At 33.0% G+C, this 70634-nt stretch overlaps 1 protein-coding gene across 1 annotated transcript; it reads left to right on the top strand.

The window, feature by feature from the left end:
* The first annotated feature begins 5532 nt into the window (after positions 1-5532).
* Positions 5533-52718, top strand: LOC132725481 (uncharacterized). The gene is made up of 8 exons (XM_060710619.1): positions 5533-5870; positions 6240-6523; positions 6831-7022; positions 7922-8132; positions 42390-42416; positions 42873-42899; positions 51549-51572; positions 52672-52718. Exons 1-8 carry the CDS (start codon positions 5561-5563, stop codon positions 52716-52718), a joined length of 1122 nt encoding a protein of 373 aa, XP_060566602.1. The 5' UTR covers positions 5533-5560.
* Positions 52719-70634: the final 17916 nt, after the last annotated feature.

A 70634-nucleotide genomic window follows, 5' to 3' on the forward strand; every position in this document is an offset into this window, starting at 1 on the left:
CAATAAACATTACAAATGCAGTATTTAGGTTAAATCTAAACGTTAAGACACTAAACATGTTAATAAATAGTAGTTAAATGCTAGAAGCGGAAGACCTTATTAGCTCACCTGAGGACCATGTCATTAAATTGCTTTTGTGATGGCCCATTGTCCGCCCTCAGTGCGCCCGTGCGTGCCCAAACGTGTTTTTAACAACTGCTCCTCTTAAACTACTTGGCTAAACTTTTTTACTTGCATGAAGCTCTACCAAAGTTTTTCAAATAATTAAATTACATACAAAACTCTGGCTGGCATGCCAACCAAAAGGTTTCCTTACAAGATATCTTAAAAAATCTTCTTGTAAGAAAAAGAGCTTGAGCTAAGTTATTTCTAATGATAATTCTTTTAGTGGATGTCTACCAAGTGTGTTCAAATAACAACCCTAGCGTACCAACTTTGTAATAATAAAGCCCATGATCAAACCTAGTCCCGCTCCAGCGGTCATTGATTATGTTTAAAGTAAAAACTTTAAAAATCTTATCACAAAATTATAAAAGAGGAAAAGCTTAGATATTTGGCATGAAACATTTTCTAGTAGATATATTCCACGGTACTCAAATAAAACCCCCAAGGATCAAAATTGACCCATCCCTGGGGTCATTGATTGTTCTAATATGTATAAAATAAACACTTTAAAATCATCTTGTGACAATCTAAAGCACTATTGATTTTTTGGCACGAAATATCTTCTAGTTTGTGTCTTTTAACCTTTATTCAAATTAGTGCACGATGGTCAAATCCCCCCCCCCCCCCGTCTAAAAGAGCTAGAGCTTAGATATCCGGCATCACCCTATAAAAATATACAAAAATGTCAAAATTATAGCCCTAGGTCCGTATGCAATACAGAGTGTAAGATTGTCTAATTAACAAACGTTGCTCTTAAAAATAAAAAAAGTTGTTTGCATCAGCGAAACACCATTATCGGACAGGTTTTGTTCGTTTATGATTATAGCGATTGCCACTGTGGGAAACGTGTCGGTTTCTTTTGTTCTTTAAGTACTTTTTAAGTTTTAAGACAATATTGACCGTCTTTGAATATAGAGAATTTCTTTGACAGCCTTACAACCACTGATTTTTGCATAGACCATTGAATTTTATACACTATTTCAGATGCAAATGTGAACATTCTTATATCAGCTTAAGATTAAGACTTTATATCTACTTGTTTTTTATAGCTTACAATATTACTTAATCCGTTTCATTAAGAGCATTAGTAAAGAGGGATATAAATGTCATCATGCCCCTCTTGTTAAAAAAGTTCTCTGTGTTTCTGAGTGTGACAAATCAATATATCATCTGATAATACGTTATACGACGCCGCCATTACACCATGTGTGACATTTGACTTCTTTTAGTTGTATGATTTTATAACAATTTGCAGAGGTTTTTGAGACTGGATCGAAAACGGAGCGGGTAACAAAGGACATTTGGATGTTTATTGACCAAGATGACGATAAACAGTTGGCAATTATTTACCTGGATGTTGAAGGATTTGGAGACCCTTCAAAGGTACAACTTTAAAACATGATAGAAATATTTACGTTCATTTTTAATATTTATTAATAAGTTTTTTTATTGTATTTATTTTTATAAATTAATGAAATAAAATAATAAAATGATCAGTCACTAACTTTGAACAATACGAATTATTATTGGAAACTTACTATTGAATAACAATGAAACAGTTCAATTCCAAATTAATAAAAAAGGTAACAGTGAGCTTATATAAATCAAAACATGTACCGTTAAAGTTACCTTATTCCTTAGAAGTCATTTTACAAATCGTGAAATATACCGAAATAACGATATTTAATAATTACATTTATGATTAGAGATCTTATTCAAATCATTCATTTTCAGTCAAATGTTAACGAGAATGATACTCGTTTGCTGAATATTGTGACGCAAATTTGTGACGTTGTCTTGTACAACATAAAAGGCGTGTATGACAGTGACATGCGTGACAAGATACAGTATCCTTTTCGTCCATTGGGGTGATACAAATGATGTCAGAATAATTAAGGCTTTATATGACTGTGTATTATACTGAATAAAAATGTTTTATGCTCGTTATAATATAAACTTAAGTAAATACGACTTAATTCTTGAAGCTACTATTTATACCATTTAGTGCATACGTAAGCAAATACAACACGCATAATATGCTTACAGGTATAGTTTTTCCAAACGATGATTATCATCGACACTTACATGCTACGTTAAGTGTGCAACCTTATTAAATAAAACATGACCTAAGAGTAAATACATGTGCATGCCTGAATTAAATATTAAATGGAATGGAATCAGAGGCAATGGAACATGCACATTATAAACAGGTGAAACTACATTTTCAAAAAGTTTAATAAATGAAGCTATACATATAATGTGAAAGAAAATGAAGATAAAATACAATACTTACTGTGCTACCAAGAATTTTATTTACAGAAAAAAATCATTTTTCAATTGAAAGTCAATTAAATGTTTGACGTCACTTAGACAAGCGTCCCCTGGTATGTAAGAAATAACGACGACATCACTGATATCGTTTCCATAGTAATAATTGTATATGCTCCTTATGATATTGTGAAGCCGGTAGGGACAAAGATCATTTTTTATATTTGCACGGTTTATGTTTTTTCCTCAGTGAGTGACATTTGTCCGCACATCTTTTTGATAAGTAATATATTTCCCGATGATGCTTATTGTACAAATGTCCGTAGTTGTTATTCATTAATCCTGTGGATTTCGAAATATATCTCCTCTTACAGTATACGATCAGATTATACACGGTACATTCATTTTGACGAACCAATAAAGTGGTTTAGTGAGAACATATTAGATTACATGCAGACCTCATTAAGTACTAATCCACTACGTCATTGGTTCTGTGGCATATCTCTGCCAATAGGTAACCATGCAATTATCGCGTTAACTCTTTGACTTACTAGTTAGTTTTCGAGGTAACACGACAAGTGACATATCTATCAGACTAACTAGAGATTTTTTTTCTCTGTTTTTACAGCTTTCCTGACCACGAAGAGGTCAAAATGAGGTATAATGATGGGGATATGTCAGTCACAGTTTTGATTGGATCATAATCTAACTTTGTCAGAATGTTTGTCTCGATAAAATTCAGGGGAAATTCAAAAAAGGGAATGTCGGGTCGAAACCAAGGTCAAAGGAGCTTAAAATAGAAAAAAAACCTATAGTGGCTGCAATTTTGATCCAAATTTCTTGGAAATAAGTCAGGAAGGTTGTTTTGAAGATTTCTAGTTTAAGTTTGGAAAAACGTCATCTCCCGTTAAAAACAAGGCCACATGAGCTAAAAATAGGAAAATTTTGTTAACCTGCTAGTGGCAGTTGCGATCAAATGTCCTTGAAATCGTTAATGAAGGTTGTTTTGATGATGTCTAGGTCAAATTTAATTATGGGTTGTCTCTGGTCAAAATCTGTTACAGGAGCTTAAATAAGAAAAATCTTGTTAACACTCTTGTGGCTGCAGTTTTGATTAAAATAGTCTGCTAATTTGCCAGAAAGGGTGATTTGATGACTTCTAGGCCTAGTTCGAAGATAAGTTATCTCAGGTCAAAAACTAGGTCACAGGAGCTAAACAAAGAAAAAACTTGCTAACACTCTAGTCGCTGCAGTTTTGATCTAAATTTCTTGGAAATCAATTAGAAAGGTTGTTTTGATGATTTCTAGGTCATGTTCGAATATGGGTCATCTCCGGTCAGAAACTAAGTCACATGAGCTAAAAATAGAAAAATGTTGTTAACACTCTAGTGGCTACAGATTTGATTCAAATATTCTGCAAATGTGTCAGGAACTTTATTTTTTTTAATTTCTGGCTCAAGGTTGAATATGGGTCATCGCCGGTCAAAAACAAGGTAACAGGAAATAAAAATAGAAAAATATCGTTAACACTCTGGTGGCTGCTGTTTTGATCCAAATATCCTGGATATTGGCCAGGAAGGTTGATTTGATGATTTCTAGGCCTAGTAGAAAATCTTGTGAACACTCAAGTGGCTACTGTTTTTTTTTTCAAAACATACTTGATATTGGTCTGCAAGTTTGTTTTGATGTTTCTAAGTCAAGTCTGAATATTAGTTAGCTGGGTTCAAAAGCTTAATATAGAAAGACCTTGTTATCACATAAGAAGTCACATTTGTACTTAATTGTCATGAAACTTGGTCAGGGTGCTTGTTTTAGACATTGCTTGGGTATTGTCGAATGGTCAGGGGAGCGATCTAGGGCCATCTTTGACCGAAGTAACGAATAAATATCTAACTTCCTAAAATACTTGGTGATGAGATCTGCTAACACTTAACAATTGAATAACAGATCATTATCTGTTTATCTATAAAACTTTTGTGTGTGAAAACTAAAGCATCAGATAATTATTTGTATATATGTTCATAAACTGAAAATTTATCTATTGGCAGTTCTTGGAAATTTGTAGTGTTTTTGAAAGTTATATAGTTACTTATTTGTTATTTATCTATCTAACAGAAAACATATACTGGCATGCGAGCAGTTCCCGTACAGAAGCAGTTCCCGTATTTTTCATTTAAACGCTTGATTTTTACTTGCATTCTTCAAAAATTCATTTCAAATCAAGCAGATACATAAACAAGACAAAATCTAAGTGTCAGTTCGGCAGTACGTATAAAAAGTCTCATTTTAAATCATTTTCACCTGTGCGTCGTCAAAACGTGACCTTGTTTTCTCCGGGGGATTCCGTCCATGCGCGCATGCGCAAAAATACTTACACGTGAGGCTTGTTAAAGGGTTTTCCACTAATACCACCTGTTTACAGATAAGTAGGCAATGTGATGGAAACTTGTTTAATTATCAGAATTTTGACCATAATTACTATATAAAATAATTTTATGGCTTTGATGCGTAAAATATCATGCATACAAGCATGCTATTGCTTGTGAATGCGTTGGGGTAACGGTACCGGGTAATAGATACCTGCGTTTAGTCTACGCTCTACTTTCTGAATTACATCTATTTATCTCTTAGATAATGGTCTGTTCAACAATTGTAAATGAAAAAAAGGTCCGATATAATAAAATTATATAATTATAATGGGTTAGATTTTATGTACGGGAACTACTTCTCTTCATACAAAATGATGGATAATTTCGGTACCCCATTTGAGGCCCCATAAGTAAGGGTTATTCTATGTTTAGAACATGATGGAATTTCCATGATGTGTGTGACGAGCCGAATATTGATGTGTAAAATTCAAATTTTGGTGAGTGAGCGTAATAAAAAATAATGTTTAAGTAACTATGATTTTTGTACGGGAACTGCTCGCATGCCAGTATAGTAAGTCTAATAAATATCTGTTATTTATCGTGTTGACACGACACATTCTAACTTCTTAGATAGTTAAAAAGTTGGACATTTCCGATCGATGGTTAATGTAATTTTGCATGGAACGTACAAAGTGTCATGTTATATCCTTAACATCACATACAGAATTGTATGTAATTTGTTTCAGAGGTATAGAAAAATGAATGCCGTTTTGGAAAAGCCAATACTTGTTTCTCTTTTGAGAGACTTCGATCTCGATCCTCCTAACTGTCCTGACACAGAGTTTCGTGATCTTTTTAAAAGAAGTCCAAATCTTCTCAAAACTTTTCGTGAAACAAAGGCATTTACACTATTGAAACCAAGTGAGGGAAAGGTTGGTGACTTGACATGCATGCCTGATGAGAAACTTTGTGAGGACTTTGTCAGAGTAAGGAATGAGTTAAAGGCTTATCTTACAGCAAAAACCAAGCCGCTACGTGCTACTCCACACCAAAAAATGACTGGAATCGGTATGATTAATGTCTTTTTCTATCACATATTTAGAGATAATGAGGTAATTTTCTGAAAGGGATCCAGTTATTAATATTTCAAATATTCATTTGCCTATCTTCTATTAATGTATGTATATATTATGGTCTATGTATATACTGCCATCCTTGCGATATATTTCCACATTGTATTTCAATAATAGTACAAGGTAGTAATAGAAAAAGAGAATAACAATAAAACCCTTACATGGTTGCAATTACGACAGTTTAACCATGATTGCAGATCAATGTCATTTAAGTTAAAGTCTGAATATTGCAATTGTCATTTAGTTTCATAAAGTTCTTTTAATAACATCAAACTTGAAAATGCGCCGATATCTTTATTTTCAGTGCTCGCAGAAAATATTCAAAGGACGGTCCAATATATAAATGATGACGATCTTAGAATGCTTTCAAAATCCCTTCCCACAATATTTAAAGAAAAGAATGATGCTATGACAGGATCTGCCTTAGACACATATAGAACCGAGATGTGCAAAAACTGGCCACTTCCAAGTCAACCAGAAACATTAATGCAATTGCATGAGAGAACCAAAAATGTTGCTTTTGAATACATTGACAGATATTGTTTTATCATTGAAGGAAGCGTTGAAATAGATAAAGAGGCATTTACGGTATGCAACCCTTCGTATTTAGCATCATTGTCATTTGACTAAATACAACCTTTCCCTGACGTTTGAAAAAATACACTTTATATACTATTTTGTATTTGCTGAAAGATATAGTAAACTAAGAATATAAATAAATATTTTTCGACAGACTAATAGATTTTGGATTTTTTTAATGAGTTTTAAATGTTTATGATAATTACACGACAAAAAAGCTAATGCTTATTTACATATCTCATATTCATTTAAAAAAAATTATAAAGTTAACATTTTTTCTACATCATAAAAACTTGTTTCGTTTTGTTTTGTGCAGATTGACATTGAAAACATTTTCAAAGACATCCAAAAAGATAAATGCAAGGACGCACTTCTGTCAGCTATTTGTGATATCGAAAACAAATTGAAAAGAGAAGCATACTTTGAGATTGATGGATTAGAAAGACTTTTTAAAGATTATGATGAAGCGGAAAAGGCGTATAAAGAAATGAAAAACTTAGGGCCAGAGGTAATTCTTGTATGATAATAACTAGTATATCCCATTCAAAACACCCCCAATAGATGTAGTATGTGATTAAAATTGTATAATTGGCAATTATTGGGAAAACATTCTTGCTCAAAAATACAAGTGTATTGATTGTCAGGTTTGATAACAGGAGGAAAACAGCGATATTCGAAGGCGAATGTAAATTTAATTGTACCTTTCCATACAATAGCATCGGTCTGGTAAATACTAACGGGCTCAAAAGACGGGAAGCGCTAATCGTAACTATTATTGGTCTCATAAAAATGAGTAAGTGTGACTCTTTGCTTAAATTAGTATGGCCTATTTATCAAAATCAAATGTCCTTCAGCAATTAATTACTTTTACTTATACCGGGAAAAGATAAAAGTCTGAAGGAGCTAGATCGAGCATATAAATCAAAATTGGTAGCCTTGACAATGGTCTTTTCGTCAGATTGAAACAAGCAAACATTCAAAGTAATCTATGACAGGGATTCATAACTTGAAATGGCGAGATTATCTTAACTCCAGATAGTTTGTGACCATCTTAATTAAGAACAAGAAATAACATTTTGTAATATTTGAGTTTGGAAGCATGCTGTATTTGAATGTTTGGATATATTGATGATATTTGCTTGTAAATGAGCATAAGCATAAAGGATCTTACTTAATTGTCTTTTTGAGGTTCATTTAAAAAAATTAACTCTACACTACTAGTTTGGTTTGAAGTAAAATCAAATTTCAAATAAAATAAAGAGAGAAATGTCTATATTATTAAACCAATCTTTTTGGTAATGGCTTTTGCTCCAAGTGCGTATTTCGAAAATACCATGATGAAGATTTATCTAAAATAACGAACAGTATCTTAAAATTTCAAAATTTATATTTGATACTTTTGTAAAGAAACTTAGTGTCTGGGAGGCATACAATAAGGAAATGGACACAATTAAAGATCTTATAAAGCAAAAGGTAAGGCTCATAGAAACAGAACACTCTGTAGCTGACCTTCAAATGGAAAAAAGACAGCTAAACGAAAGGATAGAAATGGACAGGAAAGCTTTCGAAGAGAAGTTGAAAGAATTTCAGAACAAGGAAAGGAACGACAGTGTACGACGTGAGTACTACACGTTTTGATTCAATTTATTACGAAGGTATAACCATCCTAATGCATTACTTCCGATAATTAGGCTAGAACTTATGAAAAACACATTGAACCATAAGGCCAACGGTCAACTTTTTTCTTTCTTTTACCATTATGTATGTATCGCTTATATCCCTTTTTGGAAGAACAAAATGTTTAATTTTAAAAATTTAAAGATCAATAAATGTTCAAAATCATTTCCGTATTTCTAAAAATGGAATTTACCATTACAAAGAACGGATTTTAATCGTAATGCCCAAAATGTGATCTAGTTAAAACGTTACCACCCGATACATAAAGCCATATTTCATTTTCTTGTGGCCACACAAAGATTCATTCTTTAATCCCGCGATTCAGTCGGAAATATACGAGCGTATACGTGTTCGGGTTGGGTTATTTCGGAAGTGTGACGAAGTTCACATGAATAATAAATGAGAAAATGGCGGAGCTTGAACGATGTCGAGCTGAACTCAGCAGAATAAAAACCAAAAAGGGCGTGCAAAGATGAAATTCAAATTTGGCCAGCACATCGCAGATTGGAATTGTTTGCAGGAAAGTAATTGATTTTCAAACGACTAAGAATTTGCTCTCCACCTGTTAAGTTAGAAAAGTCAAACTAGGTCGCAAAATTTGTTGTTGTTGTAATTGTATTCTTTTTGTGAATCTGAGTTGTTGCCTTTTTACATGAATCAGTGTATTCTTTTTGGTCGTTTATTGGTCTTCAATCTTTTAACATAATTATTATTAAAGTTGTTTGTTGAAGAACGAATTTAGAAATAATGGCTGGTTTCTTCAGATTCATGACAACATGAATTTATCTGGTATTACATTATATTTACTGACAGTCTATAAATATATGGACCATGACCCGTGGACCATATCCAAATAAATTTGTTATCTGTAAATTCACAGACATTCAGTACAAAAATTGTAAAGTTGTATTCAAATTTAAAAAAGCGAAGGTTAAAAATAATACGACTACTGATTATATGCTTAAATGTAACCGTATCGTAAGATTTAGAACAATTTGAGGACTTACAATTGTCACAGGAAGTAATCATACAAAGGTGAGTCCTATCGGTAATATAAACAATCTGACTATAATTATATTCCCACATACATTGATTTATGTACAGACCATAGCCTGTATTGAATTTGTATTTGCTTGAAATAGTAGAAGCAAAAATACAAGTGTATTTCAGTTGACACATACACAGAAGTTATTTCATTAATGAATTTATTGTAGCTTGCATGTGCAGATCTAGCATTGATAAAAAAAATTGCACTGAAAACCCAAATCCATGCCTCAATATTTTGACAAAAACACAATTATGGGAAGATTGAATATAAATTTTTTGTTTATCAGAAAGTTAAAATACACGATTAAGATATAATTATTTTTCCTATTCCCCCTTATCATGCTATATTAATTTTGTCATTCAAAATATTTTCAAATTTAATCTCGGAAATTACCTTATTATTTCTCTGAAGTTGTCGTTTTGCTTCCTGATAGACTGAAGCCAACACTCTTTAAATTATTCTTATAGGCTGACCAGGACAAGGAATAAAAACAATGGCTTAATAACAGTGTATGAAGAGCAGATGAAAACATTCTCATATATACCAGAACTCATAACATCAGTTCCCCAGCTCTGACTTACAGCCAAAATATGGATGAGCAGGAAGAAAAAACATGAGGAGGAGGATTCAAGGTGCATCTGAAGGCATTTAACAGTTGCTCTGCTGCCTACTGCGGAGTTAGTTCTAGTTGTATAGAAACAGTTTTGGTTCAAATGATTCTTAATCGGAATACTGTTATGTATGCAACATATTACATGTATATAATTTATATCTGACCAGTTGGTATTTCCAATTTTATCATTGTTCTATTTTTAGAACATAAACTACATGTATGTACTAGAACGTTCTTAACTGTTGTAGAAAACTCATGCATTATATTTAGATAGAAACTTCTGGAATGTTCTTTATTGTTGAAGTTGCTAGATTATGATTACTTGAGAACATAATAGACCTTTCTGGAATTTTCTTAGTTAATATATATAGATTGACATTTTTCATTACTTTTACCTTTTAAGTCATCAGTGATCTTTTAAGTCTTCAGTTACGTTTTAAGTCATCAATATATTTGGAGTATTATTCAACTTGGATATTAAGTGATTTATTGGAGCTTGGATTATTTCAAAATAGATTAAATTATTCTTGTGGATTTTATTGTGGGAATTTATTCTAAATTGTTCTTGGATTTAACTTGGATTTAACTGTGCTATTCAAAAAAGGATCATTCCAGGATCAGACTAGACATTTAAGATTTCATTTTTATTTGGACTTCAGGTATTTGTAAACGTAATTTGTTATTTTATTTTTCTTTAATAATTTTTCAACAATAAATTTGTTATTGTTACAAGTTTGTTGCTGGCTTTTCTTTCTCGTTACGCCTGGCTCGTAACAGAAATAGGGGGCTCGTCCGGGATTTGAATATTTCTTTTTGGCTACATTATTGGAAATTATTACCGTTTATTTTACATTTTATTATTACCGTATTTACTCATCTGAGTTGATATCATAGTTGTTCTATTAAGTGTACCTTTCATTTTGATATTTTTGAAACACATCACTTTCTGAGTTTAAAACCAGCAGCAAGCAGTCATGTCTTTTAATTTAGAAAAGTTTGTAGCTGAACCTTCCCAGGAGGTATTAGATTTGGCTAAGAAAACTGATTTGCTCGATCTTGCAAAAAATGTATAATTTATCAGATATTAAATCTTCAATGCGAAAACAAGAAATTAAAAATCTTCTGATTCATTATTTTGTGGATGAAGATATTTTTGGAGAAGATGCACTTTCTCACATTGTTGAAAAACACTCTGAAATTTCCGAAATAAAAATAAAAGAGCTTGAATTACAATTTAAATTTGAACTAGAAAAAATGCAGTTTGAAAAAGAAAGGGAAGAAAGACAGTTATAAAAAGAAAGGGAAGAAAAAGAAAGGGAAGAAAGGCAGTTGGAAAAAGAAAGGGAAAGGGAATTTCAATTAAGAATGAGAGAATTAGAAATAAAAGAGAAAGCAAATCAGTTTGAACATAGAATAAATTCAAAATTTGATGTTACTAAAAATATTAGACTTGTTCCACCTTTCCAAGAAAAAGAAGTTGATAAATATTTTCTGCATTTTGAAAAGGTTGCTGAGAATTTAAAATGGCCAAGAGAGCACTGGAAATTACTTTTACAGAGCGTCTTAATTGGTAAAGCTCGTGAAATCTATACACAACTTTCTGTTGAACAAAGCTCTAATTATGATAATGTAAAAGATTTAATTTTGAAAGGTTATGAGTTAGTACCAGAGGCCTACAGGCAAAAATTCAGAAATTCTAAGAAAGAAACTGGTCAAACCCATGTCGAATTTGCAAGAGAAAAAGAACAACTTTTTGATCGGTGGTGTCTATCTAAGAAAATTAATAAAAATTATGAAAAGCTTAGACAGCTCATGTTAGTTGAAGAGTTTAAACGTTGTATTCACTCTGATGTTAAATCTTTCTTAGATGAAAAACAGGTTGAAACTTTAGAAGAAGCTGCCCGTTTAGCTGATGATTATTCTTTAACCCACAAAGTTTCATTTATAAATAAAGGGAAGTTCACACCCTCACATTTTAATTCCAAGTTCAGTTCTGGTTATTTATCTGGCTCATCTAGTCAGTCAAATACTCCAAAACCAAAGTCATCTGATGAACATAAAGGTCATAATCCCTTATCTCGTCCTACATGCAATTATTGCAAGAAAACTGGACATCTTATTTCTGATTGCTTTACCTTAAAAAGGAGGCAACAACAACGTGATGAGGCCAAACCCACAGGTCTTACCACTTCAAGGTCCGAACCTCAGTCTTGTATTGATTACAATGCAATTTTGAAGGTCACAGAACCCAAGTCTGATTCTATAATGGAGATTTATTAACCATTCTTTTCGGAAGGTTCCGTGTCACTTATCGGTGATACTTGCCCACCTACTCCTATTAAGATTTTAAGAGACACAGGAGCTTCTCAATCTCTTATTTTAGCAGATACACTGCCTTTTTCTGAGAAGACTTCTTCTGGATCTAGTGTCCTTATTCAGGGTGTAGAGTGTGGTTTTTCTAATGTCCCTCTCCATAATATTTATTTGTCCTCAGATTTGGTAACTGGGCCGGTGGCTGTAGGTATAAGATCTTTCTTACCCTTTAAAGGTGTTCATTTATTGTTAGGTAATGACTTAGCTGGAGATAAGGTAGTGGTTAATCCACTTGTAACTGACACTCCTTGTGTGGATCAGATACCTGACCCCATTGAGCAGGAAATTCCTGACCTTTACCCTTCATGTGCAGTTACTCGAGCTATGGCTAAGAAGGCCATTCAAGAAGACAATTATTGTTCAGATATTGACTTAGCTGACACTTTAATAGGTCAGTCTTTTGATAATGAAATAAATTTTTCTCTTACTCCTACTCTGCCTGAAACTCAGACAGATTTTTCAATATCTGACTTTTCTACACCAAGATCTAAAGATCAAGGTCATGACACGCTGTCAAGGTCACAGCTTATCCAGGAACAACAAAATGATCCTGAGATTTCTGTCCTTTTTCAAAAGGCTTTTAGTGAAGATGAAGCTTTACAAGTCCCTGTTTGTTATTATGAAAAGAATGGGATTTTAATGAGAAAATGGCGACCGCCCGATGTGCCTGCTGAAGAGGAGTGGACTGTTAATCACCAAATTGTGGTGCCTAAATCATATCGCCAGGAAATTTTAAACTTGGCTCATGAAACACCCATGGCAGGTCATTTAGGTGTTAATAAAACCTACCATAAAATTCTCAATCATTTTTATTGGCCTGGCCTTAAAGCAGATGTATCTAGGTACTGTTAATCTTGTCATACTTGTCAGATGGTGGGAAAACCTAACCAGACAATACCTAAAGCTCATTTACAGCCTATTCCTGCATTTGATGAACCTTTTAGTAGAGTTATTATTGACTGCGTAGGTCCATTACCAAAAACTAAATCAGGTTCTCAGTACTTATTAACTATTATGTGTGCTTCTACGCGCTTCCCTGAAGCTATTCCTTTAAGAAATATTAAAGCCAAAACTATTGTCAAGGCTTTTGTGAAATTTTTCACATTTGTTGGTTTACCTAAATCAGTACAGTCTGATCAAGGGTCAAATTTTATGTCTGGTATTTTCCAGCAGGTCATGCATGAGTTAGGAATTACTCAATATAGGTCTTCATCCTATCACCCTGAAAGTCAAGGTGCTTTAGAAAGATTTCACCAGACTCTGAAAAATATGATTAGGTCATATTGTTTTGACACTGAAAAAGACTGGGACGAAGGCATCCATTTATTGTTATTTGCTGTAAGAGAATCTGTTCAGGAATCTCTTGGCTTCAGCCCTTTTGAATTAGTATTTGGTCACACTGTCCGAGGACCCTTAAAACTTCTAAAAGAGAAATTCCTGTCTGAAGATGACATATCTTTAAATTTGCTTCAGTATGTATCAGATTTTCGAAATAGGTTGACTAATGCATGTGAGTTAGCTAGACTTAATTTAAAATCAACACAAAGTAAAATGAAATCAAGGTATGATGAGAATGCTCATGAAAGAAGTTTTAACCCTGGTGATAGTGTACTTGCTCTTTTACGTATACATGGAAAACCTTTACAGGCAAGATACTTTGGTCCGTATACTATTGAGAAGAAAGGGAGTGACCTTAATTATATTATTAATACTCCTGGGAGGCGAAAGCAAAAACAAATGTGTCACATAAATATGTTAAAAGAATATTTTGACAGAGATAGCAAAATTAGTAAACCTATATCTTTTGTAAACTCTGTTCCACAAAATCAATGTTCAATTGAATCTAATAGGTGTGAAAATTTTGAAAAGTCTGATCCTGGTTCAGCGAAGCTTGAAAACTCTGATATTCTGAAAAATCTGGATGAAAACCTTGCTCACTTAGAACCGTCGAAACGAGATGAACTGTAACAGCTTATTTATGAATATGAACACTTATTTCCTGATATTCCCACACGAACTGACAGAATACATCATGACGTCATTCTTGAAAACTCTGAACCAATAAAACAGCATCCATATAGAACAAATCCTGTGAAACAAAAGTACCTAAGACAAGAAGTTCAGTATTTATTGGATAATGACTTTATTGAACCAAGTCAAAGCAGTTACAGCTCTCCATGTAATTTTGTACCAAAATCAAATGGAACATATAGAATGTGTACAGATTATCGTAAAGTGAACTCTGTAACAAAAACTGATTCATTTCCGATACCAAGAATTGATGATTGTATTGACAAAATTGGAAAAGCAAAGTATGTAACAAAGTTTGATCTTCTAAAAGGATTCTGGCAAGTTCCACTTACTGATAGAGCTAAAGAAATATCAGCCTTTGTAACACCAGACGGCTTATATCAATATAAAGTCATGCCCTTTGGTATGAAAAACTCACCAGCAACTTTTCAGAGACTTATAAACATGGTAATATCTGGTCTACACGGATGTGACGCATACATTGATGACGCAATCATCTATTCTGATGAATGGGAGGAACATCTCAAAACAATAAGAGCATTCTTCGACCGACTTAGTGATGCTAAATTGACAGTTAATCTTGCAAAAAGTGAATTTTGTCATGCAATTTGAACTTTTTTAGGACATGTAGTGGGACAGGGTAAAGTTAAACCAATAGAAGCTAAGGTCAAAGCTATCTCTGAATTTCCTGTGCCTACTTGTAAAAGACAACTGATGCGATTTCTTGGTATGGCAGGGTATTATCGTAAATTTTGTAATAATTTTTCGGTTATTGCAGAACCATTGACAAATTTGTTAAAGAAAAGAAACAAATTCATTTGGAATGACAAGTGTCAAATGGCATTTGACAGCCTTAAAGCCATACTTAAGAGTGCACCAGTTCTCTTGGCACCAGATTTTAATAAAAACTTTAAGTTAGCTGTAGATGCTAGTGACATAGGTGCTGGAAGTGTATTGATCCAAGAAGACAACAATGGTGTTGACCATCCTGTTTGTTACTTTTCTAAAAAGTTTAATGAACATCAGAAAAATTACTCTACTATAGAGAAAGAGTGCCTTGCTCTTATTCTTGCTATTCAGCATTTTGAAGTTTATCTAACTTCTTCAAAGTTGCCTGTTGTTGTTTTTAGTGATCACAATCCCCTCACTTTCTTGCATAAAATTAAAAACAAAAATCAAAGGTTGTTGAGGTGGAGCTTATTTTTGCAAGAATATAGTCTTGACATTAGACACATTAAAGGGAAAGATAATTTGATCCCTGATGCACTTTCACGTGTCTAAAACTGTTATTTGCAGTATTTAAAATTTAACATTTATATGATATGATTTGTTATTTTTTTTGTTGTTGTTTGCTATTGTTTGTAATACACATATATATGAATGTATAAAATTGTTTAACATTTCTCCTATGTTATTTGTTAGTTACTTTGTTTGAATTTATGTAAAAGAAATATTCATTTCATTCATATTTCTTTTTCTTGAAGAGGGGAAGTGTTATGTATGCAACATATTACATGTATATAATTTATATCTGACCAGTTGGTATTTCCAATTTTATCATTGTTCTATTTTTAGAACATAAACTACATGCATGTACTAGAACGTTCTTAACTGTTGTAGAAAACTCATGCATTATATTTAGATAGAAACTTCTGGAATGTTCTTTATTGTTGAAGTTGCTAGATTATGATTACTTGAGAACATAATAGACCTTTCTGGAATTTTCTTAGTTAATATATATAGATTGACATTTTTCATTACTTTTACCTTTTAAGTCATCAGTGATCTTTTAAGTCTTCAGTTACGTTTTAAGTCATCAATATATTTGGAGTATTATTCAACTTGGATATTAAGTGATTTATTGGAGCTTGGATTATTTCAAAATAGATTAAATTATTCTTGTGGATTTTATTGTGGGAATTTATTCTAAAGTGTTCTTGGATTTAACTTGGATTTAACTGTGCTATTCAAAAAAGGATCATTCCAGGATCAGACTAGACATTTAAGATTTCATTTTTATTTGGACTTCAGGTATTTGTAAACGTAATTTGTTATTTTATTTTTCTTTAATAATTTTTCAACAATAAATTTGTTATTGTTACAAGTTTGTTGCTGGCTTTTCTTTCTCGTTACGCCTGGCTCGTAACAATACAAATGTTCACAGCATAATAGATTGAAGTTCTCAAGTACTCTGTATTGCAAATTTATCCGATAACATATAAATATCATTTTAGCATGCCTTATTTCCGAAGAAAAAAAAAGACATACTTTTATAGTCATGCCTGGTTGCCATCCGCAAACTTTAACATTGATCGTAAATTTCAAGTTTTTAGTATCATGCTAAATTGTCTTCATACTTCATACGATTATATGACCATAACAAATCTTTGGACAATATTATAACGAAGAACAAAGTAAGCTTGCCATTCATTCATATAAGACCTCTTCAAGCTAATATGCCTGTCTAACTTAAGCTTGTAGTGCTTTCACAGGTCAAACTGCTCAGTACTATCCTTTGTTGAGCATACTGCTTGCATGTTAAGCTTTGCTGCACAAAAAACTTCAGGAAAAAATGAATCATAAACAATTATAGTATAATTTCCTGATTCATAAGCATAACACTTTTTAACTAGCCGGATTTTTTATATCTTAACAACCTTTAACAGGTACTTTATTAATTTATTTTCGCTGCTACTATGAACAGATGATGCCTTCCACTATCGCTTCGCACATCTATATTTCACAAACACACACACACACACACACTTTATATATATATATATATATCTTGTGCAAGCATAATCGTGCACAGTTTTATTTGATTCTTGGTGATATGTTCCCAATATGCCCGCACCGAATTAACGTAAGGTTTTCTTTTATCAAAACAATGGAAATTAACATGACGTGTTAATTGACCGTAATTATATTTATACATTGTTTAGAATTAAATTTTAGATTATTTTAAAGATTGTTTTTTGTCATATATCTCATTGAGTTTTCTTGCATGAAATCTAAACTGACCTATGAAAAGCCATTTACAATTTCTGGTTAACAATTTACTATTGTACGTCAATAGTTCACTTTGGCTAATTTTCCACAATTATTTGATAACTAATAGTCAAGTTTTTTAGTATTATATTTTAATTTTTTCCAGGACAAAATGCTTCTAACAACTTTAAAAGTTTTTGGAGACCTGCTACAGTGTCTGTTTTCAATGCAAGGTCATATGCAACTAGAAGTGAAACTATTTGTTTCTGATCTGGGAAAAGTTGAATACCGGTTTATACTGATGTGTTGATCCCGCCAATAAGCTCGGTGATATAAAGGATGAATGAAGTTGTGCTTACCAAGCACTCTTGCTTAAACCCATTCGGGCAATTGAAGTCTCTTGTTTGACCAGTATTTGTTATAAAGCCATATAGCGTTTTGTATAGGAGCATTTCAAATCAAAGCGTTGTTAATGGGGCTAAATCCTTCCGTAACCCAGCTTGGTCTTCTGCAATTTATCGTTTACATTTTTATAAAAATTTAGTCTTCTAGTGAGTTAACCTGTATATATTTGTCTTAGTATATCTATGAATAAGATTCCACGTAAATTATTTGTGGAGCACTACAATATTTGCTACATTTCAATTTGCTAGACATTCGCCGTTTTCTAAGAGTCTATTATATTCACTTGTTAACAACGGTAAGATATTTATCAATTCTACTAATGAAAACTTCTGGAATGAGTTTGTCTTCACTGCCGCTTTTTCTAGCTTTTAGCTTTTATAACAGATCGTTATACCACTTTATCTGATATTTCAGAATTGAAAATGAATGGATCTATATCATCAAAAACTTCATAAAGCTGTTTGTCTTGTAGGATAATATTTTTATCTGTGATCAAGCTTTCAAATAAACTTTCAAAGTGTGCTTACCGCTCTTCATCATTTATATTGTTAACTTTTTTCTGTAAAGTTGTTTCATATTTGTTAGGTTATTCCAAAATGCTTAAGGGTCATTTGTATTTAATGAGGTTATCTAGATCTTTATTATAGAATTCCGATTTCATCTTTTCACAGTTGTTTTTAAAAACCGTTTAAGCCTCGATATATGTTTCAAGATCATTTTCACATCGACTTTGTCTATATACTCGTAGTAGTCAATACTTAGATGTTATCAGCTCTTTAAACGAATAACCAGATTTTTGGGTCTTGGATATGAAGTTATGTTTCTTTTTAAAAACCATTCGACACAGTCGTGCAACAGGTTGATATACTTGTCTACAATTGAATTTATGTGTGTGTTGTTGCTTTGAATTTCCATAATAAATTCATTTAACCATTTTGATGATAATGGTTCTTCTAATTTTGTCATATAAAGTGTTGTGTTCTCTTTATTTATTTCACACTTCTCTGTCATTTTCGACTACTCCATCTTCATTTAAAATCGTTTGCACTGTATTAAGTTTTAAATGTGATAGGAAATTGTTGAGTTCTATCGCCAAAAGTAAAAACGGACATGTTCTAATATAAGGTGTTACTTATAATCAAATAGTCTATGACACGCATACTATGAATCCAACAAAAGTGAAATTGTCACCTTTATCATTGTATTTTCTACCATTTATTACATATTGATTATATTTAACCATAATTCTATAAACTTTCTTCCAATTCTATTGATTACTGCATCCCGTTGATTCCTGTCTTTGATTTCATTTTAATTAAATATTTCTTCATATTGTTTTTATTCTGGAATGGATGTATCTGTGTTGAGAAGGTCAGATTTCGGGCCTATTCGGGCATTAAAATCTCCGAGTAACAATAAGTCATATTGTTCTTTAACATGTTTAATATCGATTTTTAAAATAGCTTCAAACGTTTCAATACCTTTAGTGACTGTCTATGTAAAATAGGGATTGCTTTTGTGATATTCTAGTATATGCACAACCTAATATAATATAAATATTTGAAATGAATAAAGATTTGTTAATTTTCAAAAATATTCCAAAATCACATTAACGTCTATTCTCGTCATAAATTCCAATATCTTTTGTCTGATAATAGAATAAAATTTCCGCCAATCGCTCTTTCGTAACGTAGACTTTGAACTACAGATACAATTGCAAACGTACTCAGGTAAAATGTTGTATTTCATTTTCAGTTCCTACCCATGATTCAAATTATAAGATAAGTTCAAAAGTTTATAAATAACTTTCATATTCTATGTCTTCTATTTCGTCTTTTAGACCTTCAATACTCCAACTACCAATATTGATCTAAAATGAATTAGGGCATTGGCTTACATCATATTTAATTTCTATTACCTGTTTGGTTTATGCATGTTCATCGATAGCTAGAGACATATGTTGCGGTGCAATTTAACTAAATACTGGACATATTCTGTTCTTTGAGATATTTGTCTTTTTGCGGACCAAAAAAAAACTATTCTATATCCAAGGTATGTGATTGATTTGGGTTGTTTTTACAACTAATTTGCCTGTGTAGACATATCCATGATTCCCCTTTTTTAATAGTTTGTAGTTGGTATCGCTGGCGTCTGTAACTCGCATACCTTTCATTCTTAATTTATTCCTACCTTTGAAGATTTTTGAATATCATCGTCAACGTTAAATTTTATAATCACAAGTCTTTCATCACTTCCGTTTGGTTTCCACATTCTATCTATATGCATTCGAAATGTCATCTTTTCCCAAATCTACGGCAATGCAAGCAACTTTGAGAACATTATAAACAATCATTTGTTTCAAATTTTGCTCAGTTACATTTTGGTTGATGTTTAAGAACAAACATTTGCATATTACATTTTATGACCCACGTTCAAACATCTCTACGTTTTCTGACAGCTTCCAAATGATATCTGCTTTCGTCTCGATTTGAGACATTAGGTGTTCATTGTCTATTTGTAAGGATTAACAAATATCTTTCACTTCCTTGTTTGTCAATTTTAGGGTTGTCGAAGCATCCGATTGTTGTATTTGTTTTTGTTTCATATTTTAAATTTCGTTTTGAGATATTTGATAATGTTGTTTTTCGTAGCTTAATTCGTTTAATTGAGTTTGTTCCAATGACAAAACTATATATAGGTCTGAGCAGCTCGTTCAGAGTCTTTGATTGCTTTTTATATTGCTTTAAATTATTTATTGTCTCTTTTCTTGTTAATTACTCCAGAATTAAATTCCACGTCGCCTGTTAAAGGTAAACTTTCATAAAACGATACCCATGAGAGCAGATAGTGCCCTTCAATGTATTATTCCAGGCCTGAGTAAAACCTTCGACGTTCTCAAATCTAGTTTGATATCTTCTTCGCCTAAAAAATCAAAAAGCCCTGTCGGGATATGAACACACAAAAGGAAGGAGCAAATGGTTAGAAGTCGACGGCCTAAACCACTCAGCAACGAAAACCCCTAAGGAGTATGAAATTTAAGAATTCTGTAATTATAATGTGTATGCAGTTAAAAATGTGAAGCAACTTTAAGGAAGGAAAAAAACTAATGTACTCTTGTTTGAAATATTTTAATACACACAAAAACAAAAATGGAAATAAAGAATAGAGAGAGAAAAGAAATATAGCTGCTATATGTTCATATCCATTTGATAAACTCTAGTCTCATGTTGACTTAATCAGGGACTTCAGTTTATGGTTAAAAGGCGGAACTTTACTAATTGTCGAGTGAACAACTTCGGAAGTTAAGAAGATTGGTGTAACAAGTCATGCAGAATTTTAACTAAGCATCAATGCAATGCTACCAATTATAGTCAAGCAAAATAAATTGATGTACATTTCCATTTATGTAATAGCATACTTTTTTTTAAAAATAGACAAAAATGTTATAGAATATTGCAACAGTATATTAAACTGATAACTTCTTTTTCTGTAAAGGTCTACTGATGTCACATGTGACATCATATGACAAGTGAGCATTTTTTTGTGTTCCACCCTATCCCTAAACACGGTGTGACTCGTCGAAACATGTGTTCCCTGTGGTATGGTCCAGCCCGTCCAGAATTCTTTTTGAGTAATAAAACATCTATCTCCAAAAATAGATTAAAACACGATCCTTAAAGAAATTCCATCACAACAAAATTGAAAATGTTGCAGGCTAGGTAGCAGAATTCAACATTTAACACGAAAATGGTGAAATTTTGAATTTAGAGACATCCGCAGATGTGTTCAAACGGCGGTTATCAAAGACCGTCAATGTGACACAGAAGTGCAATTCCATAAAAAGCGGCGTATGGTCCCCAAGTTATAGAATGTTTTTATTCTAAACGAGAAAACAATGGGCGGAACTAAATGAAATGGAATTTTGAGAGGGGATCTGAGGTTATGGAGCCTGCATATCACAGATAAGACGTCAAAAGACAAATTTAAAAAGCAGGCAACATATCTTTAGATTGATAAAACAGTATTCAAGTAGGAATACTGGAACCACCCAAGTTGAAAATGGCCAAAAAGAAGAAACTTAAAGTACCACATAATATGTTTACACACAAATAATGTTGTGCTGAACGATCTTCAAGAATCGAAAATATAACATCAGTTTTTAAATGTACGGGTAGACTTTTTACAGACGCCACACGGCACAAATAACACGGATGTGACAATAAAATAGAGTAAAAAAGAATCCTTTAAGAAATTCCATCACAACAAAATTGAAAATGTTGCAGGCTCGGTTTGAACTTGAATTAGTTAGTTTAATAGGATTCACTCAGATTTCTTATCCCTCTATCTCTTGGGGGCAAAATATAGAGACAATAAGAATCCCCTAAGAATGCCCAACACGGCAAAATTGAAAATGTTGCAGGCTCGGTTTGATTGAGCCTGTTTATGGACGATACTGCCAAGTACAAACTACCGTCAACGCCCCCTGGCAACCGCTAATAAGCAGAATTCAACATTTTAATTAAACTGGTACACATTTTAATTTGGAAACATCCGAAGATGTGTTAATATGTCGGTTATTGTAACAGGGACACAATCTGTCAGTCTTTATTATATGTCATTAAGAGAGTTGTTTCCCTTGGACCAGTGTTATTCTATGGGTCAGTGGTTATGATTTCCCGCCAGTTTGATCATGTGACTATTGTGTTCAGTTGAGCTCACGTTTTCGAGGAAGAGACATGTACATTGTCCTCATGGTTTTAAATTTTTGTGATTTATGGAATATCAGTATTATTTATAAGGATAGTAACAGCACACTGGAGAGAGAGAGAGAAGAGTGTATATTGTATATGTGTTGATGTAAACACTTAGTTCCATAAACTGAGTGTGGTTACTTAGATGTTTGATTGTATTGAACTAGTCTTGTCTGAAATACATGTTGTGCCAACAGAAAATAAAAGAGATACAGAACCTACAAATCCTTGACTTTTATTCACCCTTTCAAACTGATAAATTTCAAAGGAGTTACTTTATCATGGAATCTTCAATGTGACACGTAAATGTCATTCCATGAAAAGCGGTAAATGGACCCAGGGTAAAAGAATGCGTGTGCCCTTAACGAGACAACAAAGGGCGGAACTATATAAAAAGAAATTTTGAAAGGGGATCAGAGGTTATGAGGCCTGCATATCACAGATAAGACGTCCAAGACAAATAAAGAAAGCAGGCCACATAACTGAGGGGTGATTCCACAGTATCCTAGCGAGGAATACTAGAACCACCCAACAAGAAAATTGCCGAATAGAAAGAACTCATTTACCTCAAGTATAACAATTATGTCGTGTTGAACGATCTTGAAGGAAAATATAACATCTCTGATTGAATATACGCGGCGAATTTTTACAGCATCCACACGGCATAAATAACACTGATGTGACAATAAAATAGAGAAAATAAGAATCGCTAAAGAAAGCCCATCACAGCAAAATTGAAAATGATTCAAGTTCGGTGTGATTAAGCCTGTTCATGAACGGTACTGTCAAGTGTAAACTTCCGCCCCCCCCCCCAGTTAGACATACCTGAGGGAACACCTATATCAGTGTTGCTCTACCTCCCTCCATATATCTAATGGAAGTACCGTATCACGGAAAATCTGCACCTTTTCATGTACCCGACAGTGTTTACTTACCAAAGAAGACGAACGTTCGTTTGTTTTTGTTGATGAGTCGCGGTGCATTTTAGGATTATTTGCATAAATTATGCAATTGAGACCGAGCCGACAGAATCAGATCACTACTCTGAATTATTCGTAATAATGTTCGGCGATGATTTAATGCAAAATGTCAAGCCCTTTTTTGTTACAATTTTACATTTTTTCTATGTTTGTTTATGTTCTAATTATGGCGTATAGACTTTGACTGATTTTTGACGTTTCTGGCGTTTTTACGTATATAATGGTATCGGCAAACGCTTATGGATCTTATGTTTAAATGTATGTTTTATTGTGTAAAGAATGCTTGAATCAAATTACAAATATGATACCTAATATTTTTCAAATTACAATAAAAGCACAACTAGACGGTTAAAGTATTTAAAATTTTATAAGATCATCCAACATATTTTTTAGGAAACTTAGGGAAACTTTGAAAATAGGTACTCATTTTAGTAAATTTTTGGGATTTTTTCAATAGGCTTTCTGAGTAGGAATTTGTTAAAAAAAAAAGAAGTTAAAAATTTGTCTTACAAGTTAACCTTTTAATGCTCCCCGAAAATTTTCGGGGGAGCATATAGTCGCCGGGTTGTCGGTCCGTCCGTCCGTCCGTACGAACAAACGTACGTACGTACGTCCCGAATTCGTGTCCGGCCCATAACTTTGATATTTGAAGTCGGATTTTAAAATTATATCACAGAAATGATTACCATGTTGAGACCTTGAAGGTCAAGGTCTCACAGCATGACCTTGCAGCAAAATGTTGTCTGGTCCATTACTTTGTTATTTGAAGTCGGATTTAAAAAATATTTCACAGAAATGATCAACATATTAAGACGCAGGGTCCGAAACATTTGGGTATCCACCTTGAAGGTCAAGGTCACAGCATTACCTTGCAGCAAAAAGCGTGTCCGGCCCATAACTTTGTTACTGGAAGTCGGATTTAACAACTATTTCACAGAAATGATCACCATATTGAATCGACGTGCCGCATGCAACATTTGGGTCCCTACCTTGAAGGTCAAGGTCATGTCATGACCTTGCAGCAAAATTATGAACGGCACATTACTTCATTATTTGAAGTCGGATTTTACAACTATTTCACAAAAATGATCACAGTATTTAGACAATGTGTTGTGCATAATATTTGGGTCGTTTTTACACTTTGAACTTTGTCTCTGGCATAACTCTGACACAACAAGAGGTATACCTTCCTGTGTCCAAAACCTAATCGGGGAGCATCACCCGGTTCAACCGGCTCTTGTTTTCATTTATTTCATTGAATTGTAGTATAAACAATCATTTGCCTTTGTGGATTGAAAGCTGCTGTTACATTTTATTTCTTACCACAAATTAATGGAAAAAACATTTTTATAAGGATAATATTGTAGATTATTTAAAGGTTCCTAATTCTGAAAAAGGGCCTTTCTAACATCCCAGATTAAATTCAGAAAGGTGGCAATAACTTAATACCCGCACATTTCAGTTTGTATAATATTTGCATACAAGTGTCCGTTAAGGTATATATCTGACCTATTTTGTGAATTATTTAGTTCCATATAATGCCCGTCAGGATGGTCAGACCTTAAATGTAAAGCTATTTTTTTTTAATTTCAATCATAAACTAGAAATGTGTCGTCACGCCATGGATACATGTAGCCAAAATTTCAAAGGTCCAAATTAGTATGCACAAACTGCAAAAATGTGTAATACCGTGGGGGAGAAAATGAACGGAAAATGAAAATTTCATATTATTTTCAAAGTGAAAGGACATAACTCTGCAAAAAAAATCATCGAACCATGACCGGATTCGAACTTTACCTATGCATCCTTTGACATATCCATATGTCAAATTTGAGTTGAATGTGTAATACCTTTGGGGAGTAATGAACCGAAACTGAAAAATTCATATTATTTTCAAAGTGAAAGGGACATAACTACGCAAAAATCATCGAACCATAAGCAAATTCAAAATTGATCTGCCCATTTGTTTCATGTATCCATATATCAAATTTGAGTTGAATGTGTAAAACATTTGGGGAGATAATTAACGGAAACTGAAAATGTCATAATTTGTCAAAGGAAAAGGGGAATGAAAATAATTATCGAACCATGATCAAAAAATTTCGCGAAACGTATTTTTAGTTAAATTTGAGTTAAAAGCTCCAGTTGCGGTTTCGTATTTGGAAAACGGCGCCTTTTTTAAAAAAAAGTTTCCGAGAACATTTCTAAAAATGAAAAATCGTAGCAATTTTACTATTTTTAATAAACCTTTAGAAAATTGCCTTTTCTTTAAATTTTTAACAATTCACCAGTGAACAAATTATTACGTTTCTGAACATCATCTATTTTAAAAGAAAAGCAACATTTAAATTTGGTTGAAAAAAACCCTTTTTACATTTGGGCCCTTAAATGAAACATCTTTCAACAAGGAATTTTCTAAAGTAAAAGTTTTGGACATTTTTTCTATTCTTAACATACGGAAGCTAAAATCTCGATCTCATGGAATACGTAAAAATGGTAACATCAAACGTAAATCAAAAATTACTATTTCTTGCATCTCAGACAGGATTATGTACCATTTACACCGGTGCTAGAAAACTCTGTCTTACACCACCCCCCCCCCATGTAAGACAAGTCGCGTGCTTTAAATGACGTCATTGACGCGCGCCTTTTATGAATGAATCGCGTTCTTAGGATGACGTCATTTTTCCGTAATGAATGAAGTTTTAAGTTCATACGCTACTATAAGAAAAAAGTGCGTAATGAGAATATCAGTTTTCATAATTTCTCTTCCTAAAATAATTGACATGTAATATGCAAGAAAAAGAATCAAACACCGGCTGCTGGTACAGACGGGAATATCTAGCTCTCGGGTAACTGTTTAGCGGAAACTCGGCAGAGCCTCGTTACCGCCGTAAACAGTTACCCTCGAGCTAGATATTCCGGTCTGTACCGGTAGCCGGTGTAAGATTCTTATAGTCTGTTTCCGATTTAAATAACATCTTGACTAATTCGGGTAGACATGTTATGTTATCACGTCTAACATCTCTTTCTCTTCGGTCTCTTAAAACTTTAGACGAAGAAGCTGATAACATAGTTATATAAGCAGATCCTCTATATACTGCAGCCTAACTTATACAAAGTTTTACACAGCATATTTTAAGACTTCATATCGACACCAACGTTGAACATGACAGGCACTTTCTTAAAGTTACTTTTCTAAACAAAGGTATTTATTTCATCGATTTACCTAGTATTTTTCGTGATAAACGCGTTACTGACGCGATTCCTAAATATTTCAAAAACTCTGAGATTCCAATTATTTGCTATAAAGATAAAACTCCTGTCAGAAATATCATTTTTAATTATTACAAAATTGTCACCGACCTAGACGTTGAATCTAATACACCAACTAGTTGAGACTGAAAAAAATCTAAATTCTGTAACTTTGATTTTGGCCATATAATCACTGGTGATTTTGATATAATAAACGACAAGAGAATCCGTAATTTATTTCTTAAAGGACCTAAATATAGAATTCCTTAATTCCAAAAATTGATTTTTATGCTTGTCGAAGTCAGATAGCTGAACCGATCGAGGACTTTTCAGTAAAATGGTGTCGTCGCGAAACTGCTGATAGTAATGCACTTAATTCATGGAAACATAATATATTTTATATTATTGAATCACGCATCGAATTTTACCGTGGTAATGAACATCTTTTTCCACCTAAACCTAGACTTACTTTACGGCATCTCAGAAAGAATATATTAGCGTTCCACTCTAAATTTGTTTTAGTTCCGGCAGACAAGGCGGCCAATAACATAATCATTGAATGACGTATTCATCATATAAATGTTTTACAAAATGAACTTAACAGCACCAATACTTATTCTAAAACCGTTCTTTCTGAAAAAGATATTGTGAAAAGTCATGTTTCTAGTATTTCTAACTTTAAAGTACGTGTTGATGAGAAAGAGCTTAAACTTCCTATCATGTACTGGATTCCAAAATTACATAAACATCCATATAAAGCCCGCTTTATTGCTAATTCTTTATCTTGTACTACCAGTAATCTTTCTATTTTATTGACTTCTTGTCTTACTGCCATCAAGACACATGTAATTAGATACTGTGAAACTGTTTATGAAAATACGAGCAAAAATCTGTTTTGGTCTATTAAAAATTCAACTGTAATTTTAGATAAGTTTAAAGTTAAGAATTATCAAGCTTCATCTGTAAGTACTTACGATTTCTCTACCTTATATACAACATTGCCGCATAATCTTTAAAATGATAAATTAGTATCTTTAATTCAAAAAACATTTGCAAGAGAACATGTCACGTTTCTTGCTTGCAATTCAAAGAAGGCTTTCTTTACCAATGTTATCATTAAACAATATACAATGTGGACCTGAGACGAAGTTTGTAACTTTCTTTTTTATTAGATAACATTTTTGTCAGGTTTGGCAATACAGTTTTTAAACAGGTAATAGGCATTCATATGGGAACTAATTGTGCCCCCCCCCCCTTGATAGCTGATTTATTTCTTTACTGTTATGAGAGGGATTTTATGTTAAGTCATTCCCCTATTTCGTATCAGGAAATTATACACGCATTTAACAACACTTCCCGCTACCTTGATGATATTTTTAACATGAATAATCCTTATTTCGATCAATTGGTTTCTAAAATATATCCGAGTGAACTTAAATTGAATAAAACTAACTCTTCAGACGTTATTACATCTTTTTTAGATTTAAACATTTCTATCATTAACAATACTAAAGTAACTAAAATCTACGATATAAGAGATAATTTTGATTTTAATATTGTTAACTACTGACATTTAGATGGAGATGTACCTCATGCTTCATCATATGGGGTGTATATTTCTCAATTAATTAGAATTGCTAGGGCGGGAAGTCGTGTTGATGATTTTAATGAACGCAGTTTATTTATTACTAACAAACTTCTTAAACAAGGTTATCGCTATCATAAATTGTGTAAATATTTTACTAAGTTTTACCATCGTTATTCAGACTTAGTTTTTAAAATTTAAATGTAATTTAAAAACTCTTTTACGACAAGGTATTACCAGGCCAGACTTTTTAAATCTGTCTTTTGACGTCTTATCTGTGATACGCAGGCTTCATAACCTCTGATCCCCTTTCAAAATTCCATTTTATTTAGTTCCGCCCATTGTTTTCTCGTTTAGGGCACACGCTTTTTATTACTTGGGGACCATACGCCGCTTTTCATGGAATGGCACGGAAGTGTCACATTGAAGGTTCCATGATAACCGCCGTATGAACACATCTGCGGATGTTTCTAAATTCAAAATTTTACTATTTCATGTTTAAATGTTGAATTCTGCTTAAGCCGGTGCTAGGGGGCGTGGACGGTAACTTGCACTTCCCAGTACCGTCCATGAACTGGCTCAATCTAACCGAGCCTGCAACATTTTCAATTTTGCCGTGTTGGGCTTTCTTTAGGGATTCTGTATTCATCTATTCTATGGAGATGTGGTTTACAAACTTCGTAGGATCATGGGTCATAGTAATTTTTCTGCCGTCTTCACTAAAATTATCAAACGGTTTATTAAAAGAGGTTATGACCCAATTATTTTAAGGCATTCCGCATGCTTGGTGTTCAACTCTTTTACAGTTGGACGCTACGCTTTCCTCTTTTGACTACATCTGACGGACCAAGTGGAAGACTCTATGATGGACAGTTCTTAAAGCCCTTTCGGGACTGAATTGTCTTAATGTTCGTCTTCTGCCTTGCTTCGTCGGGCCCTTGTAGGTGATTTTCTTGTTGCTCTGCCTTCCTTTAAGGCATTAAGGCATTACTTTGGTAATGGTCATTAGGCAGTAACTTTTTCTACATATTTACATAATTTTGTATGTGTTTCATTTATTTCGTCTAATGTTACCATGACCATTGTTTTAATTTTATATACATTTTTGTGTCATTCAGGAACATATTGGGGCTAAGAGTGAGGTTTTGCGCGCCTAAAACCTGTTTAAACTCCCCAGTGGTTTAACTACCACTGACCGTTCCAAGGCGGTACCCCTTTGTGTTCCTTCACGTATTTTTCTTGTCTGTATTGTTACTTGTTTTTGGATGTTTGCGTGTTTTGTGATGTCTGTCTTGTTGGATTGTTTGATTGTCGTTGACGGTAGGTATTTTCTCCCCCCCCCTTCCATTTTTAATTCCCTACCCCACATTTTCACCCGTACAGCCCTTTTCCCTTTTATTCCCTTATGGGCCTGTTTTGTTTATATTATTTCACATTACATGTCCCGCTCCTTTCGCCCTTGTGTCCACTCCAGGTACTTGTTTGGTGCCTTCTGGGTGTCCTGCTTGAGTTTGTCCGGGGGCAGCATCCTGTGAACGTTGCCTTTGCCTTGTTGATCTTTAATCTTGTTATTGAATGTGTGATACCGTTGGAAAGATAATAAATTTTTGATATTTTCAAATCTGCCGAAAATCATCGAACCATTACCAAATTCGAAACTGACCTGTATTGTCTCTTGATATATCCATATGTAAAATTTGAGTTGAATGTGTGCAAGTGTAACTAAGATAATGAACCCAAACTGATGATCTGATAATGACGGAATGACAGAATGAAGGAAGGACAGAACAGGGTATTACTATATGCCTTAGCCATTTTATGAGGGGGGGGGGGGCATTAAAGTAAACCTAACATCATCAATTTAAATTACCAGGTGTGCATTTTTGAATCCGCTATGCCTGTTTTTAATGCGCTTGATTTTTTTCACGTTTTCTGTATTTGTAAAAACATTCGCATGTTTTTAATTACCCGAATCAACAGATTAACAACACCTATGGAAATAACGAAAGAAACATTGATCCAATGAAACAAACACAAGAAAGCTTTCTCATCTCTTTTAAAATTCTAATTTTAAACAATACAAGTTGAATCAAAACAAAATTGATTCAAAAGGAAATACATGTATTGTATGTGAGAACGTTTTGTTGTTGCTATAATAATTCAACAAGCTGTAGCACGTTCAGATAAATTACTTAACAACAGAGTCATGGTGGCCCTTGTATCAATTGCCTGATTATTGAGGTTGTGAATTAATATTGCAAATCATCTAATAAACGTTATTGAATTATTTCCAAGATATTTGGATATTAACCGTATCTTTTATAGTGTAAACAAGGTTTCCTCATATAAGGGCTTTGTAACCTAGTTTTTGATCACTATTTGGACTAACTATAATTTAATTTGAGCTAAAATGCATACAAACAAACTGTCTGACCACGATATTAAGACCAAAGCAGTAGACTCTACATATGGTATGTTATAATTAACTTCTGCAGTCAAAGCTTATAATATTACGTAAAAATTACTACCGTAATTATCACTTTTCTCAGACTGATCCTAAATTCCTTGAGCAATTTGTATTCTGTAAAACTTCTATGTGTTGAATATCAATTATTTGACTTCCAATAATAGTATGTGTCGCAGTAAATTAAAAGTCCTGATTCATTCCACTATATAATCTGTTTTTAAAAACCTATGTTAGTTGATAATTTTAAATAATAACTTGAGAATCTTGAACAATAAATAATTCGAAGTCCATTGATTAATTCTACAATGTTTCTGGCCTCGAAAATGATGGCTGATCAACCTGATTGACAGGTGATTATTACAGACATTTGATCTGGAAGCCTTTGTTTGAAAATAAGCTATGGCATTATTCTTATTTCCAAAATTGTAGTTAAAATAAACAAATCGAATTATTTACGTTTGAGATTTCCACAAGGGGACTAATCACAATGACCTGGGTCCGTTTTCAATATACATATTTAGATAGTTTGTATACTTACATGATATTTTCCTAAACTAAATGTAAGATAACCCTAATTAAAAAATTACTCTAAAATTAGAATATTCTTAAGTAAAAAATGTCTGAAGATTTTTTTTCTTATTATAAAGAGAAATTTCTTAACTACGATGCAAGGCTATTTCACTAAAAAAGTAGAACTGAGCATTATGCGCGCGCCTCCGTCTGCTCGTCTGTCTCTTGGTGCATTCATATCACTTTTGTGTCCGCTCCATAGCTTTTGAACTGCTTAAAAATGAATAACATGTATTACTTTTAAAGGTACTTTTTTAATACGAGTCGATTTTTGTTCCATTTATCGAATTGATGGCAGGATTTGAGTTTACCGTAAGCGAAATGAACGTTTTACCGACTGCTGTGTACTAGAACCAGATCGTATTTGTCGTAGGGGTTCTGCCTTTGTGTGGGCAGACATTGCACTTGGCTTTCACTCGGCTTTCACACCTATCCCATCGTTAACGAAGTGAGTTTTAATGACCAACATTACCGAGGTTAAGTTCATGCAAGGCATATTATCCCACTGTTCAAATAATGCCAATATCGCTTTTTAATAACCACAACCATACAGTTAGGAACACAGTTGATTTCCTCCGGGCAAATAACATAGCATTAATAAATGGCTGGTCTGCTAAAAGCCCTAATCTAAATTCCATTGAACAACGTTGGAATAAGTTGGACAAGCGTAAAAATGTCCTTTTATTCAGTCTAAAACCACGATTATCTTTATTCAACCGATTTAGCAGTCCGGACGTTATGTTGTTATCAGTCAAACTCACAGTTACTGTCCACCAGGTTGACAATGTCGTTCTTGTAGCCATTATTTGATAAGATGTCTTTGTAAATCTACTTCAGTTGTTAACACGCGAATTCCCGTATGCATTCACAGCAAAGCATATCAGCATTTTAACGGCATTTAAACAATACTGCATAATCACATGAGTATGTTACATAATTTGGCTTCTAATGCCTCCAATGGTGACACTTATTTTATCTTATTTCATTTCTTTAAGCAGCTACTTCTAACTACCACTTACAAATGTTCCACTCTGTTTGTATTCATTTTTTATTTCTTTTATACATTGTACGAATGACAAAAATCACGAACATAGAAAAAATGTTAGGGTAAATAATTCATTACTATCAACTGAGATATGCACATGCCACCATTTTGTCCGTGCAAAGTTCTGAAATACCCAATAGCCGCTCAAACCAACTGTCTATCATATTTCTCTGTTTATCAGATAAATGTTTAACACTTATTCCCAATAAGCAAGTAGAAATATTAATTTTAAGCATTCATCTCGACTCGACGGTGTCTCACATTATTTTCCCTGGTATGACTCACTTTTTGATGGGTCTAGATTTAGTAAATAATGTGTCCATCTGATTTACTTTGTCTAGTGTTCCTAGAATGTGTACAATAATAATATCTAATGAAAGCAGCAAAAGTACGCAATATACTTTAGTTTTACGACATTAAACTTACCATTCTTTTCTAGTGATTCATTATGTATATATTAAAACTTTTTTTATTTTCTCTCCGATACCTTTCAGTAAATCACTTAAAGGGAACTGGTCTGTAATGAAAGTCCGTATTACAAATGAATAATAACGTAAATATTATTAAGTATTAGACGTAACATTCTAGCAATATGGAAATTTTCATATATAGTCAAAGAAGGCCGGAAACGTGCATTATTCTACAACAATGCACTCGCCGTTCTCATTACCACCCCGTGTATTTTCACATTGAGGGCGCCAATTTGTTTAATAAATCTGATAAATAAAAACATTTTTTGTTGAGAAAACTATCTTAAATGAATGAAAATGGTCTAACTAAAAAACTAAATCCGAACACCAATATCTTTTATTCAGTCGTTAACGATGTACAGACGTTTAAAGTGTTGTTTACGTAACGTCACAATGGAGCTCCAAACAGCACGTGCAAAACAATCAAATCAAGCACTCTATTTTAATGTCGCAAACGAGTTAAGTTTTACATTTATTTGACTTTTGATGATTTGTATTTCGCTTGAAAAATTTTAGAGTGAAATGAAAGAAACAAACACAGTTTTATCGACGTTTTCAAAATTCGTTTTCTCAAAACACGTACACCTAGATGAAGATGTAGATTTAATGACATTTTTTTCCAACCCACTGGAACAGCCTTGAAAAGAACGTTTCTGGCGAAAACAAATTTAACCAACAAACATAAAGTCCAACTTTTAATAATAATAATATTTTTTCCTTGACGTGTTAGAATGGAAATATATATTAATTATAATTCTTCGTGCATTTGAACTCAAACCGTGTATTATTCTACAACAATGCACTCAGAATTTATTCATTTCCTAAACAACTCATGATAGAATTACAAATGCAAGATGTTTGGCAAGTGTGACATGCATGATGCGATGAATTAAATAACATAACATAACATAACATATAGTTTATTAGCATAATATGTGTTTACATACATACATAGCCATTTACAATGCAAGAAGTGCAGACATGAAATTTTTAACAGAAGAACATGATCAAACAATTCAAAAAGGATAAGTATATTGATAACATGTACATTCAGTCAATTTTCAAAAAAAACAATACAAATTTTCAACTGTGACTAGATCAGTAAATAAAAAATAACTATAAAAATTGCGTTTCTTTGATCATTATATAGTATGATAGTATAAAATACTAAAGAAATCGCCAGTGTATTTAAACATTGTTAATTGGTATTTCGTAGTTGAAAGGCAGAATATATGAATTTAGCAACGTTGGTAATACTTTTTGAGGATTCGCATGATAGAAGGGTTATGAACTTTTGGATTGATGGCCATCTACAATAATATGGTTTAAAATATTTTGGTTCTTAGTTCACTATATTTCGGGCATACTAATAAAAAATGATACTCATTTTCAATCATGCGCATATTACATTCTTGGCAAATTCGAAGTCGTCGATCGACATTTTGTATCTTCCAGTTTCGATAGCTAGTTGATGAGAAGACAATCTAAATTTAGATAATGCTATTTGATATTTTCTTTCATTTATACATTCTAGATATTTTTCAAAATTAAAAGTATGTTTAAATAGACAGTATGAAGATAATCTGTTAGAGTTGTTGATATTAGTGTACCAAGATTGTTTATAAATATCAAGGATTCTCTGTTTGATGAAATAATAAGGGATGACTATATTAGTTTGATTAATCCATATATCAGCTAATCCTACTTCCTCTAGAATATGTTTTATCTGATAAGCCCAATTCATGTTGTTATATGTAATATTTTGATTTGCATCATTTGACAACATAAAATAAACCTTTCTTATTAATACATTGGTAGATGTCAATATTTTAATCCAGTATTTAATCATCAATAGTTTTCTATATATTTTCATAGGTACTCTTCCAACCTCACCATATAGCCCTTCTAGATTTGTAGATTTTTTTACACCAAGCACCTTACGTAAAAATTTACAATGTATCAACTCAATAGCTTTTGATTCGTGATTTCCCATATTGGTGCATTATAATTTAGGACTGATCCAACTAGGTTATCGAACAGATTACATTTATCTTTATTGGTTAATTCTATTTGGTTGAAAATAATGAACAAGTTGTGTAAAGCATATGATGCTACTGTGCTATCCTGCTTTGCGTTCTGTACCAAGAGCCATTTTTAAAATAGGTGTGTTCCTAAGTATTTGAAGGATTTAACAACCTCTAATTGCTGTTCACATAAAATAAAATTATGTTGTGTATGGCGGGCCCCTTTCGAAAATCATTATTTTTGTTTTGTCGGTGTTTATTTTTAGGCCCCAAGTATCACAATAAGCTTCTAGTTGTTTAGTAAATCTTGAAGTGCATTTTGAGTTTTTGCAAAAAAGTACCGAATCATCGCAAATAGTAAAATGAACAGTTTTAGCTCGTCTAGAGTAAATATTCCTTCAATGTCTGTGTTTAAATTTTCGACGATATCATTATAAAGTATAAAAAACATTAGACTAGAACTTGGTCTCCTTGTTTGACCCCAATATGAGATTCGAAGAAGTCTGAGTATTGGTTTTATATCGAATACATTGTTTAACTACACTATACATAGATTGCATAGCTTTAACAATTTTTGAACTGACATTTTCAGAATAAGTTTATGCCATAGAAACGTTCTATCTATTTTGTCGAAACATTTTTCATAATCTACAAAAGCTGTGTAAAGTTTTTGCCACAACTGAATGATTTGCGATGACTGAGTGTAATAAAAAAGATACAATCCGTAGTTGTTCTACCCTTTTGGAAGCCAAATTGATGATCATTTAATTTTTCATTTAATTGCGACCATTTTGTGACTCTATTTAATAATACTTGCGAATATATTTTACCTAGTATGTTTATAAGACATATACCCCTATATTTGTTTGGATCATCTATGTTCCCTCCTTTAAAAATTGGTACAATAATTCCTTGCCCCCATATTTCTGGGTACTCCCCTTTATTAAATAGTCTGTTAAAAAGTGAGTGTAATACTAATGCAATCTTATTATATGAACATTTATAAATTTCAGCGCAAATTTCATCTATTCCACTACTTTTATTATTATTTTGTGAGAAAACAGCAAACTTTATTTCATCATAGCTATTTTTCTCCATCCAAATAATCGTCATATATTTGATCAATTTCAACATTTACCTGGTGTATTTTCCGGTACTTCACCGTATAAATTTTGGAAATGATCAAACAAATCATCTATATTTAGATTTTCGGACTCATAGGTTTTTTCTTGTATTGCCGTTTAATATTTTTCCAGAATTGCCTAGGTTTTTCTTTGGCCATTCTTTGTAACTCTATTTTTTCTTGCTTTTTATTTGCATTTTTTTGCTTTTTTTAATCTTGTTATAGTTACTTTTAGCACTTAAGAATATATGTTTATTTTCTAGAGTTTTGTTTCGGAGAAACTTATTTCTTTCAATTTTATATTGTTTACGTGCATTAAAACATTCGTGATTAAACCATTTTTGTTTATTACAATTTGGTTTTGTTTTATTGTGTAACGTTTTCGTTTTGCCAAACACAATCAAAAGAGTGCTTACGTATTATATCAACAAACTCTTTGACAACATTATCTATATTAGTTTCTTCATTTTCAATTGACGATATGACATTTGTAGATGTGTTCATCTAGCCTATTTAAGAAATCATCCACATTGTAGGAGATCCCATTTTATATATTGCTTATTTGAATTATCATCATACGAGGATGTTCATTTGAAATTTGTTTAGACATTAAAGTACATTGTAAACCAGAGTGGTCAAAATTCGTTCGGTTCAGCTATTTTAAAATATGATATGATGCTTAAAGTCTTGTTATCGAGCCAAAAGGTAATCAACAGTGCTAGAGCCATTTAATGAATGGAACGTATACTCTCCATGCTTATCGAAGTGCAACCGGCCATTACCTATGACCAAAGATGTATTTTTACATAAATCAATAAGACGTCGCCCCCTTGGCGTCAATGACGTGGTCACAAATTACGAGTTGGAATGTCAAAAACATTATCAAAAGTATCAAAATTTTCAAAATTTAGATATCTATCAAAATTAACAAATCGCTACATGTCGAAGTTCTAGAATTTAGGTCACCTAAAACTAATATTTTACCTCTATGTTTAAATCGTTCTATATCAATCAATTTCTTCATAAAAAATCAAAATTATCTTGGTCAATAACATTTGAACTTGAAGGTACAATATATGTGTTACAAATCAGTACGTCTTCGTCAAAATCAAACAAAGTTTTACATAATTTTTTATCCACATAATACCATTTTTTGATGTGGTGAAACACAGATATTTTATCTTTAAAGCTATGTTTTTAAAGTACAATGAAAGTCCACCACTGTATCTCCCTTTGGTAATGTTACGTGTTTTATTTCCATGCAAGTGGACACCTTATTATACCCTTGATATCAAGATTAAAATGCACATTTTTATTAAGCCATGTTTCTTGTAGCAAAATGATTTCATATTGATTAAGGATTTCTAAAAGTCTGGATCACTTATTTTTCTAACGAGACCGTTGACATTCCATGATAAAATTTGAAATGTTCTTGACTGTCTTAGTTTTTCACAGGCATCATAAAGGCTGGCGGGTCGATAACCTTGTTGTTCATGTAGACTTTGGTCAGTTTTCCGTTTACTGTAAAGCTTTCGTCCCTGTTTTGACGTACCGATTTGCCGGCCTGTTCGTATCCATTTCGATAAGGTCACCAAACATCTTTCTGGCATCACGAGTAACTTGGGGGCGCTGTACCCCCACTCCTTGTCGGGCAGTCTTAAGTTTCTCCTTGACGTCCTTGTCGAACGATTTTTGCGGAATTGTTTCACGTTTCGTCGGGATTTCCGAATTGGCAACGATGGGTCGCGGTTTCTTGGCTCGATCGCCGCCCAGGCGGTGGTACCTTTGTAAATTAATGGATGTACTGTCAATACTAAGTTTTGTCGGAGATCAGTTCCTTGACAAGAGCGCGGCAATCCTCTACTGGAGCACCGTTGTTTACAAGTGGAGATGGCGTTTTCCGCGATTCCATAGAATATAAGATTGTCATTCATTGACCGTGTTTGAAGACTAACTGCAAATTTTCAAGTTCGAAATTCTGTTTTTCAATATCAGCATTCCATTTCTTAATTTTGGTCTGTTCATCTTTTTAAAAAGATTATGTCGCGCATGTGTTGTTTCGACATCCTGATGCAAAAATTTGCACGCATGTTTTCCAATATCATTTACTTGTTTAGTTGAGTCCAGAGAGTTTGATTTCTACATCTGACACTTTGATTGTAAGCTGATTGAGAGTAGATTCAACTTTTTGCGAAGATATTTTTAACGCTTTGACCTCTTCTATCAGATCGATGGCCCATGCCGGGGGTTGTGTAGCAGTCGGTGAACCATACATTAATTGTTGTGCAAGTCCTTGCTGTGCCAAGTTCAACAACTGGTTAGGGCTTGTAGAGGAAAATACAAATACTTATAAAACGGATAATCAAAAGTTCTGAAAGAAAATATAATTTATCATCCTATATTCATTCTAAATCACTTTAAAGTCCATCAACATACTTTTCCAAGCAATTTAATTCTAAAGAATATTTAAATGATACATTTGTATCGATGTTGCTTATGGAAAATTTTAGACGTATTCACTTTTAAATGACCCTTCTCTATAATAATAGTTTGTAATGACGTTGACCTTCATTTTCCGTTCTCTAATGAAACATCTCGTCATGTGGTAGCTTTGTAATGTTTTCGATTTATTTATTTACAAACAAATTGATTATATGATAAATTTTTAATTCTTAAGCCTTACTTCCAGATTGGGTGTTAGGGATTGCAGAATTACTATTAAATAAAAGTGATAATGTGGTGCAATGCATTCGATTTGTTCAAGGTAAGTGAGGAGCATAAAACTGTATTATAATTATAAAGTTTCTTTGTACCATTATTGTTATATTTAAAACCGAATTATCGTGTTTTTAAAAGTTATAACACGTGAGACAAATAGGTGGAATTTTGGCATTTGTTTTCCAATTAGCCCTTTACAGCACGTGCCAAATTAAATATGCGAATATAACATATCTTTCTCTTATAATATCTTAGTATTCGTAATCCAAGGGTCGATGTTTAGATTCTCAGGAGAGATGAAAATAAATCTCAAACTATGCAACTGGTTATTTGTCTCACGATCCACAGTTAATTCATCTAACTTGACAAGTTTTCGGACACTTAAGGTTAAATTGACCGATCGCTGAGATGTTACAAACATCTTTAAAATCGGTGTAAAAAGTTATTCCTTTGAAGCATTAAAATCAGAAAAAATGAATGAAAATTGCATACTCGGTTTGATTTAGCCTGTACATGAGGGATAATGAAAAAGTGCAACATATCTCCCTTGAGCGGTACTTAAAAGTGCTAGATCCAATAAACCCGAAGGACCAGAAAAAACATAACACTGATGTGAAGTACGGGGCAACATATTTACGGCTGCCACGCGGAACTTTACACATTATCTCATTATAATACAATTTAAATGTAATTTATAGCGTTTATTGTTACCCCCACTTAACTAGAGGTCCGTTACGACCACAAAATGTCCTTAGCGCCGATTTAAGCGGTATTCAATCCTAACCGCTAAATGTTAATGTATTTGTATTCAAATCTGGTTTTACGCCATATCAAAGGCAGAACATATTATTTATTGATTAAGGTACAATTAGAAATAAAGTATTATATGGTAGAACATCTCTTTTTTGTCCCCTACCGGTTCAACCGGAGGGGAGTTTGGGTTTACATTTTTATTTAACTTAAATTTCGGATAGATGGCAGTATGGAGAAACATTCTAATATTGACTATGAGGAGTAAATTGTGTTTATTGAGACGTGCCCTACTCGCCAAGCGTCGGCGACCACGTCATAATTTCTGATTCAAGTTTTTACATTTTTTTACTACAGATTATTTGAATTTATTGTTCTTATCATCAACCACATCATATGTGATAGGTTTACAACATTATCAGACCTACCCTTTGAACTTAGAATTTTTGTGAAAAAAGATGATTATTTTTTATAATTTCTTTTTTTCTTAATTTATCTACTTAAACTAAATAAATATAAATGTGTCTTACTATCACTCAAACCATTTGTAAGAAGGTTTAGTATTCTAGCTTCTAGTATTCTAGTATTTCCAGACTTTAACTTAGATTATTTTCCAGAAACTATATTTTTAACTCAAATTTCTTCATTTCTGATAGCATTTACTTCAAACTCCCGCATCATAATAATATGACAAGGGTTATAAATCTAGCGTCCATATTTCCAGAATTGTCTCCTCCTTTAAAGTAAGTTATTTCTTATTCATTCATTAACTTTCTTATTTCTCAAGGGATTTACTTAAAATTTCAAATAGACATTCATTATCAACACTATATCATATGTGATTAGATTTATCGGTCATGGGTTTCCATGATTATTTTCATTTTGAACAAAATCTTTATTTGCTTTTTTTTCTTCTTTGTTACCATAAATGGTATATTTAAAAAAAAAAATTTTCTCACTTGTTTTTCTTTTTAACTATAAATGGCATCTTCTGTATACTTAAGATAATTGTTCTTTGATACACTCACATCATGTTTGACAATGTTCATGAGTCTAGTATCTTTAAATTCAAGAGTTTTCTTCGTTTAGTTTCAACATTTTGCTTTTAAAAATGTTGTTTTCTGGTAACAACCAGAGATGTTTAAATATTTACTCTCAGAGTGTCTTTCAGTCCGTCTGTCTCTCTGTCCGTTACTTTAAACTGTTTCCTCAGGTAACTTTTAAAGAACTTTTCCAACAAATTTACTTAAAAAAGGGAAAACTTAAAACATTAGTTTTACATATTCATTCTGAGAAAATTGGATTTTTTTATTGTCTGTTGTAAGAGGGCTATCCGGAAAGTTCGTAGAAGAGGCTATAAAATTAATATAAGCAGTTATTTCAATATAAGTATTTAAATGCTACATATGTTTTGAATAAAAGAAATATTCGCAAAGCGCCGATCACCATAGCAGCATGATCAACGAATCACGGAGCACTTTGATTTCATAACGATGGCTACTTGAATAATAAGTTGCTAAAAGGTGTAATTGTAACGCAAACTCTCGATTTAATATTGTGACATCAAAGGATACTAGTGAAAATTATGACGTCATACGTAAATAAACAGCTTGTTAACGATGGTTGTTGGCAATAAAGGTGCGTAAATTATTTGTTGCAAAAATGACGTCAAATTCAATGACGGAGCAACGTAATGTTATTTAACTTCATAGCAACTCATATATGGTACCAACTGAGATTTTAGTTGTTGTTTTTTTCAGCCACAAATTGTTCAAGGCAACTTGTGTGTTTTTTAAATGTCAAACAAGATTAAAAAGCGGTCATGACATCATTAGGTATAAGAGCGCTTCTGACGCTCAAAAGTAGCATGGCCGATGTATCGTAGATTGCGTTATAAACATAATTTCAAACATTTCTATGTTAAAGACAAAATAAGACTCAAAATATTTAAGTTTATTTATCACATTAACCGCGGCGCAGGAGTGTAATAAAGCCATTTAATAAAAACGATATTACACTTAGTCTAGTGTAATAACACTTTGACGTGACGTCATTTTTATTTTATATATGTGATAAAAAGAATATTATGTTCGTTTAGATTCAATACTAAATGTATTGAACTCGTTGAATAAATAGAGGATATTTGTTTAGTTCAGTGTAAGATCGGAATATATTTCACCGAGTGAGCACCAAAAGGTATATTTCACGAGTGGCGCAGCCACGAGTGAAATATGAACTTTTGGTGTTCACAAGGTGAAATATATTTCAATCTTACAATAAACTAAACAAATTTTCTTTTTATTATATGCAAAGAAACGTTTTAAAAAGACATTTAACCTTATACTGAATGAAAAGCGCGCCAAATAATAATACAATGTGACGTCATTTACGACGTCACGTCATTAAGTTGGTACCCAGTACTGTGCACGCTGGTATTTCAATGAAACAACGTAAGGGGCTTAAATTCAAAACAGTGAAATTATCAAAGTGATAATTTCACTGTTTCAAACAGTGAAATTACCAGTTTTATATCACTGATATATTTCTGTAAACCACCGAAAAGCATGTAATAAAACAATATTATGCTCGTAAGAGGATTTTATTCAACTCGTTCTATAAATTTAGTATTAAACAACACTCATTCCTTTATTTATGTCATTCATTCATTCATTCAATAGCATATTACTGGGGTCCTAACCGGTAGGGAACTTATGGGTTGCTTGCCATACTGTGATAATTGCTTGTACATGTAATTCACGATTGCTCTAGTTTTCGAACGGTGATACAAGTATTTTATAAAATTGCATTTTAGGAAAGCTACACAATTTGTAAAATAAAGCATAATCCTATCACTCACATATGTTTAGGGTCAGACTTTAAACTTACAACAAAGCATGTATAAAGTTTATCCTTTAAAATAATAATTATTTCGCCATTTTCCTAATTTTCTATGCGCACATCAAATATTTCACATAAAAAAACTCTTTTTGTCTTTCTTTCAGAAATGGGCACCGGCTCAGAAACAAGTGGTAAGTTAGTTTTTTTTTATCTTATACGAGTATATATAATTGTTAATATAATTCACACGCCAAGAGCAATTATCCCGAAATTATTCAATTCATACCTGATTCTTTATTGTTTTTTAAATTTCTGTTTGTCCGCTGAAACAGTCCTACTGTTACATGTAATGATTGTATGTTTTATCTCCTTGTCATCATTTGCGGTATAACAAATTAGTCAAGAAAACTCGTTGGTCGTCAAAAAGGGGAAATACTTGATAAAAAAATATAAGCCCATTTATATTTCACGTGTAACGAGTTATCCACAGACAGAAAATTTTCGTTGCCTCAATAACCTTTCGTAAAAATTGATTAAAATTTGGATGAAGCAATTGAATAGAAAGACAGATACTGGACCTAGCATTATCAAAACTTTATATATGATTAACAAGTACATAGACACATTTTCATATTGTATAATTTCAGGAGCTCGTTCTTCGTCACCAGTTGATGGTAACAGTTACTGTTTTTTTTTTTTAACAAAATTCGTTCAAAAGAAACTTACAATGTCAGTTTTTGTTACAAGGTTATAGTTTATAAACGCGCTGGCGCTAATGATATATCAGAAAATAGTTGTCCGTTAAAAAACATTGAATTCTCGCAATCTTCATAATTCTGTGATGGGAAGCTGACTTTGTTTGTTCTCTAGCTTCATTCATTATGTTTTCACTGTACGTGTCTATTCACATTAAGTTTCTTAAACTACCTAAAATATGGTAGTATTCGTACTTCTTATGTTAGGTGCAAGGAGAGCGTCACAGATTCTCTCCATGCAATGTATTCCATTAAGTTGTTTGTTTTGATACTGTTGTTATACATTCAAACAGCTTTTTTTATTTTGCTGAAAATCAGAATATGAGTCATCGATAAATAAGCGCGAAACGTTTGATAAGAAGATAAAAATCGGTAATTTTAAAGCGTACAATAAATCTTGTTGAAGGTTTCTTCATTTTAACAAAAAATGACAAAGAATATTCACAACACGACATAGAGTTTTTAAAACTCAGACACGTTAAATTTATTATATAAAGTTATATAACGAAAAGTAATTTTCAAGCTCATTTTACAATGATGCTGATTATGCAAGTGACAATGCAGGGCGTTGCCTTATATTAATTGTCACAGTGCACAATTGCTTGATTTTTGAAAATATTGAATCATTTATTTGTAAATGTATGTTATTTACGAGGACCCACGGATAAAAATCTATATCACTCTATTGTTCAGGATATAGAGCTCTTTATGTTATATGGTAACTAATGAATGTATTATGATTTGTATCTCTCAAGTAGTAATTGCCTGTGTGAACAAAATCGCTCATGTGTTACTTTTTCTAAAACTAATCTGTGAAGTTTAAAGCTAACCATACCTTAACACTACTAATTCACTTTTCGATGGCTTGAAAAACATGTATGGGGTAGGGGCTGCCTTGTAGCAAGTAGCGAATTTTCAGGCATCTGATGTGTATATAAAAAAGTTTCATCAATTACATGTAGAGTATCAAAACATAGTTTTAGTAAGGAAAAGGTTGATAAGGAAAGGCAACACCACAAAATATCCTTCACACACAATGTTTTCTCCAAACATATAATTAATATACGCGCTGGCGCTAATAACATATCAGAAAATAGTTGTCCGTTAAAACAAACCCATCGCATTGTCGCAACCTTGATAAATCTGTAGTGGGTAGCTGACTGTTTTTCCCTAAATTCATTAACTATTGATGCAATGTACGTGTAAATTCACATTTTTTTCTAAAACTGGCTTAAATATGTTAGTAATTGTACTTCTTATTTTAGGTTCAAGGTCATCGTCATCAACTCTCTCCTTTCAAGACATGTTATTAATTTGGGTATTTAGATATACTGAATTGTACATTCAAAAAGCTTTTCATTTCTACCGAAAATCTGAATACGTGTTTACAATTAAGGCAAATATTCTGAAGATAAATACCGGTACTTTAAAGGTGTACATCTAATCTTGTTGTATCCTTTTCCGTTGTAACACACAAAGGCAAGGAACATTCACAACACGACATAAAGTTTTTAAAACTCATGTATTGATATTTACCGTTATATAAGGAAAAATCTAGGATAAGTTTGCTATAAACAAATTATACAAATGTACTTTTCCAGTACATTTTTATAACCAGTGATGCAAACTTTGCCCGTGACAGTGCAAGTCGTTTCCTTATAGTTACCTTGCTAACTTGCTTTTTCTTTGCAAAATATTAAATCACGGCATCCGTGCTTGTAAACTATAGAGGCTATTTGTTTCCAAAAATCCAGCCTTGTTGATCAGAGTTGAACAGTTTGTTTACGGACAAAGTATACAATTGTTTTTCTGTGCATGTTAACTACAGTGTAGCATTCCGGGATTGAGATTGCCATTTTAATATTTCAAACATATATTTCAACAAATTACGTTTTGTTTTATGACAAAACATTAACTGGTTTTCTGAGAGTAGCAATACCAAGTGCTCATGATAACATGCGGAATATTCATTGGTCGTGTATACGCCGACAAAACAGAATTTACTTTTTAAGCTTGACATTGTCAAAGTATCATGGTCCGAATCAGCATAATCCAGCAATAAGGATAAGATAAACTCCGCCCATTTTCCTGCCCACTACATCTTCGTAAATAAACGTATATATCCGCTTATTTTTCGGTATTTACTGTTAGCGACTGGTTTTTCTTAAGGAAGCAAGACAAACAAGAACACGCACCGGCGTAGTTTCAGTTAACCATACCTTTAAGGTATATCTAGCTCGAGGGTGACTGTTTACGGCGGTAAACGAGGCTCTGCCGAGTTTCCGCCGTAAACAGTCACCCGAGAGCTAGATATTCCCGTCTGCACCGACAGCCGGTGTTTGATTCTTTTACCTGCATATTACATATTAATAATTTTAGAACAGAAATTACGAAAACTGATATTCTCATTACGCACTTTTTTTCTTATAGTAGCGTATGAACTTACAGCTTCTTTTATAACGGTTAAGTGACGTCATCCTAAGAACGCAATTCATTCATAAAAGGCGCGCAGCAATGACGTCATTTAAAGCACGCGACTTGTCTTACATGGGGGTGTAAGACAGGGTTTTCTAGCACCGATGTAAACAGTAGATAATCCTGTCTGATATGCAAGAAACTACATTACTTAGAAAAGGAAACAAAACACCTCACCAGGTACATTTGTAACTGTCTCAATCTTACTTTTAAAATATTTTTCAAAGAATTTATTCAACATCCCGTTTTAGAAAAAAATTAGATTTCAACGTCTATTAAAAGACACAAGATAAAAATGCTCTCCGGAAAAAATCCGTATGCCTACGGTAAAAATCAATATGTATTTTATTCCATTTCAATATTTTCACATAATCCTTTTGTACATCGGAAAATATAATTCTCCACAATGATGGTTAATCTTTATAACTTCATCATCAATATTAACAACGCAACAGGCGAAATAAACACCAAGATAATCGCCGTTTAACTCCATCTAAACAATCTTTCGACAAGTTCGAAATTGGCTATCAGCTTTGCTGTAATCAAATTTGGAATTAAAAGACATTTTGAGCTCCACATCCCAAGTGTCTGTGCCTAATAATAGCGTATGACTTGTCAAGAATTTTTTTTAACAATCGTGAGTTGTATGTACCCTTTCGTACATAACGTTTTAGCTCACCAGAGCCGAAGGCTCAGGGTGAGATATAAGTATCAAAGGGGGATGATTCTCCGGCGTCCGTCGTCATGTGTCAACAATCGTCTTTTTCTCTGAAACCGCTCGGCAAATTTACTTCAAATTTGGTCTGTAGCATCCTTGCGACAGTCACACTTGAATTTGCTCATGTTATTTCAATTGGGGTCAACAGAGCTAAACATAAAAACCTTTAAACATCTTCTATAACAGAACTAATTGATGGATAATCACAAAACATTGTCGGTAGCATTCTTGGGTAGTCTTTTATCAAATTTGCTCATATTAATTTGATTGGCCCCTTTAAGAGGTCTCTAGGGCTAAAAATAGAAATACCTTTAGACAGCTTCTTCTACAGAACTAATGGATGGATGACCACCAAACTGTGTCTGTAACATTATTGGGTAGTTTTTGTTATCACGTTTGCTCATATTAATTTGATCGGCCCCTTTTATGGGCCGCTAAAGATAAAAATAGAAATACCTTTAAACATCTGTATCTACAGAACTAATTGATGGATGATCACTTAACTTTGTTTGTAGCATTGTTTGATAGTCTTTTATCAAATTTGCTCATATTAATTTGATTGGCCCCTTTTAGGGGTCTCTAGGGCGGCTAAAAATAGAAATACATTTAGACATCTTCTTCTACATAACCAATGGATGGATGATCACCAAACTTTGTCTGTACCATTCTTGGGTAGTCTTTTATCAAGTTTGCTCATATTAATTTGATTGGCCCCTTTTAGGGGCAGCTAAAGCTAAAAAAGAAATACCTTTTAACATCTATATCTAGAGAACTTATTGATGGATGATCACCAAACTTAGTACGTTGCATTTTTGGGTAGTCTTTAATCAAGTTTGCTCATATTAATTTGATTGGTCCCTTTAAGAGGTCTCTACGGCTAAAAATAGAAAAAATCTTTAGACATCTTCTTCTACAGAAATAATTGATGGATGATCACCAAACTTTGTCTTTATCTTTCTTGGTTAGTCTTTTATCAAGTTTGCTCATATTATTTGATTGACTTCTTTTCGGGGCCGCTAATGCTAAAAATAGAAATATCTTTAACATCTATATCTAGAGAACTAATTGATGAGTGATCTCAAAACTTTGTCTGTAGCATTCTTGGGTATTTTTTTTTATCAAATTTGCTCATATTAATTTGATTGGCCCCTTTTAGGGGTCTCTAGGGCTAAAAATAGAAAACCTTAAAATGTCTTCTTCTATAGAACTAATTGATCGATGATCACCAAACTTTGTCGTAAAATGTCTTCTTCTATAGAACTAATTGATCGATGATCACTAAACTTTGTCTGTAGCATTCTTGGGTAGTCTGATATCAACTTTACTCATGTTAATGTGATTGGCCCCTTTTAGGGGCAGCTAATAAAAGCTAAAAATAGAAATATCTTTAAACATCCATTTCTACAGAACTATTTGATGGATGATCACCAAACTTTGTCTGTAGTATTCTTGGGTAGCATTTTATAATTTTTTATCATATTTATTTGATTTGCCCCTTTTAGGGACCGCTAAAGCTAAAAATAAAAAATTTAAACGTCTTTTTCTACAGAACTAATTGATGATGATCACCAAACTTTGTCTGTAGCATTCGTAGGTAAGGTTTTATCAAGCTTGCTTATATTAATTTGATTGGTCCCTTTTAGGGGCCACTAAAGCCAAAAATATTAAAACCTTTGAACATTTCCTACTGAAACAAGATATGTTTGTAAAACATGTATGCCCCCTATCAGCAGCCAATTAGTCATGTGTTAAGGTTATTATGCATGACTTCTGACCCAGTGATCAAACAATTAATAAGGGTTATCAAGTATCTACTGGTCATGACCTTAACCTTTGATCCCTTGACCCAAAACTCAATAGGGGTCATCTGCTGGTCACGACCAATCATCATACAAAGTTTGAAGTTCCTAGGCCTAAGCGTTTTTAGTTAATTGATCGGAAACCGTTTTAAAATACAAGGTCAATGTGACCTTGATCTTTGACCCCTTGACCCCAAAATCAATAGGTCATCTGCTGGTCATGACCAATCACCATACCATGTTTGAAGTTCCTAGGCCAAAGGGTTCTTAAGTTATTGATTTGAAAGCATTTTAACCTACAAGGTCAATGTGACCTTGCCCTTTGACCCCTTAACCCCAATATCAATAGGGGTCATCTACTGGTCATGACCAATCATCATACCAAGTTTGAAGTTCCTAGGCCTAAGGGTTCTTTAGTTATTGATCGGAAACCGTTTTTACCTAAGAGGTCAATGTGACCTTGACCTTTGACCCCTTGACCCCAAAATCAATAGGGGTCATCTACTGATCATGACCAATCACTATATCAAGTTTGAAGTCCCCAGGCCTAAGGGTTCTTTCGTTATTGATTGGAAACCGTTTTTACCTACAAAGTCAATGTGACCTTGACCTTTGACCCCTTAACCCCAAAATCAATAGGGGTCATCTGCTGGTCATGACCAATCACCATACCAAGTTTGAAGTTCCTAGGCCTAAGGTTCTTTCGTTATTGATCGGAAATCGTTTTTACCTACAAAGTCAATGTGACCTTGACCTTTGACCCCTTGACCCCAAAATCAATAGGGGTCATCTGCTGGTCATGACCAATCACCATACCAAGTTTGAAGTTCCTAGGCCTAAGGGTTCTTTTGTTATTGATCAGAAACCGTTTTTCCCAAGAAGTCAATGTGACCTTGACCTTTGACCCCTTGACCCCAAAATCAATAGGGGTCATCTACTGATCATGACCAATCACCATACCAAGTTTGAAGTTCCTAGGCCTTAAAGTTCTTTAGTTATTGATCGGAAACCGTTTTTGCTTACAAGGTCAATGTGACCTTGACCTTTGACCCCTTGACCCCAAATTCAATAGGGATCATCTACTGATCATGACCAATCACCATATCAAGTTTGAAGTTCCTAGGCCTTAAGGTTCTTTAGTTATTGATTGGAAACCGTTTTTGCTTACAAGGTCAATGTGACCTTGACCTTTGACCCCTTGATCCCAAAATCAATAGGGGTCATCTACTGGTCATGACCAATCACCATACCAAGTTTGAAGTTCCTAGGCCTTAAGGTTCTTTAGTTATTGATCGGAAACCGTTTTTGCTTACAAGGTCAATGTGACCTTGACCTTTGACCCCTTGACCCCAAAATCGATAGGGGTCATGTACTGGTCATGACCAATCACCATACCAAGTTTGAAGTTCCGAGGCCTAAGGGTTCTTTAGTTATCACTCGGAAACCATTTGGTCTACGGACCGACGGACCAACGGACCGACGGACCGACAAGTGCAAAGCAATATACCCCCTTTTCTTCGAAATGGGGGCATAATAATTGATAGATGACCACCAAACTTTGTAGCATTATTAGGTAGTCTTTTATCAAGTTTGCTCATAATAATTTGATTGGCGTCGTTTAAGCTAAAGCGTAAATGCCCCAGGTCATGGCATTTCTTCAAATTATTGTTAAAACATATTTTATGCTCAAATTAAATATCAGAAAATATTAACAAAGGATAATTTCCAACTTTGAAAAGCAGTTGTTTCTTGTGAGCGACTCAGGGCTATCATGGCCCTCTTGTTTATTTTTACTATATTGTATAGATATATTTTCCCAATTTTACCATATATTTTCAATAGTACCATTTAAATGAGTCCAAAGTTAAGAATGTTGATTATCAATTAATGTATACCTTATTTATTTTATCTCTAAAAAAAACATCACTTACAAAACTTAATTAGTAAATGCTCTGTGTAGATTTTTTTATACATAAAATTTAGTTCTCTGCTTTTGATCAGAAAGACAGCAAGTCTAGCCAACAGCTATTGACAGCATGCATGCAAAGCCCTTAGAGCTGTTATTGATTTAGTAAAATGAATAAAAAGGAGTTTGCAGAAGACATTAACCTACGCCAGCATACATACTATGACTTAAAATATCTCAAAATGGAGGTAAACAGAGAGGCCTGGGTACACTGCATACTTATTTCAACATTAAAATGGGATCAATTCACAAGATTTGGATTATACAACGTAATTATCAAAAGTAACATTAGTATAGTTCCGTTAGTCATTACTTAAAAAAATGTGTTGTTTTTTCTATCACCCAATTTAGGCCTTCAAAGAAAGAAGGCACATGCTTATTATGTTGCCAAGTATCGCATAACAAATGAGTACACATACTTTCAATATATACTTCTAATATATACCGTTATAACGTCTAAAACAGATAGGCTACCAATTGTGGTGTGTGTCATTATATATGGTATATACTGTAATACAGTTCATGTTCATGTATGTGACATATATAACAGTTTGATTAGATTTGAAATATGTTTGCATACAGTAAAAGTAACATCTCTTTATATTCAATGGTGGCTGATTTGTTACGCTTTTGTGCTGTCGTCTTGTCGTCCTGTCTATTGGGTAGCAAGCCAAACGGCGCGTTGTCGTGCGGCGCGTTGTCGCAATGTCGCCCTGTCACTTGGCTTATAAGCTAATGATTTAATTTGAACCGAGCGACAATGTTGCATCGCGGCAATACGCCGCAAGTCAACGCGCCGTTTGGGAGTGTTAACTGATCCAGTTACACTCACAACGTCCTGCTGTTCAGCATAAAACGTGTTGTGTACGTTCTATTATTTACACTTCTACATGTCGCAAATTTGAAGTTATACATTTCTAAATACAGTTTGCAATTTATCTATGTTGCATGTTAGCAGCTTATATTTTATCAAATCGAGATAATCAAAATGCTTAATACCAGTGCAGAATGTTTTTTTGTTTTGGTTTGTTTTAGGTTTTACATCACATCGACACAGTATCGGTCATATCTCGACGTTCCAGCTTTACTGATGGAGGAAAACCTCAGGTGCCCTTCCGTGCATTATTCCAGGCATGAACGGGCACCTGAGTAGAACCACCGACGTTCCACAAGCTAGCTGGATAGCTTCTTCACATGAAAGAATCCAAAGTCCCTATCGGGATTCGAACCCGCAGCGGTGAGGGGCAAGTGGTTTGAAGTCAACGACCTTAACCTCGGCCACGGACACCCCCAGTCCAGAATGTAACTATCGGATTGACAATTAGGGTTTTACTTATCTGTTTAGTAAAACCGCAGTATGCATTGTCAAGTTTCAAAGGCTGTTTTTTTAGGCAACGAAAAGCCTCCATAGTAAACCGCAACATGTGTGTCATAACTTCTGCAAATTGATTACACATGAGATAAACCAATTGATAAGAATATATCAATTATGACAGTAACAGAAAAAAAAATTTCAAAACTGTTATCGATCGCTTTAAACTTTGTATAAGATAAACACGTACATTGTTAAGATATACTTATTATAATAGATATATATTGTATCATTTCAGGAGCTCGTTCTTCGTCCCCAGATGGTAACAGTTACTGTTGTTTTAAATCTAAAATTAGTTCAAAAGATACTTGCAATGTCAGTTTTTGTTACAAGATTATAGTTTATATACGCACTGGCGCTAATGATACATCAGACAATAGTTGTCGGTTAACAAAAAACCACTGCATTCTCGCTACCTTCAAAAATCTGTAATGGGTAGCGTTGTCGTGCGGCGCGTTGTCGCCCTGTCACTTTGCTTATAAGCTAATCATTTAATTTGAACCGAGCGACAATGTTACATCGCGATAATACGCCGCACGACAACGCGCCGTTTGGTAGTGTTAGCTGATCCAGTTACGTTCTCAAAGTCCTGATGTTCAGCATAAAACGTGTTGTGTACGTTCTATTATTTACATTTCTACATGACGCAAATTTGAAGTTATACATTTTTAAATACAGTTTACAATTTATCTATGTTGCATGTTAACAGCTTCTATTTTATCAAATCGACATAGTCAAAATGCTTAATACCAGTCCAGAATGTTTTTTTGTTGTTTTTGTTTGTTTGTTTGTTTTGGGTTTTACGTCACACCGACACAGTTTAGGCCATATCGCGACGTTCCAGCTTTACTGATGGAGGAAAACCTCAGGTGAGTTCCGGGCATTACTTCCGGCTTGAACAGGCACACGGGCACCTGAGTAGAACCACCGACGTTCCACAAGCTAGTTGGAGAGCTTCTTCACAAGAAAGAATCCAAAGTCCCTATCGGGATTCGAACCCGCAACAGAGGCAAGTGTTTTGAAGTCAACGACCTTAACCTCGGCCACGGACACCCAAAGACCAGAATGTAACTATCGGATTGACAATGAGATTTTTACTTATCTGTTCTATGCATTGTCAAGTTTCAAAGGCTATTTTTAGGCAACGAAAAGCCTCCATAGTAAACCGCAACATGTGTGTCATAACTTCTGCAAATTGATTACACATGAGATAAACCAATTGATAAGAATATATCAATTATGACAGTAACAGGAAAAACAATTTTCAAAACTGTTATCGATCGCTTAAAGCTTTGTATAAGATAAACACGTACATTGTTAAGATTTACTTATTATAACAAATATATATTGTATCATTTCAGGAGCTCGTTCTTCGACACCAGATGGTAACAGTTACTGTTGTTTTTAATCTAAAATAAGTTCAAAAGAACTTGCAATGTCAGTTTTTGTTACAAGATTATAGTTTATATACGCACTGGCATGTTCGTGAAGTTGGCAGCCTAGCAGCCTAGCAGCCCAGCAGCCTAAAGTTGGCAGCCTAGCAGCCTAGCAGCCTAAAGAAAACTAAGAATAGTACAAACATGAAATCGACGGATATGAATCGAAAGCACATACTAAGACCATTGCACATCTTATTTCAGTATCGCGATCTTTTTTTTTAATTTTGAACTTTGTTTTGTTTTTCATTTTGACGCTTCGAAATTTGTGAAGTTAGCAGCCTAGCAGCCTGGCAGCCTAAAGAAAAGTAAGGAAAATACAAACATGTAAACCGTCGGAAATGAGTCGATAGCACATGTTAAATATTGAACTTTGTTTTTTTTTGTTTTTTTTTGACACATCGAAATTTGTGAAGTTAGCAGCCTAGCAGCCTGGCAGCCTAGCTGCCTAGCAGCCTGGCAGCCTAGCAGCCTTAAGAAAACTAAGGACAATACAAACATGTAAACCGTCGGAAATGAGTCGATAGCACATGTTCAGACTATTCCACGTCTTTTTTCAGTATCGCGAACTTTATTTTTTTAAATATTGAACTATGTTTGTTTTCTGTATTTTTTTTTTTTTTTTTTTTTTGACACTTCGAAATTTGTGAAGTTAGCAGCCAAACAGCCTGGCAGCCTAGCAGCCTGTCAGCCTAGCAGCAGTCGGTAGCACATACTTAGACTATTCCACGTCTTTTTTCAGTATCGCAAACTTTATTTTTTAAATATTAAACATTGTTTTTTTTTTTTTTTTTTTTTTTTTTTTTTTTTTGACACTTCAAAATTTGTGAAGTTAGCAGCCTAGCAGCCTGGCAGCCTAGCAGCTTAGCGGCCTAAAGAAAACGAAGAGTAAGAAAAAACAAAGTTCAATATAACAAAATAAAGTTCGCGAAACTGAAAAAAGATGTAGAATGGTCTAAGAATGTGCTACCAACTCATTTCCGACTTTTACATGTTTGTATTGTCCTAAGTTTTCTTTAGGATGCTAGTCTGCCAGGCTGCCAGGCTGCTAGGCTGCTAGGCTGCCAGGCTGCAAACTTCACAAATTTCGAAGTGTAAAAAAACAACAACAAAAACAAAGTTCAATATTTAAAAAAATAAAGTTCGCGATACTGACAAAAGACGTGGAATAGTCTAAGTATGTGCTACCAACTCATTTCCGACGGTTTACATGTTTGTACTTTCCTAAGTTTTCTTTAGGCTGTTAGGCTGTTAGGCTGCCAGGCTGCTAGGCTGCTAGGCTGCTAGGCTGCTAACTTCACAAATTTCGAAGCGTCAAAATTTAAAAAAAAACAAAGTTCAATATTTAAAAAAATAAAGATCGCGATACTGAAATAAGACGTGCAATGGTCTAAGTATGTGCTTCCGATTCATATCCGATGATTTCATGTTTGTACTATTCTTAGTTTTCTTTAGGCTGCTAGGCTGCCAGGCAGCTAGGCTGCCAGGCAGCTAGGCTGCCAACTTCACGAACATCGCACTGGCGCTAATGATACATCAGAAAATAGTTGTCGGTTAACAAAAAACACTGCATTCTCGCTTACTTTCATAAATCTGTAATGGGTAGCTGATTTTTTCCCTAAATTCATTAATTACTAATGCAACGTACGTGTAAATTCTCATTTCTTTCTAAAACCGGCTTAAATATGTTAGTAATTGTACTTCTTATTTTAGGTTCAAGGTCATCGTCACCAGACCTCTCCTTTCAAGGTATGTCATTAATTTGTGTATTTAGATATTGAATTGTACATTAAAAGGCTTTTCATTTCTACCGAAAATATGAATACGTGTTTACAATTAGTGTAAATATTCTGAAGATAAATACCGGTATTTTGAAAGTGTACATTCAATCTTTAATCCATTATAACTTACAAAGGCAAAGAACATTCACAACACGGCATAGAGTTCTTAAAACTCAGATACAATAATATGTACCGTTATATAATGAAAAATCTAGGATAAGTTTGCTAATAACAAATTGTACAAATGTACTATTCCAGTAAATTTAAATACCCAGTGTAACAAACTTCGCCTGTGACAGTGCAAGTCGTTTCCTCATAATTACCTTGCTAAATTGCTTTTTCTTTTCAAAATATTTTATGGCATTCGTGCTTGTTAACTATGGAGGCTATTTGTTGCCAAAAATCCAGCCTTGTTGATCAGAGTTGAACAGTTTGTTTACGGACAAAATACAATTGTTTTTCTGTGTATGTTAACTACAGTGTGCATTCGTGGATTGAGATTGCCGATATAACATTGTTAACATATATTTCAACAAATTACGTTTTGTTTAATGACAAAACATTAACTGGTTTTCTGAGAGTAGCAACACCAAGTATTCATGATAACATGCGGAATATTCATTGGTCGTGTATACGCCGACAAAACAGAATTTACTTTTTAAGCTTGCAAACCATCATGATTCGAATCAGCATAATCCAGCAATAGAGATAAGATAAGCTCCGCCCATTTTCCCGCCCACTACATCTTCGTAAATAAACGTATTTATCCGCTTATTTTACGGTTTTTACTGATAGCGACTTGTTCTTCTTAAGAAAGTAAGACAAACAAGAACACGCACGGGCGTAGTTACAGTTAACCATACAATTTAGGTGTTTGAAAATCATAACAGTTATTCACTTGCATGATAGCCATTTATTGTCTTCATTCAGTCAACATTAGCGACTTGAAATGATTATAGGCCTATAAGTTTTGAAACGCTGTAGATACTACATTTCTTTGAAATAGAAACAAAAAACTTCACCTGTCTCAACCTAACTTTAATGGGTTTGTTTGAGGGTAAATGTTTTTCAAAGAAGTTATTCAACATCCCATTTTAGAAAAGAAATCAGATTTCAACGTCTATCATAAGACACAAGATAAAAATGCTCGCCGGAAAAAATCCGTATGCCTAAGGTCAAAATAACTATATTTCTCATCCATTTCAAATATTTTCACATAATCCTTTTGTCCATCGAAACAGATATTATTCTCTACGATGATAGTATTTTTTAAACTTCAACATCAATATAAACAACGCAACAGGCGAAATAAACATCATGATAATCGCCGTTTAACTCCATTTACAAAATCGTTCTACACATTTGAAATCGGCTCCCTGCTTTGCCGTATTCAAATTTGGAATTTAAAGGCGTTTGAGCTCCACACCCCAAGTGTCTTTGTTTAACTTGACAAGGAAAAAGTCTTAAACAATAGTGTGTTGTATATACCCTTTCGTACATAACTTTTTATTTTTACCATACTGTTTAGATAAATTTTCCCATTTTACCATATTTTTTCAAAAGTACTATTTAAATGAGTCCAAAATTAAGTATGTTGATTACCTTGCTTATTTAATCTCTAAGAAAGCCTTTACTAACAAAACTTAGTAAATGTTCTGTGTAGTTTTTTTTGTACATAAAAATTAGTTCTCGCTTTTGGATAGAAATACAGCAAGTCTAGCAAACATCTATTTACAGCATGTATACAAAGCCTTTAAAGCTGTCATTGATTTAGTAAAATGCATAAAAAGAAGTTCGCTGAAGACTTTTACCTACGCCAGCATTGACATTCTATGACTCAAAATATCTCTCAATGGAGGTAAACAGAGATGCCTGGATACACTGCATATTTATTTCAACACTAAAATGGGATCAATTCACAAGATTTGGATTATATAACCTAATTATCAACAGTAACCTTTGTATAGTTCCGTTAGTCACTTAGTACAAAATGTGTTGTTTTCTCTACCACCCAATTTAGTCCTTCAGAGAAAGAAGGCACGTGCTTATTATGTTGCCAAGTATCGCATTCTAGTACTGACCGCTGATTGTGAAACGCATATACTTTTAATATATACTTCTAATATATACCGTTATAACGTCTTAAACAGCTTGGCTACCAGTTGTGGTGTGTCTAAATATTCCTATTCGTAAATTCATCAACTTTAGTGTTTGCATTTTATTATGCTCATTATCAGTATTATGACGTTATGCCAACGTTGTTACATTGTTACAATATATATTAACCACTTTTGCATTACTTGTTTATCCTTTGCTACAGAATCAGATGATATTCAAATTCAACTGTTATGCAAATGATGTACATGTCTGTGACATATAAAAAGTTTTATTTAATTTGAAATATGTTTGTGTACAGTAAGAGTTATCTCTCTTTATTTTCTATGGTGACTGATTTGGTACGCTTTTGTGCGTCTAGTTGGCGCAAGCGACAACACAAAAAAAAATGTCATGCTGTCGTCTTGTCGTCCTGTTTCAACGGTGCGTTGTGGTGCGGCGCGTTGTCGCGATGTCGCCCTGTCATTTGGCTGATAAGCCAATCGTTCAATTTGAATCGAGCGACAATGTGACATTGCGACAACACGCCGCATGACAATGCGCCGTTTGGGAGTGTTAACTGATCCATTTACACTCTCAACGTCATGATGTACAGCATAAAACGTGGTGTGTACGTGCTATCATTTACATTACTACATGTCGCAAATTTAAATTTATACATTTCTAAATACAGTTTGCAATTTATCTATGTTGCATGTTACAGTTAGGGTGAACGTTTCGATTGTCAAAAATAGCGTGTTTCTTACGTCCGTTTTACGTGTTACGTGCGTGTGTTTATCGTGCAACGTGCGTTTGATGAAACACTTACTCAAGCGTGCATCGTTTACAAGCGTTTACGTTTATCGTTTTCCGTGTATCGTTTATCGTGCGTTTGAGAGCGTTTATCGTTTAGCGTGCGTATGCGTCCGTTTATCGTTTCGTCCATAACGTTTAAAAAGCGTGCGCCTGCGTCTGTTATTGGTTTAGAACATAATTATAGTCTAAGATAAATGATGATAAACTTTGTATGATAATATTTGACATTTCTTTTTTTTTTGTCAAGTAAAATCTTTTCTATATCAAGAAAATAATTTTAGTGTTGTTAACTCTAACATTCCAATCTAGTTTGTGACTTTATGTTCAAGTATCATGAACACCGGACATCGACGCGCGCGTTTTTCACACCGGAAATTAGGAATTTAATTATATTATACAGACGCCAAGGATTTAATTACTCTTCAATTTCAAAGTTGTTGTTATTCAAACATTCTGTGAAAAGTAGCAGACAGGATGTAAGAATAATTTTGTAGGCAACTTCATATGATTGTACAGTACACTACAGTCTACGCTACTTGTTGTTCAGTAAATTGAGCTTGAGATCATTATAAAAGGTTACGTCAATTAGCGCAATATATACAGATAAAAACTCCATAATATCCCCTCGACATTGTTTTCACAGACACCTTTCTTATTTGTGAAGGGTAATTAACGGTCGGTTTTACTGTTATTTTAAATGTTTGAAATTCCAAAGACCAATTAAACATTTTTACATATAGTAAAGATCAATTGTTATATCAACAAAAAATAATAGAAAATATAAATGTTTCATGTTAAACAATCAAGACTATTTTAATTTACTAACTTTATTGTTTTATATGAATATAACAGGCAAATATTGCTGTCGAACGTTGTGAAACGTTTGGACGAAACGTTTTATTTTGCGTCCGTTTCAAAGCGTTTCGAGAAAGTGAATATCGTTTAGCGTATATCGTTATTCGTGTTGCGTGCGTTTGCGTATTTCGTTTGGTATAACGTGCGTTCAACCTGCGTTTGTTTAGCGTGCAACGTGCATGCGTTTTTTCCCGAGCGTGCGTTTTGCGTGTAAACTGAAACGTTCACCCTTCTGTAACAGCTTCTATTTTATCAAATCGAGATAATCAAAATGCTTAATACCAGTCAAGAATGTAACTATCGGATTGACAATTAGATTATTACTTATCTGTTTAGTAAAACCAAAGTATGCATTGTCAAGTTTCAAAGGCTGTATTTTGGCAACGAATAGCCTCCATAGTAAACCACAACGTTTAATATTATATAAAGTTATATAACGAAAAGTAAGTTTCAAGTACATTTTACAATGATGCAGATTTTGGTAGTGAAAATTCAAGTCGTGGCCTTATATTAATTGTGCTAAATTGCTTGATTTTCGAAAATTTTGAATCATGTATCTGTAAATGTATGTTATTAACGGGGACCCACGGATAAAAATCTATATCACTCTATTGGTCAGGACATAGAGCTCTTTCATGTGTTTTGGTAACTGATGAATACATTATGATTTAAACTTTAAGTATATATCTCTCAAGTAGTAATTGCCTGTATGTAATGTATGTATACATGTATGTAAATTTATGTTATGGGGTCGGGGCTGCCTTGTAGCAAGTAGCGAATTTTCAGGCATCTGATGTGTATATAAAAGCTTTCGTCAGTGTTGCATGTAGAGTATCAAAACATAGGAAAAGGTTGATAAGGAAGGGCAACCAAAACGTATCCTCCGCACACAATTCTTTTAACAAAACATAAAAATGATGTTCACATAAATTAATCCCGAACAATTCAATTTAGCAGCAATTGGAGATTTTTTGTTTCTTGCCTGCTCACACTAAAAGTTTAAACGAACACTTATAAATATCAAAATCCTAGCAAATACTTTTAAATGGTTGGAAATAACCTGTAAATGCATCGAAAATTGTTATATATACTCGATTCTCGCCGATAAATGACCATGCTGTTGTCAGATTAAATCAAATTCTAAATGCTAAGACGATTCAGATTATAAAAGAAATATGCCTTGTTTTATATAAAAAAACTTCAATAGTACACGGTTACATAGCTGTTACAAAAGAGTGCTTTTTTCTCATCTGTTTAGGATTTAATACGAAAAAATTCAGGAGGAAGATCCTCGTCACCGACTCCAACTCTGAATGGTGTATTGTCTTTTTTATTGATTATTTAATTTATTAATTAGTTAATTCATTCATTCATTCATTCACTCACTCAATCACTCACTCACCCATCCACGCATGCCTGCCTGCCTACCTACCCACCTTGCCCTGCCCTTAGCCTACCCCTATCCCTACCCCTACCAACTCATAGTTCAATAGGTTTATATTGCAGTTATTTAAGCACGCTGAATTCCTGATCCATATAATAAGTTAAATTGTTAAAAAGTTAAAAAAGAAACAACAAAAATGATATAACGAATGGAAGATTCTCACGAAACTGAACCATGTTTAGCATTTGTTGTTAAGATTGCAAATGGGTAAGAACAATAACTTTCATCCCTGAATTTGCGTTGACTAATTATTAATAGTTATTGTTACGCAAAGTATTAATTTTTGCACATTTTATGTTTACTGAAATCAGAGATTTAATTGCCTTGTACTTTTTCAGACACGGAAGTCTAAGCAAACTGAACTAAAATTTGACAAACCAAACCTGATGTTATGGTAACTTCAGAAAAGACAGTAACCGACATGCTTGTTATACGTGTAGTATTCAGTTGTGGACGAATTCAAACAGTTTATTATATTTCATATTATAGTACTTTTATAATAGACATGTATATTCGAAATGTATCAATGTCTTAAAAATTTGTGAACATTTGAATTTTATAATAATTATGACATATTTTTTAGTTGAATATTAAATTGAATATTTATGTATTTCACTAAATTAAAAAATGTGTGTTCGTGTGCGTGCGTACGTTCATGTAAGTACGCGTGTGTTGGTGTGCGTGCGTGTGCATCTGTGTGTTTGTGCTTTTTCTTAATTTGTTTATATGTTTTATTTTATTCTTTGTCGTTTTGTCTAAAAGAGGATAGATTTAAGCAAAGGTGTGAGCATAGTTTGACTAGACTTGACTAGAACAGATATTAAAACAATATTATGTTATGAGCATTTTACATGACAATTCCCTGTTGTTAGCACCATATTATGAATAGTCTGATAAAAAGTGAATTTTCATGTTAAGGCTTGTGACATACAATTGGTTTGATATTTGCTCTAGATAAAGTGTTTTATTTAATATTCAGTTCGGTTATTAAAGTTCAGTTACTGTCTTGCTCTTTGTTGATTTATATATTACACTGTCCTAAAATAAGAACACGAACCAGTGCCAACAATACGTACTCGTATTTCAAGTGGTATTGTGATAATTATATCAATAAATATAAACAGTTTTAGCGTCACGTCATTAAATAGTCTTTGTAATTATCTGTTGTATTACACCGTATTGATGTCATGAGACGATAACAGGAACATTTATCACAAGTGTCCCTAAAGCCTGGTCAAAATTATATAAATTGATATATGTATAAAAACTCGTACATGTTTAAAAAACGAGACTGGGCAAATATGTTGTCATGCTGCTGATGACTTTATACTCAATTGTAGTTCTCAGCAATTTACACTGTAATTATAAGCAGATAATACATGTATATATATATTTTTTCAATTTTCTATTTATTAAGCAATTGTCCGCCAAGACGTTATTAGGCTATCTAACACAGAGTCGGTGGTTCTATTCAGGTGCTTAAAATAATACAGCTAAACACATCAGAGTTCTTGTGTCACCAGTAAAGCTACATGCAGGACGACGCCTTGAAATAACTCTAAAAGTGCCAGCGCCACTACAACACTGATAAATTTCTTTTTTTCTTCCCGGGAAGGCTTGACAATTAATGCGTCTATCTTTACCCAGTGATCTCCCCTTGATTTTTCGGCGTTATTGTAATTATAAAGGGAAGTAGGAGTTCGGACTACTTTCGGTTTTTGAAAATAAGCATATCAGGGTCTGAAATTTTCCTACCATTATTTGTTTGGTCTGACAACGTTCCATGCTGTAAAGAAATGAAAATAAGGTTGTAGAATGATTTCACGATATTGATCTTATATTGTACAAATAGATCTACTCAATTTGGTGAACGCTTTCATTTTTTTAATACTTCCTTCTTTCAAGTGTCTTTACAAAGTTTATGTAAAATCTATAATGAAAATAATGTTTACTGACCACATGTATTGATTTTTTTCTTTAAATATGTTTGTCACCAATAATCACAATTGCTACACATGTTGGGGTATTATCATACCTATCGCATATACAATGCGAGAAACCTTCAAACAATTAAGCCGATTATTGGGTAAACGTTTTAGATGTAACTTAATTAGAACGAAAAAAGGATACTAAGGTTTAAACAACGTAATCAGTAAGTATACATTAAAAATATAATACATGTAATAAGTTCAGGCAATTTGGTGACAATTAAGTGTTTTGTTCTTATAATTTTAAAATAATTCGATTGACAAAAGTAATATATTTGTTTTAAATATTTGAAATATCAGCAGAACAGTTTTGATACATTGAAATTATTCTGTCATGGAGAAAACTGTTCTTCTTGTGTAACATGAACAAGTAGGAGATGTAAAATTAATAAAAGTATCAGAAGAAGCTCTCGGGAAGATTAAACAAACTCTAAGAAACTAAAAATTAAAAAATGCGGTGATGAAAAGACGAAAAAAGAAATTAAGATGAAAACTGAAATAACGAAAACACGTCATAACAATAGATACAGATCGAAATTACGATGGTTAAAACACGGAATTATATCGAGTTTTCACTATCATTGTTTTGGTATGTCGGCTTTACATCGTAGTTATAGCAACTTTTTTAGAAATTTTTATTAAGACAAAAGACAGAAATTAGGCAAACGCATATATGTTTCTTACACTTAGCATATATAATGAGAATCATGATTTTAACAAATTTATGCAAAACGTTGGAGGTAACCATCCTACTTTTTGAGTTATCTGCCCCCCAACGTAGTATTTAGGTCATTTTCAAGGGTATATAACTCAAAAGCCAAGTTGTAAAACATCAACTCTTTAACTTTGATTTTTATGAAAAGTAACTTCAATATCGGTTTATTAAAAATTCAAGTCTAATATGAATAGGGCAAAACGTCAAAGCGAGCACTTTTACAGAATTTATAAAACATTTCACTATTATGACCATATTAAACCCATTGGCGGCTGCATTCTTTTTACTACACATTACTTAACACATAATTAGAACTGCACACTTTCGGCAGCATAATTCACTAACCGTTATTACACTTTTCGTTTCAAGTTGAAAGACGACTTCTTCTTGTTTTATATGATATCTTAATGGTAATAGAAGTAACCCATCGGAGAACATAAATCTACTTAAAATCAATTTTCAAGCTTTATTATTCCATTTTGTGAAACGGATATGTGGAATGGGAACCTAACGGAAGTCGACTATTTCTATTTATTCAAAATTCTATGAATATTAAGTTGCGTATTGAGGTAATTATTTTGACACTGGATTTCAGTAAGCTGAACCAGTAAATAGTTTACTATTTTATGATCAATTCTCCTAACGATCGTGAATGCGCTTGTAGTCAAATTTTCATTATTATAATAAATAAATACAGATACACAGAACAAGCAGTTAATTATTGTGATAGCATTATTATTGCTGGCGATTTCAATAAAGATCAACTTAATAACAATAATCATAAATTGATGATATTTAATAACTTAATGATTTGGAGGATTGATATGCGAACCGACATACTCCTATGCTCATACTCACCTTTTTGCAGTTTCTAAATATGTAAACGTTTATAACTCTGAAATAGTACATACCCCTAGAGTTTTTTAACTAACCACAACGGACATTACACATTTATCAATTTTGGAAAACCGATATAAACTAAATATTAGCGTAGAGTTTGGAACTTTAAATGCGCAAATTTCAAAGAACTCAATAATTTAATACAAAATACTGACTGGTCATTTCTGAGTTCTGTCAATGAAGCTTGTGCATCCTTTACAATGGCTAACTTTAAAATACGGTATTCAGAATTTCCAATTTGATTTATGATAAAGCTGTTTACCCAGGCCAAATTAGCCATCGAATCTTAAAAGAAACGTGTAATAGTATTTGTTTTCCCCTTAGTATTTTATTCAATAGATCTCTCCATGAAGGTAAAATATCCAAACAAATTGAAGCTAGCAAATGTTATGCCTCTCTTATAAATAGCAATTTGTCAGATCAATCCAACTATGGACCTATTTAAATCATAAGCTGCATAGGGGATGTTTTTGTTCATTTAAAAACTTTCTTTATTACAACTTAATATACCATTTGCAGTCTAGTTTTCTTCATAATCATTCTACAGTTTAACCATATCATCGACTTCGTTGGAAAAAACAACAACCAATCTGCATGGTATTTTGGGACATTCAAAAGCATTTGACCTAGTATGACATCCTGGTTTAATTTTCAAATTAAAACAATATGAAATGAGTAATGGTATTAGACTGAAATTTTTTTCTCCAATTGCTTAGTTTAAACATATTTTATTTCTCAGAATATATATACATGTTATAATTCTAAATATACAGCTGCAATTCAAATATTCTTAAAAAAACAGGATTAGAATGAAAGACAACATGTCTTATGAAATTCTTCTCCAATTGCTTAAATAGGTTATGGTGTGAAAAGACAGATCTTAGACTTTTAACATATCTTAAGACTTTCCACAGGGCTAAGTATTTGGGTATCTTATGTTTCGCAGAGGGTATCGCGGAAAATCTTTTAAGTGTAAAAAAGACTGTTTGACGACTACATATATTATTAAATGATAACAGATATATTGACACAGTTCTCATTTCTGACCTCGACATGACACATAAATGGTCTAAACAATGATTGGTTAATATCAGCCCTAATAAGACGGAAGTCATGTACTTTTTCTTGTGATCCAGTGAATAAATCAATCATTAATCGTTTTTATTTGTTTGGGTCGTCAGACCAAACAAATAATGGTAGCGAAATTTCAGAGCCTAATGCTGTTAATTGCAAATGCCTAAAGTAGTCCACTTTTTTGAAGCGGTTACTTCCCTTTTTATGTACACTAACGCCGAAAAAGTCAGGGGAGATCAATGCGTAAAGATTGTCAAATGACATGCGCATTATGACAATGACAATGACAATGACAAAAGATTTATTTGATTTTGGCCTCCGGCCCATATCAACAAAATATATACATTAAAAGCATGACATGATTTAGTGCCAGTGTACTACATTTGTATATAGATCAAATACAATTTATAACTACTAGTACAAATGTATATGAGGCAACAGAAATAAACTTTTTTAACATAAATTTATGTATTTACCCTACAGAATGTGTAGATACATAAATAAATACATATTTAAACAATATCATTTATCATATTATTTACCCACCAGAATGAGAACATACATAAATAAATACATATTTAAACAATATCATTTAGCAACATTTTACGTTCTTGAAAAGCACAATATGCAAACACAGCCAATCTCATTATAATATCTACATTTTTCGATGACATCAAAATATTGAATATATTAATATTGGGGGACAGATAGAATTTAGATGGGATATATTTCTCTCTAAAAGAATTTCTCTCTAAAAGAGGTTAATCTGGGACATTTTAAAACAAAATAAAATTCAGTTTCAATTTCAGTATTACAAAGTTTGCATATTCTTTGATTTCTTTCAGTGTTAGAATACCTCCCTCTTTCTATTTCTAAGTCATGTGAAGAGGTCCTTAATTTACCCAATGCATTTCTAAATTTTTTAATTGTTACACAATCCAAATATATTTCATGTTCAAAAGTTAACTTATAATTTGCATACAATGACAGTTTAGAACTATTTCCAACATCAGAATGCCAAGTTTGAAGATACTGATCCTTAAGTCTAAGAGTAAATTGATGAAGGAACAACTTTTCATTAGGTACACTCTGATCAAACCAAATTTGCCCAAATCCATTTCTCATAAGTAAATTTTAAACATATGTAACCCAATTATTTTGTCCATAGTTATCAAAACATTTCATCATATTGTATGCTTTTTTACATATCTTTGTTCATCCATTTTTAAGATTCTACACCAATATTTAATAACTCTTTTAGCAGATGTAATAAACATTGAATATCTGCCACAATCTCCCAAAATAGCTATATTAATTGTTTTTTGACTAAGGCACATATATCTTTTACATGCATAATTTTGAATGGAATCAGTGAATTTTTGCTCACTAGCACCCCAAATCTCGCTCCCATATAACAAAATTTGACTGATTTTTGTATAAAATATTTCGAAAAATACATGTTTTGGAAGTTGTCCATACTCATACAATTTATTTAGAATAGATATAAAAATTCGTTTAGCTTTGATACTTTGGTCCTGTGCTATATAAGGAAAAGACAGTTTGCTTGTGAAAGTGTTGCCTACATATGAAAACTTTGATACAGTCTCTAATCTGTTATCATCAAAAAACCACTTTTCATGCATACTTATCCCCCCCCCTTTTTTTAAAAACCATAACCTTAGTTTTGCTAGGATTAACTTTAACAAAGTGTTGATCACAAAATTGTTTTAACAAATCAAGCAATTTTTGAAGTCCATTAACAGTGTCTGAAGTCAGAGCTTAATCATCTGCAAATAATAATGTCAATATTTCTGTAACATCTGGAAACAACTGACTACCTTTTAGCTGACAATTTTCTATTTCCTTTACAAATTCATTAATAAAAATGACAAAAAGTATTGGGGAAGCTAAGCAACCCTGTTTTAAGCCTATATGACAGTCAAAATACTCTGTTAAACCATTATTTGTTCTAACACAAGCTTGTACAGAACTATATAAACTAACCATTGCTGAATACAACTTCCCTTTAAAACCGTTCTGTCGACATAATTATTTCCCAAAGCTTATTTCGGTTTATTAAATCAAAACACTTCATGAAATCCACAAAGGCCACATACAGTTTACCACCCTTTTTTGACAGTTGTTTATTTACAATAGCTTGAAGAACAAAAGCATTATCTGTCGTAGAATAGCCCTCACGAAACCCTGCTTGAGGCTCTCTTATTTTGTCAAATATATTTACATAAAATGTTATTCTTTTAGTTAAGATACAAGTATAATTTTTTCCTAATACATTTTGCAGTGACATACCTCTATAATTACTTGGTGTATTGTAATCCCCCTTTTTATGGATAGTTACAATAACTGATCTTCCCCATGAGATTGGAAATTTACCAGTATTATATAACTGGTTAAAAATTTTATTCAAAAAAGGTAAAAGAATATCAACTCCTGTTATGAAAAATTCAGGAATAATATTATCCTCCCCTGGGCTTTTCCCACGTCTTAATGATTTAACGGCATACAAAATTTCTTCATCAGTAATTTCTGCATTAAAAGTGGAATCTTCTATAATATCATTATCAATAGAAGCGTCATTAATACTGTCATTATCACCTAGAATGGACTCACAATCACCATTAAAAAAAATTTCAAAATAGGTTTTCCATGCATCTGTAGTTATATTATTTTGAACATTTTCTCTATTTGAACTCATAGATTTAACCTTTCTCCAAAAAGCTTTGGGATTTTTACATTTTTCGATCAACTCATTTAACTGTTTTTCATTATATTCCTGTTTTTTTTTTTGTTCACATATATTCTTAAATCTTTTCCTAGAAAGTTTAAATTCATTTAATAATACTTCAGTTTTATTCCTCCTATAATGTCTTAAACATCTATTTTTCTGATATTTTAACTCAGTACAGTATTTATCAAACCATTTTGGTTGTTTTAACAATGATTGGTACAATTTAGTTTTTCTAATACAACAACTAGCACATTCTAAAAGAAAATCATTAAAAGATTTTACAATTTGTTCAATGTCTATTTCTGTGTCACAAATTCTACTACATATATTAACTAATAATTCGTAATTCATAAGTAATTGATCACTATAATGTTGAGTATTTTCCTCATTAAAATTGTAATATACCCTAGGTTCATTTTGTTTCAACCTAACTTCTGTAACCCTGTCATTTACACCAATATTAGATCTTAATTCAAAACTTACAGGAAAGTGAGGTGATTCAGTACGTGTTCCAATTTGAAATGAAGTAATATACTGTATAACATCGTCAGATACAATAAGATAATCAATAACACTGCTCCCAGTGGGTCCAATATATGTGAACTCACCTATATCCTTTTCATCAAAAAAACGTCCATTAACAATTTTTAACATATATGTTTTACAGAAATTAAGTAAATTATGACCCAAAGAGTTTGTCTTGAGGTCACAAGACTTTCTCTCATTAATTGCTTCATCTGTAGCAAATAATTCTGAATAGCCATCAATATCGGGTGAATTTATATTACACTCTAAAGTATCTTGCAAATTTCCTGTCCGGGCATTAAAATCACCTAGTAACATAATATCTTTACACCCATTATCAAATATATTTAGTACAGCGTCTTCAAGCATATCTAAACCTTTATTCAACTTATTTAAATAATAAGGAGACTGTTCTGGAGGCAAATATATAAAAGAAAGAACTGATTCTTTATGTGAATACAAAATATTTTCACTTAGTTTAAAAAATATACCAAAATCACATTCTGGCAAAATACGTGAAATATAATGAGATATAGAGCGTTTTACATACACCAATATTCCACCCATCGCTCTACCGTACAGTGCAGTTTTACTACCCTTGATAAAATAGTATACATAGTTTTAAAAATGTTTGTGGAATGTCCGTTTCATCAATTAACCGTGTTTCCAAAAAACAAAAAATATCAAACTGATTTAAATATTCCAACAAATCATTGTCAAAAATTTTATTTTTTATACCATCAATGTTCCAACAAGCTATATTTAATGTAAATACACTGTGAGGGCCTTGACCACATCCCTATACCATACTTGAATTGTAATTGTCAATGTCTATATAAGATGATATTGACTTGGCTCCATTGCCATTCTCAGAATTTTCATTCAAATCTCTGAATTCCACTGTTTGCTTGTTACAGTTAATATCTTCATGAATTATGTCATGTTCAATGTCCATAGTTTGTCTTGTTGCACGTTTAAATACCCTCGCTCCTTTATTTTCTACGCCTGCAACATTTATTTCCTTAGATTTTTTTCTTCTACAACAAGTTTGCCTTTATAATAGTAACCTCTCTTTCCACTTTGATTAAGAGACCATAATTGAGAACGCTGACTCTTTGTTAAGTCATCTCCTACACGAATTCCCGCACTACGTAAAACATTACGCCCCCTGTATATTTCATCATAACGTAACCCTACAAGCACTATTCCATCTTTGTTTCCTATACGCTTAGCAAATTTAATGTCATCTGATGCCCAATTTTCACTATGACATGCAACCTTTAACACTTTTTTGATAATTTCACTCTTCAGAGATTCAACAGTTTCCATTTCATCTCCAGAAAGTCCGAATACTCTTATGTTACCTTTGATTTTATCTCTCTCTAAAAATTCAATTTTCCTTTCTAACTTGTCAATTTTTTCTTTATTACAATCATTTTCATATCAAATAGTATCTACATCTAACTGTACGGTTTCTTGTAATCCATGTATGTACTCAACATTAATTTTCAAGCAAAGTAGTTCCCGAATGGTCGCAAATTTCTAATATTGTTTCATTCTTTATAGATACACTGTATACATGCTTACAGTAAGCTCCATGATTATTTACATCTGTGTTAAACAACAGGTTGAGCGTCGAAATAATAAGAGTTCCAAACCCTAATTTAGAATAATATGCTTTTCTTCAGGCCGTTAACATTTAACTTCACCGTGGCTAATGGGGTTTTGCACGCTCGCTTACGAATCGAGAGGTCTGTAGTTTAAAACCCAGTTGAGGCAACCTATGTTTTTTGTAAGTCAAATAAACATTGAATTGACTATCAGTGTTGCAATAAGTCTAATAGCCAATTTACTTCAGTTAAATCAGTGGAAAGCATTGGTGGCATTATACAAAAGAAAATTGGTTTATAATCTCACAACCTTCACCTTTCTGATATTCTGAGACCCAAATAAATTCAGCGCCTTCTGTGCTTTGATTTTATAATAGCGCACATGATTTTATCTACATTTTGTAATTCCATAATTATCGTAGTAATTTGAACGACGATTTGTTTAGAAATCATCTAAAAGGATATTATGTAATACTATGTCAATGCCATTATCGAAAATGCTGACCATTGTTTATTTTTCCACTGCATAGATTCGCAGGTCATCAAGTGACTTTGTTTCGCGATACTATTGGGCTGTGAAAATCTACCGTATGTACACAAAATTAATAGTTTCGTTTGTGTACAGTTAATCTGTGGAGGCTATTTATTGCCAAACAACCAGCCTTTGAAACTTGACAATGTATACTTCGGTTCTACTAAACAGATTTGTCGATCCGAAATTTACATACTACACTAGTATTAAGCGTTTTGATTATCTCAATTTGATAAAATGGAAGCCGGTAACGTGCAACTTAGACAAATTGCAAACTGTATTTAGAAATGTATAACTTCAAATTTGCGACATGGAGAAATGTAAACGACAGAACGTACACAACATGTTTTATGCCGTACATCATTACGTTGAGAATGTAACTGCACCAGTTCACATTCTCATGTTGACAACACCACACTTTTCTTTTACATTCTGAGGCGATTGACATTTGTAAACGATTGCAACCTTCACATATGGCATTATTTCGGAACAAGACGAAGATTAAAAGGCGGGGCAAATTTTCACGAGAGTAGAATATAAAGAGAGGCAACTCTAACCGTACAATTATAATGATTAATTAAATAAATCTGTTGTATACATATGTCACATACTAAAAATAGTACATCAACTGCATTAGAATTGACTTTGAACATCCTGTGATTTTGTTAAAGCGTATTCTAACACAGGATTTTCAAGTAATACAAAAGTGGTTCAGATATAATGTAACAATGTATCGACGTTGGTAGAAAGTCATAATACTGATAATGAGCATAATAATATGCAAAAATTTAAGTTGGTGAACTCA

The sequence above is a fragment of the Ruditapes philippinarum genome, unplaced genomic scaffold (genome assembly GCF_026571515.1).
Source record: "Ruditapes philippinarum isolate M1 unplaced genomic scaffold, ASM2657151v2 ctg1091_1_1_1_1, whole genome shotgun sequence".
NCBI classification, from domain to species: Eukaryota; Metazoa; Mollusca; class Bivalvia; order Venerida; family Veneridae; genus Ruditapes; species Ruditapes philippinarum.

Bases quoted from the DNA above. Each gene is read 5' to 3' on its own strand.
- LOC132725481 (XM_060710619.1), top strand. From the start codon at position 5,561: ATGAATGCCGTTTTGGAAAAGCCAATACTTGTTTCTCTTTTGAGAGAC. The intron at 7,023-7,921 runs GTAATTCTTGTA...ACTTTTGTAAAG, and splicing joins TGAAAAACTTAGGGCCAGAG to AAACTTAGTGTCTGGGAGGC. The intron at 51,573-52,671 runs GTAACAGTTACT...GTATCATTTCAG, and splicing joins TCGTTCTTCGTCCCCAGATG to GAGCTCGTTCTTCGACACCA.